The 60,948-nt window shown below is 37.8% G+C and overlaps 1 protein-coding gene across 2 annotated transcripts; it reads left to right on the forward strand.

Moving 5' to 3' along the window:
• The first annotated feature begins 30,549 nt into the window (after positions 1–30,549).
• RIPK2 (receptor interacting serine/threonine kinase 2) lies at positions 30,550–59,136 on the forward strand. Of its 2 annotated transcripts, none has more exons than XM_087961978.1 (11): positions 30,550–33,055; positions 44,369–44,522; positions 45,727–45,882; positions 47,289–47,443; positions 49,128–49,177; positions 49,514–49,696; positions 53,159–53,244; positions 53,994–54,089; positions 55,294–55,378; positions 57,111–57,263; positions 58,533–59,136. In XM_087961978.1, the coding sequence occupies exons 1-11, from the start codon at positions 32,826–32,828 to the stop codon at positions 58,871–58,873; spliced, it is 1,689 nt and encodes a 562-aa protein (XP_087818104.1). In that variant the 5' UTR covers positions 30,550–32,825; the 3' UTR covers positions 58,874–59,136. The 2 variants fall into 2 exon arrangements, with proteins under 2 accessions (XP_087818104.1, XP_026546911.1); XM_026691126.2 differs by having other exon boundaries at positions 49,514–49,675.
• The last annotated feature ends 1,812 nt before the right edge of the window (positions 59,137–60,948 follow it).

Raw genomic sequence — 60,948 nt, forward strand, 5'->3', positions numbered from 1 at the left:
TCCACTTTAATCTCAGTCTGCGGATTTTCTTCTCTCTCCCCCCCCCCAAATTTCTCTTAGTGAGCTTACTTTTATTTATTTGTCAAACATGTACAAGATAACAAGTATAAATATAAATATAAACAAGAACAAAGGGAGTAAATACAGATAAATAGGGTCAGTAAGACAGAGACTGTAGGCACCTTGGTGCGCTTATGCACGCCCCCTTTAAGGACCTCTTAGGAATGAGGTGAGGTCCATGGTAGACAGTTTAAGGTTGAAGCTGTGGGACATTGAGGCTGTAACAATGGAGTCAGGTAAGGCGTTCCAGGCATTGACCACTCTGTTGCTGAAGTTGTATTTTCTGCAATCGAGTTTGGAGCGCTTTACCTTGAGTTTGTGTTGGTTGTATCGGGAATCACTCTTCTTCTGTTCTTCAGATTTCCTCTCTCTCTAAGCCTCTGTGGATGCTCACACTACACAACCTGGAAAACTCCATCAGTGAGAGGACATCCATCCTAATTTCTTTCATTGGGAATTAATTAAACTGTGCAAAGGGAAGTAGGTTGTAGAGCCCTGGTAAATCAATTGCACAATAACAGATAACAGATAATCAGAATTGGAAGGGACTTTGTAAGTCATCTAGTCCAACCCCCCGCCCAAGCGGGAGACCCTGCCTACTCTATTTCTGACAAATGGCAGTCCAATCTCTTCTTGAAAGTCTCAAGTGATGGCGCTCCTACAACTTCCAAGGGCAAGCAGTTCCATTGGTTGATTGTTCTCACTGTCAGAAAGTTTCTCCTTATTTCCAGGTTAAATCTCTCCTTGTTCAGTTTCCATCCATTATTCCTTGTCTGGCCTGCAGGCGCTTTAGAAAATTAGTAAAATTATAGTCAAATGATTGTTTAATAATGATATTAGGATATATAATTGTTGATTGATAATATGAGTTATTATGTAACATAATTATTATGACTATGAAATGGATGCACAAAAAGGAGTGGTAAACCAACCGATACACTGTCTGTAAATTTATGAAGAATGATGATGTTCTTATGTTATGTTTTATGTTTTATGTGTTTTTATTTGTTGTTAAAATCAATAAAACTTTTACCAAAAAAAAAAAAGAAAAAGAAAATAGATTGACCCCCTCCACTCTGTGGCAGTGCCTCAAATATTGGAAGGTTGCTATCACGTCTCCCCTGGTCCTTCACTTCACTAGACTAGCAATGCCCAGTTCCTGTAACGGTTCTTCATATTTTTTAGTCTCCAATCCCCTAATCATCCTGGTTTCTCTTTGTACTTTTTCTAGAGTCTCAATGGTCATCTTGTTAATGAATGTTGATAGCAACATATCCTGAAATTCAAAAAGTCAAAAGTCAAAATGTCCATAACAAATCAAATGAGAAGTGGTAGTGAAGAAAAGCAAGACACTATTAACATCAGACTCTAAATGATGGTAATCTTCCTTTTGATCAAATGGTATTGAAGGGATTTGCAGACAAATGAAAATTATCCGCTGGTCTTTGCTTGTTCAGTTGGTAATAAATGCCAGCATGACTTTTTTTCTTCTTACTTCTGCAATCCCAGGACTGATGCAAAAAGAAAAACAATTTATTACTTTGAAATAATTGTGTATGAAAAAAATTAAATTGTATTCTTCTTTAATGCTAAGAGACTAGCCCTTCAGTACTGGAAATATGCAACTTATGAAAGGCCATTACAGGCATACGGTTGTGTAAGGATAATTACTATTTAAATGACAAGCCTATACTGAACTTGCTAGGAAAAACTGTACACAATAGTATGAAGAACCTACCTATAATGGAATATAAAAGGATCTGTTCTTGTTGTTTTACTCTGTTTTTTTCCTACTGTATTTTGGTTGGTTGTTTAAATAAAGGCAATTGTGAAAGAATTTATGTAAAAAATAACACTTCACTGAAGAAATTATTTAACAAATTCTCATTAAACAAATTCTTCCTCATCTTTCTATATGGGCTTAAAAATCATATCTATCAGAAAAAAATAGCAGATGAAAGTCCATTTATTAGGGAAATTTGTGGATTAATTAATTAATTTCCATTTGAAATATCCCAAATGATTTGAAAACTGTCTTATTAACCAAGGTAGCAGAATGGATCAGATACATGTTGATTGGCACCTCACTAACTATAACTGTTCATTCTCTGGCTGATAGCTAAGGCCAGGCTAATTACACTCTGTGATATTCTTCCTGAAGTTGACAACCATCCAATGGCCCTTGGATGGTTCCTAGTCTTCTGGTTGTTCCCTGCATCAAGACTTATAGCATGACAGTACAAAATTCTGTCCTTAAAAATAAAAACTGGGCAGGATTACAAGCCAAAATCTTCCATTATTTTGCAGCAAAAAGCCAAGCAAACAAGACCACAAATAGAATATAGTAGTAACATAACTGCAATTGAAAAGTATATCTCTTAAAACAAGCAAGATCTGATTATTTGAATTTGATTCAGAAAATTGATCCAATTGTTACTTTTAATTCACTCCAAAATTTAAGATTTGGAAGTCCACACTTATGTTTTAGGTTGGCTGGATTCAGTTCAGATTTCTGAATCAGTCTGGAAAAAAATGCGCATAGCATCCCAGGAGAATAAATAAGACTAAATTATTATAGGTGCAGCAACCAGCCTTAGAATTGGCAATGAAAATATTGAAGAGGTAGATAGATCGTTTCTTCCTTTTAGGATAGAATATCAGCAATAAAGGAACCAGCACTCAATAAATATGTCACAGTGTAAAATGTGGTTCAAAAAGCCATGAAGGGCTTGCAAAAGGCATTCTATTTCCAGGAGATATCTACAAAGATCATAACTTTGCCAACAATCATTTGCAATTTTTGGCATATGACAGGAAGCAAAAGCTGGATTTTGAAGCAAAAGCTGTATTTTGAAGAAGCAGATAGGAAGAATATAATGTTAGAAAAGGTGGAAGGAAAGACAAGGAAGAGGATGATCAGAATAGGAACAATTGAGTCAATTACAGAGGATATGAGTTAGAGTGGTATTCAGCAGGTTCCGACCAGTTCTGGACAACCGGTAGTGGAAATTTTGAGTAGTTCGTAGAACCGGCAAATACCATCTCTGACTGGAGATTTTACAGTATGCTTCCCCTGCCACGCCCACCAAGCCATGCTCACAGAACTGGTAGTAAAAATTGTGAATCCCACCACTGATATGAGTCCATCCATTTGAGAAGAGAGCATTCTGGAGAAAATCTATATGGTCATTAAAATTGGCAACAACTTGATAGCACATAATTGTCAATCAGTAAATCACAATAATAATACAAACGTCTACTTCAGATTTATCCAAGTTGCAATCCATACAAGTCCTGGATCTCCCACAACACAGCCAACCAGATGGTACTCTCTAGTAACTGATCATTCTCGCTCCCATTATTTTCTCAATTTCTGTTTGCCTGTAATATAATTTATTATATTTCCAAAATTTCATTTTTTCAGAAGTTTTCTTCAGTGCTTCAAGTGTGAGGAATTTTTTATTTGCTTTTCTCCCACCAAGCTTTGCCATTATATCTACATAATATTTGTCTATTTTTTCCCATACACACAGCCACCTCTTATCTTCGTTTGCCAGTATTTGTTAGACATTACAGTCTGTCGCTTGTTCAGCTGCTGTGCTTCAAAATTATTCTTCATTTCTCTTTGTGTTCATTGTCAACATTTGTGACACTTCTTTACACCTTCTGATGACTCATACCTCATTTGGTTCCTGTGCATGGGCAAATAGCTGCAAAATGTTTCCCTGTGGACTATTGTTAGCTTTGGGAAGAAACACAGTTGTCTCTTTAACAGGTTTTCCTTTTTTAATTGGGAGGCACAAGGAAGCACTTCAGTGCAATATACAGTATTATTGACTCAATAATAATTTTTGATCCCACATATGGGAAACATTGTACATTGGCTGTAGTGCATTTATTCTGATAACACCTGCCATGGACTCTATATACCTGTATAAATTAACCTTGAATAGAAAATGTGTCTTGCATTTTTTCCCCTACCAGTTCTCATTTAGTCCGATGAAAGGTAATTTGCTTTTCTTTTTTTAAGGTGAAAAGAATTACAGTGAAATTCTTATGGAACAAGTGTGGTGTTCCCCACTTCTTTAATCATTAGGTGGCCATCACAGCTGACAGCCTTGCCTTTAATTAACCTTCACTTTAGCAGCCAGCAGCCCTCCTGACTTTTCCCATTTCAGTACATTCCCAGCCTAATTTTCATGAAGAAAATCCTTCTGTGGTGCTTTTCTGAGTCCTTTGCCTGCAGATTTGGGCGAGCATTTCAAAAGGCCATTTGTGTTTATTTGAGCAGATCTCGGAAAGGGCGTTTTGGTTCGACAAGCTTGGATTGAAGCAGTCATCTGAAGCTGCAACAGAGGCTCCTTCCCACTGGAGTAAAACAGCTGGCATTTGAGCCTCGGGTTGAAGCAAGTGAATTTCTAAGCTGAGCTACTGTCTTAAATTGGATACCTCCTGCAATGATCTGCATTAAGAGAATGCCTCAGCATGGAAAAGCACCGCTTTGCACAGTTCTTGCATTTATATCCTTCCTAAACTATTGTCATTTTCTCACTCCATCAGCATTTTCCCATTCCACTGTTCAAAGGGTGATTCTCCATCCCCTGATTCCAGGCCTGAAATGTCATAACTTGAAGCTCTGTGTTTTCCCCTCTTATAATGGCTACATTCTCCCATGAAACAAAAGGGCTGGTTTTTAGGGGTGGGCTTCTGGGGTTCACAGGAGTTCAGAAGATTCCCTCGCTAAGATTCTGTGCAGTTTGGAGAACTCCCAAATCCTACTCCTGGCTGGCCCTGCCCCTCCCTGCCCCTCCCAGGAGTCTCCGCACAGCCTGTTTTGGTTGTAGGTAAGTGCAGGGCATGCACGGAGGCTCAAGGAGGGTGAAAAATGGGCCTCTGAAAGTTCAGGAAGGCCAGAAATGGGCCCGTTTCTGGCTTCTAGAGAGCCTTTGGAGTCCAAGTAGGCTGTTTTCACCCTCCCGGCAGCTTGAGGAAAGCCTCCAGAGCCCAGGGAGGGCAAAAATGCCTCCCCTGCCATGGTGCAGGAGGCCGACTAGACCATGCCCACCATGGCCACGCCCATGCAGCAACTGGGCACAGAACCCTTTACTAAAATTTTTGAAGCCCATCCCTCAATATTTTGTTTTGCTTATTATAAATTTTATTTTACTTAGTGTTGGTTTACTCATTTGAAGTTTGCATTGTTTTGCGTATCACTTGAGCAAAAATGTGACTGGTAATGAGTGGTTATAAATCAGACTTCAATTAGAAAACTCTTAGGCAAATCAGAGAAAAAAAATCTGGACAGGGAGGTTAAAATCTTTTGTGTAGCATTGTTCATTTCTATGTACCTAGCTACTGCAGCATTCCTATGCACACCAACATGCTGAAGAATAAAGCCTTAATAATGAGGTTGATGTTTGATATAGTTAATAATCTTGATAAACTTGATAAACTGTTTTTCTTCTTTGGGCATCCTCTTCTACTACACCTTACTAATAGACATATAGATTCAAGCTTAGCTTGCCAATAGTTTTCCCTTCTATATTCTAACTCATCTGGAATATTCCTGGCCCTCAAAAGAGCTTTGATCTGTCACTGGTATTGGAGTGTTCATTCTTTTGATTACAGCTAGTCGTCCTCAAATCCTCCTTGCTTGCTTTCTATTTGCAGGTAAGTAAGTAAATGTTCAACTTCTCACTTGCCTTGTTCTTTTTCTCCCTGCCTCTGTGGCTTTCTCCAGTTTCCTGAAGATTTCTGTTCTTGCAAGGCTGAAAGGCAGGGCAACATGCTAGCAGAAGAACAATTGTAATGGCAGAATCTTTATCTTTACTTCTCCATAGCTGAGATTACCCTGCCCAATCTATGAAACTGTTTGGGAGTGGAATGCTATATATATGTTCAAAGGTGCATATGGAAATGAGTTTGCATGAATGTCTATGTTTCCAGGTACACTGTTTACTTATTGCATAAACCAAAGGTTGGACATTCTTATTCTAGCTAATCAATAGTAGAATGAGATGATCCAAGACTTAATTTGGAACACTTCATAGATGGCAATGTGTTCTTGTTTCAAAATATGGTAATACAGATTTTCTGCTTTGGGGCTTATTTTGTTGAATGGGACACCAAACTTGTACTACATCTCTCCATCCCACCACCACTCCTGGTCATATAAGGTCGAATGAAAGTAGAGAAGAAGGTTCATACATCCCACAGAAAGGACTGGAGGCTGAATTAATCCTGCAGAAGCAGCCTCATCTCTAGCTATAGTCCTGACTGAGGGGTTCATTTCTAAAAAAAGAACTCATGATGTTGCATTCCTCATAGAAGCTGCCAATTATTTTGGACATCAGCACATTCAGTCCTGATCTTGCTAATGCTTCATACACCATTAATCTCCTATGTCTGTGCAGTGGGCTGTTCGGAGTCTTCATTTTAATAAGCATAGCTAATTGTGAGGGTTTTTTTTCAGGCAAACTGTATAAAGCTACAAGAGAAGTTTCACTTCTTGTCCCAGATTAAAAAAAAAAACAAGCTAAATACTGGGTTTAAATTTTGATTGCATAAAGCAGTGTGAAACTAGTAGTGTTGTGATTCAGTTCTTATAGAAGTGATATTTTATCTTCATTCATTTCCATTCAAATGTCTGAATTCATATGTAGCTTGCATTCAGGGTCAAAGGGGCTTTGGGCAAGAATCTGTGCAACTTTATGGAAAAATTGCAATCACAAAGGATTTTTGTTTATTTGCAAAGAGTTGATTTGTTAAAAGTAAAGAAGGGACTTTTTTATCATCTATGGTGGGCATGTGATAACACACAAAAATATTGGAGTATGATTCATATTTTAATAAAGAAAAATTTGAAAATGAAGATAAAGATGAAACCAGAAATTTTCCTTTTGGCCTAATGGAAAAAGACTTGGAGGGAGAAAATGTTACTATATATGTTGACAGCAGCAAGACTATTGTATGCACAAAAATGGAAGGACACTTTGACGAATGGTTGCAGAAGCTGATGGAATTGGCTGAAATGGCAAAATTGACTATTTTGATTACAGAAAAGAATATAATAGACTAAAGGCAAATTAGCAATTGATTTTTTGGGGTCTAACAACCCAATAATAACCTCTCATTTAGTTCTCACTTTGATTCACATTATGTTGATACAGGAATGGTATACAGGAACGGTAAATTGATTGTTTAATTTATTTTCAAATTTTTGCACAGAACATATCTATTATTTATTGATTTATTTTATTTTATTTACTGTCTTTTTAATCCTCTTTATTTATTGATGGGCAATTATTTTAGAATGGGTTAATTAAAAGATGGAATAGAGTTTTCATCAATATGTAATTGAAGTCATTTGAAGCACAGTTAGAGTTACTGAAGAAAGAACAGAAAAAAGAAACCAAAGAGAAATCCCATTCCCTATGCACAGGTCCATAGCCTCATTATCTCCAAACGATTAAACAATATGAATGTTTTCATTTGCTTTGCCTATCTAGCACTTTCTGTTAATTAAGACGTATCTCTTGGTGGCAGGTTCTGGTTTCAAGAAGCCATTTGACCATGGAGCAAGACCACAATCCAGATGTTGCTGTATCAAGGGAGCAATTCGCTGGAGATTAGAATGAAGACTCATATGCCTTGACTTTCACATTTCTCTCTCAAACTCTTTCTTTTATTTACAAAAGAAAAAGCCCTGGAGGAACAGTCTGCTGGCCTTAAATGTTCAGTTATTTTCTCTTTTTAAAAAAAACAACAAATGCTGAGCATGCTAACTTAATCAGTTGTAAACCTGTTGGTTGCGGTTCTAATGGCTCACGGTGAACCTGGGCTTGGGAACATCATCTTTTGGCTTCAAGTCTTTTGGCAACTAAAACTTACTATAACTGGTTCTGTAATGGGTGTTTGGTTGCAGAATCTCCTCCCTTAAAATCACAGGTTCCTTAGGGGTTTTTTTTCTTTCATTCAGACACTTCCTGTACTTTGAGGAAATGGCAGTCTGCTTGCTAGATCATATTTTGTATACACTACTTTGCACACCATGTTCTCTTCCCTATATTCCATCAATCCAATACAAAAATTAAATTGCATCTTCTAGCTTCATCACTGGCAGAAAAATACATATATAACTCTATCTATTACTTTCGCAGTCTTGCATACAGTGAGATGCATGTGTACAAACTGGCTATGTTCACACATTTTTCACCTGGTTACTGAATTGTCTTATTTTCTTGGTTTGCACAATGCATTGAACCAGAAACTAATCGAAGATGCTGGGCTAATACAAGTTACTAAGCAACTACAACTAACTAAAATTAACACTAAACAAACTTAATAGAGTGAATGTAGTTGTTAAGTCTTGAACCAACCTAGTTTAATATGTTATTTGAATAAACCTAGCATGTATCTTCAAGGCACAACTCTACAATTCAGGTTAGAATTCCAGCTTGATCCTAGCTACAATGAAGTTAAAATATAATAAAATATATTTAAAAATATTGGTAAATTTTAAGTATTCTTTCACAACCCAATGAACATATCCAGTCTAAATGCCAGCCGGTCTCTCATGCACATTTCAAGGAGATCTGGCAGGATATAAAAGACTATAACACAATATCAACCTTGAGCACTGAACCTGAACAATGGATCTCACTGTGCACTTCTATGACATAATTTTCAATTTCAAGTTCAATATCAACCTGACCCTTTGCACTTATTAAGAAGAGAGAGAGAGAGAGATAAAAAATGCACTTTAACTGCAAGAGCTGAAGTGAGTCCTCTGAAATATTGTGATTTATAAGTATGGCCTATGACTGATTTACCAATGCCTCATGCTGCATTATCTGTCAAGGGAACATCTGTTCAAATTTGACTGGCTGCTTTTGCAGGCGCTGGAGTTGTGAACAAATAATCCTCCATAGACTATTTATTTTTATATAATGTTCAGCTTTTTATGGAAAAAAATGCTACAAAGGCTTTTTTTAAATAATGCTGGGAATACCTATAAATATTTCTGAACTTCATCAAAAGTCTGCTATTAAAAGTATTGGGGTGGGCTGCTTAGTTTGTTTGTTTTTGAGGTACCATCCATTTTCTGCTATAAAATCAAGGGTTTTTATATCCCAAAAGTCAAATGCTTCATTGCAGTAGTTATTAAAATATTTACTCATAGTGATATGAAGTTCAACTACCATTTATTTTGCCAATGTATTAAGAATTAATGTAGGAAGCTACTTTAAACCAAGTCAACACATACATGAATATATAATATCTTATTAATTTCTTTCTTCTGTAGTCTTCTTTCAAGAAAAAATTGATTCACTAAGGCTTAATTAGGACTCTAAAACATTTGGAATTCAATTAGAAAAAGATGTTTTAGAACCTAGGAAAAGATGGAGCTACCTTAAAATGGTGCAGAAGGGTGTTTCAAAACACCTTTTGATGATTGATTCCAAAGTAGTGCAAGTACTACTCAACAAAGTAAGACACAGCAATAAAGCTTCCCTAAATGCTTTAAGTCAGCTTTCCTCAAAGACACTCATATTCCAAGGACATGTTAGCTTTCATAGAACACCAGGTTGGGATGCTATCCATACTAGCAATATAAAGAAAATAATCATCAACTGCTAAGAAATTCTCCTTTTGAGCCCATTGGGGAAGAGAAGGGATATAAAGGAAGAAAATTTTCCCCAAATCCAATATGGAAAAAGATACTTAACCTTGTAGATTCTTTTAAAAATGTAAGAGGTAACCTTACAGCTATGATTTTAAATATTTTGTATGAAATTATCTGTTAAGAGCAATGCAGCCAAATGCTCATTGAATAAAAAACATTTCTGAGGGAGAAAGGACGGGGAGAAAGAATATCTACCCTGACTCCTTTCATACGTTGTATGAACAGAATTCACTCTTCAGTGGATTTATACTAAGATTTACCATGCTGTAAAACCCATATCCACATAATTAGTCTAATATGACTTGATTGAAGTTCTAAGATTTCATATGTGATATAATCAGACATCATAGTAATTTCAGAAATGGTGAGAGGTTCAGCACTAATATTGTTTTCATGTACATGCATATCTATCTGGTATAATATATTCTATACAAAGAAATAAATCAGCAATTCTCAATACATAATTATACTGAAGTTTTTCCTACTTTACTGAAGATAGGAAAAAAAACCAACAAATCTTTAATAAAATACATTTTTATGTGTGATATTTTTGAACTTCTGAGTCTGAATCTATTATATAAATTAAACTAAAAATACTCTCCCTCTTTTTCTTTCCCTCATAACCAAAAATGTAACGCTGTAATAAATCACACAGATGACTTACACAAAGTCACTCAGATGAATCGTATGTCAATAGCTGTTGCTCACTTGCCTCTGCCACACAGAATTGTGCATATGTGATTGGGTGAAGAGAATAGAAGTGCCACCGGTTCAGACCAAGGACAGTCAAATTTTTACAGTGTCACCCATTTTCGTTACCCCATATTCACAGTTGGTGGGTAAAAATGCCAATGCATATTTGGTAGACTTGAATTCTTTGAATTATAGGAGTCACTCATGATCAGTTGCATAATCATCCAAAATAACTAAGGGAAAACATCATTAGAATCCAGATTTCTTCTCTTTTCTGAATGGGTAAAACAGTTAAGAACAGAAGAGAAAGCAAAATTAAATTTGGGGATTGTTTTAACCAATAATGAATGACTACAACAGGAAGAAGAGAAGAAACAGTTTCTTTTGGGAGTCACCCTTGATTCCAATTGCTGAAGGCATCTACTTCAAGATAGCATCAAAGAAAGGCCTTCTACTTTACCACTTTGTATCCCCACCTTTGAAGTCGCCATCTTCCTAATTCTTTTACTTAAATGGAAATATTTGCATCTTGAAGGTACTGATGCAGTGCAGAGCAGAATCTCCAATGCGGTGCTCAATAGCAGGAGGTTGCTCTGCATCAGTGAACCAAATCAAAAGGTATTTTATTGAAGCCTTGATTGAGGCTTTGCCCATGCCTGCAAAACAGTCACAAGACCAAAGCAACTCTCTCAAAAAAGCAGGAGGTCTCAGAAAAAGTTGGACAATGTACAGGACATATCCTCCACCATGATTCTGTGTGACCTGTGGACTCTCCTCTTCACTGTTGCCACACATCAGAACAAATTTTGGAACTGTCCCAAGGACTGACATGGGTATCAAACTTGATTTCATTGAGGGCCACATCAGGGTTGTGTTTGACCTCAGGGGGCTGGGCTGGGCATGGCCAACCTGGGCATGGCCAGCTCAGAGTCACTCATGTCAGGAGCATCTGTGGTGACCCAAGTGCTCTGTTAGCAAAAATGGGCACCCGAGCTCTGTTTTCAGATGCCACGGCCTCCTACAACCCTCTGCCAGTGAAAACAGAGCTCCATTTTCACTGGCAGAAGCACCGCGGGCCGGTCCTTCACTGTTTTCAGGGTGGTCTCACAAGCCAGATCTAAGCACCCTGCGGGTCGGATCCGGCCCCTGGGCTTTGAGTTTGACACCCCTGGACATGTGAAACAAATGGCAAATTTGCCACAAAATAGACAGATTTTATCAAATAATTTGAAATTATATTTTCCTAATGATGCTTCCCCAAAGCCAAAAAAAAAAAAAGACTTACATGATTCACAGGCACTGACAGGATCTCACCCCTGGTTTTGTTCAGTCATGATTTTTCCTGAATTAAGTCAACTTTGCTGTCCACCTCAAAGGGAGCAATGAGCCTCCAGAATGATGGGGGAGGCTGTTCTACCAGAATCTCCCCATTTGAATTATAAGAAGTCTCTCTCCGGCCATAAGGCAATATATTGCCTTTTCTTTCATATATTAAGATGAGTGTCAAGAAATGCTTACACACAGGTATCAAAATTTCAGACCTCCCTGCAATATATGATCGGCAATGGGCTCTCTCATAAATAACTTGCGTCTCTTAGTGTGATTTATAGGTGAAAAATCTTGGAAGCATCACTAAAAATGTTCTTCTTTATGAAGAAAGTGTGAAATAATCAGCAAATCCAGAGAAGACAAATACATTTTTAAGAGGTCCTGGTCTCAAATAGTTAGGATTAGAAACTCATCCATCTTTTGCACTGTTCTAAGCATCACCACAATTAACAAAAAAAGGAGAGTAAGAGATTTTATGATATGATTCTTTGTCAGTCTTTTGATTATTGTTCCAAATAATATAAGATCCACCTGTTGGATTGGATCAAAGGCCTTTCTAAATCAATATTATATTCCCCAGTGGTGGTATTCAATTTTTTTTACTATCAGTTCTGTGGGCATAGCTTCGTGGGCATGGCAGGGGAAGGATATTGTAAAATGTCCAGTCAGAGGTGGAATTTCCAATTCTCCAAACTACTCAAAATTTCTGCTATTGGTTCTCCAGAACTGGTCAGAACCTGCTGAATACCACCTCTAATGTTCCCTATCCTGAGCCACATTCCAATGGGAAATGTATAAAGCATATATGAGCCCAAAACCATCACACCTGTTTTCCAGTCATTAACAGTGAATACTATTAGTAAAGACAACATTAAAAATAATATGCAGCAATTGTCTGGTCCACCATTAATCTTTTAACTAAATATTTTGAGACCTGGATCTGGATCATCTTGCAAACAAAATTTCTAAATAAGTAAAGTCGGCATCTTTAAAATCTCTACTGATTTCCTTCAATTTCTATTTTAATATTTAACAGCTGACTCACTTAGCAATTTGCAAGAATAACATAGTGAAACTAAAATGTAACAAACCTTCAATTAAAATTTTGTTTAAAACCATCAGCCAACAAAATTAAAAGCTACAAAAGCAGATAAATGTAATGGTAACAGCACTGAATGGTACAATCCATCCCACTATTCATTAATAAATCCACAGGCACTAACCTGGACTATAATGGACATAAAATTATTTTTACTCCTTGCTAAAAACCTGCTAATTTGTTGTTGCCTGTTTTGGAATAAGGCTGCCATTACAGAAAATATTTTATTCTAATATTGTTGGCATGATCTCCTTTTTTCCAGTGTTGAACATGGTTTGTTCTTGCAATTATTCACATATATCTTAGTAAATTGTGATACTTTTCATTTCTGTTTTCAGGGATTATAGTTAATGAAAGCATCTGTGCTTTCAGTCTGAACTGTATTTTTAGGATTTTTAAAAATACTATGATGCATTACTTTCCAGTATTTTGTGAGAGGGGGGTACATAACCATCCATATAGTAGAAAGTTTCTTCAGCATTTCCAACAAAGATCCATCCATATTTGTTGTTAGATACTGTGTTGATCTTGGCAATCATTGACAGAATTATATAGCATCTGTAAAACAGCAATTTGCCCTTACAGTAAATGATAACTTGAAGTAAATTTTATTGATTTTTTTCCTTTAGTTTTCCAATTCATCCAGTATGATTGCATCTTCAAAGTTTTGTACAAAACATAAGGCTGACAGAGAAAATCAGAAAACATATATTTGAGATACAGAACATAAATTTAGTATTCACTGAAGAATACTTCAGTGTTCTATAAGTAATTCTATAACAATTCAAGAAACAAAGAAACGGTGGAAACACTAATGAAGACAATGAATGAAATTCAAACAGTAACAAAGATATGGGAAGCAGCATATATAACCTTAATGAATAAAGGGCCAACACAATCTCAGTCATAGAGACAAATTTATTTATTGAACGTTGATTATATAAGATATTTATGCCAGAGTGTGCACAACCCAGGAGCAATAACATTGAAAGGAAGTTTGTAATAATAAATAATGGTTTATCTCTACAAAATAATATACATACACATAGTAGGCAAAAGTCAAACAATCAACCAGCAACTACAGCAGGGAAGAACACATGGAGAGAGAGAGATATGCTCCAATAGGGCCTATCTTATAATACAGATTCTTAAAGTGGTAACAGTCAAATAACCCTGCAGACTCATTCTAACCATTGCAGCATTATTACAGCATTACAGCAATTAAATCATCATTACCCTGACAATTTACCATTAAATCTGTTGAGTGTACAAGAGAGAATATTTTCAAATTAGAATCTACTACACCAAAAGGTTATATTCCAAAGAGGAACATACATCATAGACAACAATGAGTTTATCATAAACGTACTGCAAATATCAACTTTAAGAAAAAAACTGTGGTGGAAGATAGTCTAGAGCAGTGGCCCCCAACCTTTTTTTGTGCCACGGCCCGGTACCGGCATCAGCACGCATGACAAGCCAAGGCGAGCCGAGCGACTGGCCAGCCAGCCGTCCCCTGCTTCTCCCTGCCACCTTCAACTCCTCCTTTGTACCTTTGTCGATGGGTTTCGGGACGGCTTCGGGATGGTCGCCCGGCTCGCCTTGCCTTGGGTGCTGAAAGAATCCTTGCGCCTTAGTTTCGTTCGAAGCCGCCCCCCTTGATGAAACTAAGGCGTGAGGATTCCTTCAGGACCCAAACACCGCTTTCCAACCGGAAAAGCTCACCCGGAAGCACTTTCTCATCGAAACAAGATGGCGGCGCCCAGCAAACTGGCGGCCCGGTAGAAAATGTTCCCCGGACCGGTACCGGTCTGGGGCCCGGTGGTTGGGGACCCCTGATCTAGAGATCCAGAGAGAGTGGCTGTATTTCAGAGGATCAAGACACAATGAAGTCCAGATAGTTTAGTTGGGAGAAAGAGGGTCAAGATTGTGCCTCCCTAAAATTTTACAGAATGATGTAGATAGTAGCTTTAGTTTGCAAGATTTCTGCCTATAGGTAAGAACAATAAAGGAAACTACTTAAAAGTAACTCTGCACCTTTTTCTTGGTTTCTGGAACATGAAAAGTAGTGGTGATAAAAAAGATAAAAAGTAGTGGTGATATTTTAGGTGTGGAAAAAGCCTTTGACAACTTGGAAAGAATATTTCTATTTGAAGACCACAAGTGTCAAACTCACAGTGTCACATTGCCATCATGTGACATTTCATGATATTTTTCCCCCTTCGTGGAGCTGGGTCGGGTGTGGCCTCCGCTTGACACATCTGGCCCTTGGGCTGCCAGTTTGACACCCCTATTCTAGACAAAATAAATCCTAGAGAAGAAGGGATGAAAAGTATATGTCAATAGTAAAGTTTATAAAGGATTTCTAGCAAACAAGACCCAAAAAGATACACAAACAATCAGGATTAAAATTCAATGAGAGGAATACAAGATAAAATACTATGAGATAGTATTAACAATTTAACAACCATAACGCTCTATATGACAGTTCATTCGTGTAATCAAAGACTTCGGCTGCTTTTCTTAACATCAATGAAAAGAAAACTAAGATAACAGCAAAGCATTTAAGCATTCAAGATTGTGAAAAGCAAAATGGCTGTGAAATAGCAAAAGATTCAGTGAAATATCTCGGACTCCACTTGATAAAGAAGCAATGAATATACGCTTCAAAATAATTACAACAAATAATAGAAAGAAATAAAACAAAAGCTTGAAACGTGGAAAAAAATAAAACTTCCTTGGTTAGGATAATAAAAATGAATATACTACGCTGTTATTCCAAACAGCATCAATTTGAATTTCAGACAAAAATATGCAGGACTGACAAAGAGCAATAAACAGATTTAGACTGAGGGAGACTCAAAAGAAAGAGATGGAGCAACATTTTGCAATCTCAAATTGCATTATAGAGTGAATTTCCTATTATGGACAACAAGATGGATAACATATTTGAACATTTCTGAAAATGTCAATTATAGAAAGAGTAGGATTAATTAATAGACTTTATAGGTGTATCTATATAAAGAGGACCCAGATTGTTGGGGGCAATATGCTGTTACTATAAACTGCTCAGAGAGTGATGTAAAACACTATGGAGATAAGTCTAAGTGCTATTGCTATATCGTAATCAAAGAAGAAAAGAATCTGATTGGTGGCAGATAAGAGTTTATTTTTTTAAAAAAATTGGAATTTCTAAAAACAAGAGTAAATCCAGCATCTAATCATCAGCATCACTGTCAAACACTTTTTACTCAAAGCACAAATATGGTTAAAATAATGAATTACATATGCCATTAGGACATGTCTGAATTTAGGAAAAAATATTAAACCACAAGAATTTTCCAGTGAAGGAAGGAACTTCGCCATAGTTAACATATCTGTTTCTAATACAGGTAGTCCTCGACTTACAATTACAATTGAGCCCAAAACAAAAGTCAGACATCTGGGTAAATCACAGTTGTGAAGTGAAATTCCACATTGATTTTGCTTGTCAAAACGGTAATCATGTGACCTTGGGACACAGGAACGGTCATAAGTATGAACCAACTGCCAAGTGTCTACATTTTTATCACATGATCATGGGACTGCTACAAAAGTCGTGTGAAAAATGGTCATAAGTCACTTTTTTCAGTGCTGTTGTAATTTTGAACAGTCACTAAATGAAATGTTGTAAGTCGAGGACTACCTGTATTCTATTTCCAACTATTCCTCACCTTCTATTGTAATCCAAAGGGACCTTTCGTAACTTTCTCCTTCCAAATATAATTGGGCTATAATTCTCAGCCAAATATTAATGATTCAGAGGTGTCAGGTGGGATAGACATACGAATCACAGTCTGTGCACTTATCAACCTTGATTTAGATATACTGTTATCCATTTTGAGATAAAATTTTATTTTAAACTGAATCTTGAATTGGTATAAGCAAATGGCGGCATTCAAATTAGTGATGTAATGGGTAGAAACAGAGATGTGAATACTTGCATACCCCTCCCTCCCTTTCCCCAATTCTCATCTACAAGTTTGAGATAACTTTTTGCAATTGAGACTGTTCTGCATAGTTTTGAACAGGGAACATTTTCACAAGTTAAATGCACTTGGACTTTCCAAAATTGGTGAAAGATCTGCACCAGTCATGGGATTCAAAAATCTTTACTACCAGTTCTGTGGGAGTGGTTTGATGGGCATGGCAGGGGAAGGATACTGCAAAATCTCCATTCCCTCCTCACTCCTGAGGGAAGGTTACTGCAAAATCCCATTCCCTCCCTACCCCAATAATCTGCTTTCCAGCTCCGCTCTCCTGTGCAGGGCAACAAAAGAAGACCCAGCCGATCAGCTGGGACTCGGGAGGCAGAGAATAGATGGGGGCGGGGCCAGTCAGAGGTGGTATTTGCTGGTTCTCTCAAAATGTCCGCTATCGTTTCTCCACAACTGGTCAGAACCAGCTGAATACCACCTCTGATCTGCACTGCAAAGCATATTGGGTAAAATGTTTATCAGTGGAGGGGAAGGTAGAATTGATCTCCTTCGTTATTGTTTGAGCAACTGGATTAACTCTGCAGAACTATTAAGGAAGTGGTATTTTAATATAATTATTATGAAAAAGTAAATTCTAATCATTGAATTATAACTATTCTGATAGACCACAACAATCGGGAATCAAAACTGACCAGATGTCACATATCTGAAGTGGTATTCAATTGGATCTATACAAGGATTTTGCAGGACCAAAAAAAAATAAACTTCTGGCAAGCAGCTTCGTGAACATTTTTCCAACAAAATCTGGCATTTCCAAAACATTTAATAAAATGGAACCTAAGAAGTGCTAGGTTTCACAAGCACTTGAATCATTTTAAAAAGCCAAGATGGGATGAGAATTGCTTTAAACAGGGCCAATTTATTCTTAAAATGGTTACGAATAGAGATAAGACTGAGAATGTTTCATTCAAGTTCTTATTAATACAAGTGTCATTATAAATGAGAGATAATTCTTTCCTGTTTATTTTTAGAAGATCAGAGAACTTGTCGCAACAGTGACATCAAGTGGCTAAGCAGAGTTGCATTTCCCTGAAAATTCTCCAAAAGTTTGTCTCAACTGTCTATCTATATAAATACACACACCATTTCATTTTAACTGTAATAGAATAGCATTTAGCTTTAATTTAAAATATACTTTTGTTTTAAATTTGGCTACTTGGAGGGAAAAAAAATAAATGCATTAAATGTCTTAAAGGTTTAATGCATCTATTTTAGGACATGGCTTACACCACCAAATAAAGAGGCAGACTTAATATTTTTTTAAAATGCCATTTTCCTATTGTAATTTGGTGTGTTTGGGAGATGCATAACTGGCTACTTCCAAAGTACAGGTTGTCCTCAACTTACAGCAAATTGTTTAGGAACCGTTCCAAGTTACAACGGCAGTGGAAAAAGTGACTTCTGACTGTGCTTTACACTTATGACTGTTGCATTATCCCCATAGTCATGTGATCAAAATTCAGATGCTTGACAACTGACTCATATTTATGATTCATATTTACGATGGTTGCAGTGTCCCGTGGTCATGTGATCACCTTTTGCAACCTTCTGACCAGCAAAGTCTATGGGGAAGCCAGATTCGCTTAACAAGAATAGAATAGAATAGAATAGAATAGAATAGAATAGAATAGAATAGAATAGAATAGAATAGAATAGAATAGAATTCTTTATTGGTCAAGTGTGATTGGACACACAAAGAATTTGTCTTGGTGCAAATGCTCTCAGTGTACATAAAAGAAAATATACATTCATCAAGAGTCAATAATCATCAAGTGCAACACTTAATAATAGTCATGGGGTACACTAAGCAATCAAATCGTACTAGGAAACAGTCAATATAAATCGTAAGGATACAAGAGACAAAGTTACAGTCATACAGTCATAAGTGGGAGGGGATGGGTGATAAGGAGTGATGAGAAGATTAATAGTAATAGTAGTGCAGACTTCGTAAATAGTTGGACAGTGTTGAGGGAATTATTTGTTTAGCAGAGTGATGGCATTCGGGGAAAAACTGTCCTTGTGTCTAATTGTTTTGGTGTGCAGTGCTCTATAGCGTTCTTTTAAGGGTAGGAATTGAAACAGTTTATGTCCAGGATGTGAGGGGTCTGTAAATATTTTCACAGCCCTCTTTTTGACTCATGCAATATACAGGTCTTCAATGGAAGGCAGCTTGGTAGTAATTGTTTTTTCTGCCTTCCTAATTACTCTCTGGAGTCTGTGTCTGAACTGGCGAAATGGGGAGAAAGAAAACATCACCTAGGACAAGAGTGATGGCTTCAGTCATTTTTTTTTAAAATTGAAATAACTATAGAACAAAAGTGTTGTATACAACACAGACAAGAGAGTAGACGTAGGAAAGAGATTGCATTACATACAAGTGGAGAATTGGATATCCAATTATTCTGTAATATGAATGGAATCCAGAATGGATCATACTAATTGTAACTTGCATCTGAGAAAACTATCTTGGTTGTTGAGCAATGTCAAGAAGAGGTTCTATGATGCAGCGTAGACTAATTTCTATTGAGCATATTTGAGTCTATTAGTAATATTCCTTTTAAAATGTTGTTCCTGGTATTATCAGGGAAAGAGTGAGTATTAAACACATTTGTTAGCTTATCTCCTCTCCAATAACTTCAGCTTTATCTAAACAGTTCCTTAGGACAATTAAGCAAGCTATAATCTCCTCATTAATAAATGAGTTTCCTGTCTTTTAACAAATCCTGCATTTTATTCTGTATGTCATCATGAAAACAAATTATACTGCTATACTACCACAAGATGGCAGTCAAGATATGTAAAATACATTGCTATAAAGTTTCTCCAGTCTGGTCATCTCCAGGGTCTATGACAGTAGTGACTAACCTTTTTGGGCTCCTGTGCCAAAAATTGCGCATGCTCTAGCATGTACGCACTCGCATGCCGGCACCCAGAATACAATGCACGCCCCCCTCCCCATGCCCCTGTGCTCGCAACCATCCTACCCCCTTACCTGCACTGTGCTTCATAGCTGATTTTTCAGCTGGTTTGAGGCTTTTTTCAACCTCTCAGAGGCTTGGAAAAAGCCTCTGCAAGGCTTTTCAGGACAAATTATAGGCCCGTTTCATCACTTCCGGTATTACTCCTCTGGGAGGCCAAAAAAAGCCTCAAATCAACCGAAAAAAATCAGCTGGGAGGTGTGCGCATGTGCAGTGAGGTAAGTTTGCCTACAGCTCATGTGCCAGCACAAATTGCTCTGCATGCCACTTGTGGCATGCGTGCCATAGGTTCGCCATCATAGGTCTATGAAGATATTCCATAATTCCATAACCAATGGAATTGGTATAACCAATGGAATGCTGACTGTCAGATTACAGAAACTGAAGTTCAACATATCTGCAAAGCCCCAGATTTTGGGAAGCCAAGGCAGACAAAGTTTACCACTAATCTTGTTTCCTATAGTGAAAGACCCACAAACAGATATACAGTATTTTTCTGATAGAATGTAAATAGGTTGGGAAGATTTGTAAACTTTTGTTCATAAACTCAAGGTCAAATTTTATTTTGTCTTTTTGCTGGTAAATAAACTATTTCATTTATTTAAGTAGCTTTCCTCTTACTCCTCATCTCCTGCATGAGCAGCAAGCTATAAAAACTATCCACCACTAGAATGGACATTTCGAGTGCAAATTCTGGACTCAGAGCAAGGACTCATTAGGTGAAATATTGAGGAGGGATCTTCTCTTCCCAACAGAGTGCTGACAACAACACTACTCAGCTGAACACCCCAGAGTAATTCATTGTTCATTGCAAAGTCTTCTTGTCTCTCTAAGTCCAGTGTTTTCTCCATTCACTCGTTTTCCTGTCGGTGCAATTGTGTACTTTTTTTGGGTTTTGAACAGAGGTGGTATTCAGCAGGTTCTGACCAGTTCTGGAGAACCGGTAGCGGAAATTTTGAGTAGTTCGGAGAACCGGCAAATACACCGCTGACTGGAGATTTTACAGTATCCTTTCCCTGCCACGCCCACCAAGCCACGCCCACAGAACTGGTAGTAAAAAAAAATTGAATCCCACCACTGGTTTTGAAGTTTTTGAAGAGACTATTTGTGGTCATAGTTGAGGAAAGAGGTTGTTACATCCTGTGCTCTCCATGCTCGCAGGAAGCAATTTTACATACTCTCTCTCAGGTTAAATCATAATTTCCTACTTTCTGTAAGCTTCCTTTCAAACCCACAAATCACAAATTAATTTTTCTCATTTGTGGAAAGTCCATAAGAGATTTCCAGTCACAAATAAACGTACCTGTTAATCATTCATTAATCAAACAAGTTAATTTTGCCATTTCCACTAGTTCTGTCATCTTCAACAACCATTTCTCCAGCAATCCTCACAATTTCTCAGTGAAACTATGGATAATAACTGGCCAAAGGTCACTCAGGAAGCTTTATACTCGAGAAAAGATTTTACTCTTAGATTATCATGGCTCTGATTCTATACTCTAAATAATTACAATAACTTTTCTTCATGCATATTTTGTTTCAAAGGGTGGACATTGAAATGTGATGACTAACCTTTTCCACGTTGCATGCTGAAAGTGCGCGCTCGCCCTCTCACATGCCTGCACACATGATGCAATGCATGTGCGACCCCTGCACATGCACGCCTGCCCCCTGCGTGTACACTGCACACCTCTGCGTATGTGCATATGACCCCCCCCCGCGCCACACACCTCTGCATATGTGCGTGCAACCCCCCCAATGCATCCCCCGTGCATGCACGTCACATGCATCTCCCCCAGTGCATGCACAGCAAATACCTGAAAATCAGCTGGTTAGTGGGGGGGCACACGTTCATGCGCAGTGGGATTCTTCTGGGCAACCTCTTGTGTGCCGGCAGAAATGGCTCTGCATGCATGCCATAGGTTCGCCATCACGGTCCTATAGGTTTCGGTGTCCAATGAATGGATACAATTTAGTAACATAGGGGAAAATGATATTTTTCATGACTTTTTCCAAATACCCAAGTATTTTGATGTTATTACTAGAATCAGAGCATGGGAGCCAGTGAAAGCATGTCTCACAGTCCTGTAATCACTTTGAATTGGATCCATGAGATGGCTATTGCAAAACTTCTGCCTGAATACACGCTAGGTCCTCACACAGATTATGATCCTAGTAGTCAATGATGCCTTTCTTTTTTTTTCAAATATTTTTATTGTACTTTTCCTTTGTTATACATCACATATTAATACTTTCAAATGTACAATTTTCTTGGTTATATATAGGAATTCGTTTTTCACAGTAACAGTATGCCGTCTGGGTGCAATCTCTACTACATTCTTAATTATATACCAATAATAAAGCTTATACATACAATAATTATAACTATTATTCTCAATATCTATTCATCTTCACTCATCCTTGTCAATGAAGCCTTTCTCAGTGACACTTTTCGCTTTTATGCTATTCGCTGGTGAAGGATAATGGAAGCTAATCCAACAGGGCACCGCCTTGGGAAAGGCTGGTCCTGTGGCTGTATGAAGCAATCCATTCAATAGTGGTGCTTGAAATAAATCTGGGGGATCATGATTTACTTCTAATAGCAATAGCACTTAGACTTATATACCACTTTACAGTGCTTTACAGCCCACTCTAAGCAGTTTACAGAGTCAGCATATTGCCCCCAACAATTTTGGCTCCTCATTTTACCCACCTCGGAAGGATGGAAGGCTGAGTCAACCTTGAACCTGGTGAGATTCGATCTGCCAAATTTCAGGCAGCCGGCAGTCAGCAGAAGTAACCTGCAGTACTGCACTCTAAACCAGGGATCGCCAACCTTTTGGATCTCAGGGACCACCAAACTCATAATTTTAAATCCCAGGGACCACTAATATGAATTTTGAGTGATGGTGGCTTGCTGACGTTGGTGGAAGAGAGAAAAAAAAGAGAGGGGGAGGGAGGGAGGGAGGGAGGGAGGGAGGGAGGGAGGGAGAGAGAGAGAGAGAGAGAGAGAGAGAGAGAGAGAGAGAGAGATCTGATCTAACCTCTCTTTCTCTCTCTCTCTCTCTCTCTCACACACACACACACATACAGGCAGGGGTGGGATTCAAATTTCTTAACAACTGGTTCTGTGGGCATGACCTAATTTGTGGGTGTGGCTTGGTGGTTATGTGACTGTCTGGGGTTCTGTGGGCATGACCTAATTTGTGGGTGCGGCTTGGTGGTTATGTGACTGTCTGGGCATAGTTTGTATGTAAATATTATAAATATTTTGAATTTTTTATTTAAAAAAGAGGAGACTTAGTGGAGACTGATTCTGGGGGAGAGGAGGAACAGCCGACAGAGAGTGGAAGTGTGGCTCCAGAAGTTGTAGAGGAAACTGGGGAAGGGCAGAGGCCAGCTGAGCAGTCAGAGGAGGACCCAGGCCCATCCCCTATCCATCCTAGGGCACGCAGGGAGGAGAGGATAAGGGAGAGATGTGGTCTCCTCGGGAGGAGAGGGCCTTGATCCTCTTCATGGGCTGCAGGTGTGACAACTGAATAAGAGTTTGGACCTGCGTACTGGCAAATGCTGGAAACAAATCGTGTAAATATCTCTAGCTTATAGTTCCTCTCTTTTGTGTTGCTTTTTTCCTTCTTCGTGTTACTGTGTGGGAGTTTTTTTTTTTTTTTTGTCTTCCATCAAAGATATTCAGAGCTTGGAAGCAAACGGAAGGAATAAAAGGGGCTTCACCTGTTTTTTGTGATTGTGTTTGTTTTGTAACCCACCCTGGGTCATTACAGCAACTTTTACCCAAAATCAGGCAAACCAGGCAGGCAGATTGAATTACTCACAGAATCACAGATTCACTCAGAGATCTACCATTCTGCCATTAGCTACCTGAGTCTGTCACATAAAATTTGCTTGTAAGCAAATCCATAAAATTTGCTAGCAAGCAAACTCACAAAATTAACTCACAACACACCATGTATGTAAATATTGAATTTTTTATTTAAAAAAGAGCAACTTTTACCCAAAATCAGGCAGAGCAGGTAGGCAGATTGAGTTGCTCCCAGAATCACAGATTCACTTAGAGATCTGTGTTTCTGCAATCGGCTACCTGAGTCTGCACTGAATAATAGAAGCTTCAGGCTCAGATCTGCGATTTCTTGCTTTCTAGCTAATCTAAATCTCTCGGCACAGAGAACAGCTGGTGGTCAGGGGGGGGGAAAAAAGGAAAAATAGCAACTTAGCAGGCAAGTTTGCCAGGTAAGGAGTGAATGGGCGGGGAGGGTTCCCGCAGGCCCAAGGCGTGGGTGGCACAGCCTTGTGTTCCTGTGCAGCCTGGATTAATTACTTTGGGGGGTGCTCTGGGGGTGACATTTCTCTGTGGACCACCAAAATTTTCTTGTGGACCACCAGTGGTCCCCGACCCACCAGTTGGCGACCACTGCTCTAAACCACTGTGCCACTGCACCTCCTATTAGGCTGATATAATCTTGGTATTGGTAAATTATACATGAAAACATATACATTATTTATTTAGTTATTTGTCTATCAAACTTCTACCCTGCTGCAATCAAGAGGTATGTGCATCTCACAGTCAGTGGAGTGGGCATAGCCAGGCACTCACAGCCAATTGTTCCCATTCTATTCTCAGTCATAGTCAACAACTTAACCACCACACCTATTTTGCTCCATATAGCAAACTCAACTCAAATGAGTTTATTAACCAAGATTTCTATACATTAGTTCCTCAGGGACTGAGTAAGAAATTAAAGGTTTGAATATCTAATAAGAAAGTAAGGTTAGATTAGATGTGCAGATCTTTAGGAAATACTTTTCTTTGCTGAATTAGAACAAAGAATTAGAACTTTGATGGATATTTGCTGCTCACATGCCAGAACCTGACATCAAGCAAAGTGTTTTATCAGTGTGGATCAACTTTGCCTGAATCTTTAAGGCAGAACTATTTTCCTTCATTAATTAAATTGCAGCACTAAGTTACTGTAGTTTGCCACACCTCTGCAACAAAATAAAACACAGGTGAATCCTGACTGATTTACATTTGTCCAAGAGACAGCAATAAAGATTCCATATCTGCAAATATAAAGATGTTCAGAAATAGCATGAAGGCTGGAAAATTCACTTTGGAATCATACCACATGTTAACGTTATTATCTCAAGTTTATCCTATTAAACATTATCCCATCAAAGTTAACATCTGGAAAGGAAAGGAGATATCAACTGTTGAAGAATGGGTTTTAAAACAGAATGAATTAGCAGAGGTGGCCTTAATAGACAGCTGTATAAGAGACTAGAAGCCGTTGTGGACTTTCTATGTGTTAAATACAATAACAGATGATTAACAGGAATTTGAAGGCTAGTATAACATTTGGACTAATTTTTTGACTATTTTTTATTTTATTTTTATATATATTAGATGTAGGGTTGATTCATTTATTAGATAGAGATAAATATTTGTTTATATATATTTTATTGTTAAATAAGGGTGAGAAAATTTATAACTTTTTATGGCCCATTATGTGAGGGGAGGAGAATTTATTAGGGTTTTTTATTTTTATTTTCAGCATCCAGCTAGGGTGGATTTTGTTATATGTTTAATGTTGGATGTTTGGATCATTTTTCTTTTTATCTACACATTGTTTTTCTTTGTTGTTGTTGTTATTGTTGGATGTATATTTTTACTGTATTGATTTTCTGTTTTGTATTTTACTCATATTCATGTTTCAAGGAGTTTTTTCCATGCCTCCCTGGGCAGTTCGTTTTCTTTACTTAGTTATACCTCAACTTTCCAACCATTGATGCTTGTGGCAATTGAAAAGCCTTGTTTTAAAATTATAAACACCATTCAGGTATCATGAAGACAATATTGATAACCAATCAACCACCTCCCTCCCCTTAGGTCTGCTAGAATCAAAGCATTCCTTGCTGGAAAATTAAAATTAAAATGAAATGAAAATTAGGAACAGTCATACAGGAAACCTCTCTTGTTTTTCTATCAAACATGTTTCCCATGGTAGCAGGGCTGATAAAGGTCTCTCATCTAATATTTGAGAACAATGTATCTTCTTTATAGGTCATAATCAACATTTTTATTGTGCTTAAGAACCTCTAGAGGACCATCATGAACAAGGACATAATCCAAAAGTCAACAATCTAGCCACAGAACTTTGAAAACCTTCTGAATAATCAGGCTATCTACTACTGTTTGAGTGGGTAACCTATTGTCTGCATCCCATTTTTAATGTTCAAAATGAATACAGTGTTTCTCCAACAATACGCCCCCCCAATAGGAAGACCCAGTATGTTTTCTAGGCATAAAATGAAATTAAGCCCCTCCCCCCAAATTTAGGCCTAGTTTAAAACAAGCAAAATTGAGGGGGAAGGCGGGGGGGAACTTGCCATTAGGAGTGCCCCGTGGGCAGCTACGCCTCACCATCAGCCGCTCCTAACACCATGGTGGAGCACAGAGGGCTCCCTTACCCCTCCCTTACCCAGGTCAGCAGGCGGGCGGCGTCGGCGTGGATGTCTGGCAGTGTTTCAGCCACTTCTCAGGCCTCAGGCCTTCCACGGTTCCCACCGGTGCTGGTGCCTCTCTCGCCAGCACCATCTCCAACAACAGTGTCTGAGTCGCTCCCGTTTTTCCCCCATCCCTGTAACAACAGGAAAAAAAAACATTTTGAGGTACCTGGGAGCACCGCGTGCTGCGTTTTGGTTTAATCCTGAGCAGCTAGGTGGGCGTGAGAAGAGCCGAGCGAGCATCTCTGCTGCTGCTACCCTTGGTGCTCCAGCCTCGGGCTCTGCAAGTTTGCAAAAGTCCCGGTGCACAACCTAATCCTGCATTCCAAGCACCCAGGCCGAGCTGCAGCTGTCCCTCTCTCGCCAGCGCCATCTCCAACAACAGCGGCAGCAGCAGCGGGAACCATGGAAGTTATGGAGGCAGCTCCCCCACCCGAGAAGTGGCTGAAATGCTTCCATGGTTCCTGCCGCTGCTGCCGCTGTTATTGGAGATGGTGCTGGCAAGAGAGGGACAGCTGCAGCTTGGCCTGGGCACCTGGAATGCTGGAACAGGGTACGCACTCGGGATTAAACCAAAACGTAGCACGCAGCACTCCCAGGTACCTCAAAATCTTTTTTTTTTCCTGTTGTTACGGGGATGGGGGGAAAGCGGGAGCGACTCAGACGCTGTTGGAGACAGTGCTGGTGCATGGGGGTGGGGAGAAATTAATTCACCCCCAAAAAGACGTCTGTTCTATCGCCAGAACAAAGCAGAGTCGAAACCGGAGTTGAATTCAGCTCTTTATTGAACTACCAGTAACTTCAACTAAAGACGAGCCGCGGCAGCCCTTTTTATAGTGGCTGCTCGTGGCTCACAACCAATGGCACTTATTTAAAACTCCCGCCGCTTAGGCGGCCAATCGGAACTGTTGTTATCCACCAATCGCTTGGTGGCAATATCTGTCCAATAGGAATGTAGTATTACAAGTATGCAAAACAAGTACATAACAACATCCTAGCCATTTTTTCGGGGCTTAAAAAAAAAAATAAGGCCCGGCCTTATTTTGTGAGAAACACGGTAGCAACATAGAGCCAAATGCTCCCAATTCCACCACTGATTCTCCTTATCCCTTAAATCCATGGGCATCAAATCTTGTTTCTTGATCCAATTTTGCCAATCATTTTGCTTTCTGGGATATGGGAACAGGAGGCAAGGGCAATCAAATGATTCTCACCTTACCCATAAAAACTTCCCATATAGCCCAAGTCAGCTCAAATTTTGTGATATCAGTCTTTATTTGTTAATGTAATAAGGGTGGGGTTGAGAATGAATTGCCTCCAATGAATTGCTCCCACCCACCCATCCATCGGTATCCAACCCACTCTACTAATATAGGCTCAGGGGCAAAAAATGGCTCTGCCCCTTTTAGTGATGTCATTATGTCACTAGATGGCCTCCCTTATCTCTCCAGGTCAGGCAGCTCATTTGCAGCCTCTTCTCTCCAAAGTTACCCAAAGTTACTGATTTCTGACATCTTAAAGCAAATCAAGTGAAATGCAAGACTGTGCCACTGAGCCAAATTTTACTTGTAAATTAATTGGCTGTAGGGAGAAAGGTAAAGTGAGAAAGTTATTTTTCCCAAATGAGTAACAGGTTTCAAAACCAACAGCACATGTAATAATTTACATTCCACTTTCTGTCTTCAGGAAGGAAGGTTGGTGCATGGACTGTCAAAAATAAGCAGTAACTGCAAACAAGAGGGAGGTATTGAAAGACAGAGGTGAAACCCAGAGATTTGCAGAAACACAGAAGAAAAGGCTGTGGGGGAGGGGGGAAGGTTGGGGGGAAGGGAGGAGAGAAGAAGAGAGTGGAAAGAAACCGGTCCAACAGCTCCAGGAGGAGAAGGTGTGATCAGGAAGCCTGGAATGACAGCAGGCAGTAGAGAGCAAGCAGGAAAAGGAAAAGGAATCAGTGAAGAGTTCCAATCGATACTCATTGGACCTTTAAAAAAAAAAAAGTCTACATTTTATTTCAATTCAAGCACTCTCCAAACTTCAATTGTTTCAGGGAGGTTGACAAGTAATCAATTAAATCAAAGGTTTATTTGTCAAACCGTTCAATTGCCAAATGTTATGACCAATAGTGTCGTAGTAGTTTTAACATAAAAATGGTAATAAAACACTACAAAATGAAATCCAGTTCAATCCACCCTTCTTCCCCCCACAATTTCCCCAACTGCTGGTTTCATTTTCACTACATTCAGGATCCCTACGATGGGAATTTCCATTCAATGTTCCAAGTGGCTCCAACTGACCACGTGCAAAGCAATGTGCATAAAAGGCTGCTATATTAAAATAGTGATGATAAAGGTCTCCTTCCACCCTCCTCCCCAAAGCAATATATCTGTAGAATCTCTGATTGCTGTTACAGCTCTTCGGTAGAGTTGCTGAACTATTTCCTCCTTCCTGTTGACAACTAACTTAGCCAGGGGGGAGTAAGGGAATTTCCCAGCATTTCTGCCTGGCCTGACTTCTATGACCAATCTGAGACAAGTCTATTTTTCTGCTTGGAAGCTGACCCAAAGCTGTGGCCAGATGCATTACCTCAACAAAGGACTTTCCTTTTTTCACAGGCACTGCTTGGTGCCCTCCTCCAGGGCGTTTCCAGATTAAGCTTTAATTGCACAATAGCCTTTCTCAAACACAGAATTTCACAAAGGGGTCAAATTTATTTCTTTATTATTTACTTATTCTATCTTTTCGTTGGAAGATTGTGCAGAACATTCCTTCCACTTAATGTATTTTAGAGGGTCAATTCAGCTGAAAGAAAATGACTGGTCCTAAGCCACCCAATTTTTTTTCAAGGATCGGGGTACTTTATATTTCTTTCTAGTTTTTTTTTCTTCTTTCTAATCTTTCTAGTTCTGTCCAATACCTCCCCACCGCCACCATCAGTACATCACACCAATCCCTGGTGACAATGCTTTAAAATATCTTCTGGTGTTTCTCCACTTCTTTTTTTTTTAACTATAAAAGAGAAGCAAAGATGGACAAGCTATGTAAACTGGCTGGGTATCATGAAAGTTGAAATATTGAAGACTGCAAAGAGCAATGAGAGGAGAAGAATTACAGAATTTGGAAATATTTGCAGTTAATTAATGTCACATGATACAATATCCTATATTAAATTAATAAAATATGTAATAAAATATTATTTCCTTATTTTATCAATTATATCATCCAAATGGAAATAGAACTCGGTTTCTAATTCTGTACTTTATGGACTTAAAAACTAGCGCAGCCACTTTTCAAAATGAGAAGGGTGGCATCTAAATCTAATAAATACATAAAAATAGAAAATAGTACATCATTTTACAAAACATCATAGATGAGACTGCTTATAAGACCCAAGGCTGTTGTAAACACCTAGGAAAATGCCAAATTTGATAAAGACCTCTGACAGGAATTTCCCAAATACAGGAAAGCAAATAGTTTCCAATTTCCATATGTGAAGAATGCTGACCAGTTGCTCTTTGCTTGGGAATTCCAATTGGGAATATTCAACAACTTGTTTCTAGGGGAAGAATGTCACAATGCCCTGTTTTCATAAATTATAGTACATTAATTTACTATAATTAATTAATTTTAAAAAATTAATATTAATACAGAACAAAATTCTCCATGCAGATCTTCTCATGAAGCCATCAAAACCAACCAGGGAGAATCAGCATATATTGGGAGAACTGAAGCCAAAAGAAAGGGCAAGGAGTATTTTTTATTTATTTTTTATTTTGTTTGTCAAACATGTACAACATATAGGTATGAACATAAACATGAACAAAGGAAGTACATACAGATAAATGGGGACAGTAGGCACACTGGTACTAGGCAACTGCAGGTACAATGTTATAGAATCACAGGGAGGAAGAGTGGGAGAGAGGGAGGGAAGAGAGGAAGGGAAGGGAAGGAGGGAGACGTTTTATTACCAAACTAGGTAACTTTATCAGTATTTTTATGAGACTCCACAATCTCTCAAGACTGATGGAATTATGAAACAATTGAAAGAGAATTACTTCTCATATTTGAAACTAATTTGATGTTATTATTGGTTTCCTCTATTTTGGTGCCAAATTATAAAGTATAGCTTTTTTTTTTTTTTTAACAAAACTTCCGCTTTCTTTGAAAAAGCACCCTAACTCGGCATGCTTTCCAGAAATCACCCTTCTCCACTGGCTTCCACATGATTAAAACAAACCACAGGGCAGGACCAAAAACTTCTGCCTCTGTTTATTTGGAAACTAGGTTAGATTCTTTGATCTCAGTAAATAGGGAGTAGTTCCTCTTTTCCTCAGAAAGGAACCAGACTAGATCCTGTGGAAACTGTCAAAAAACCAATATTTTATGTCTTCTGCATTAATTAAACTTCATGACCACTTCCCTTCATTGAGCTTTATACACTGAGGTAGGATAGGCTTGAATTTTTGAATAAGACAAAATTTATTTGCTTATTGAGAATTGTCTTAATGTTATGTAAACACAGATTAAAGATTATGTGGTTAGCTGACATGAAACGCAACCCCGTGAAAAGATAGTGATGCTTCTTAGATAATCTCAATACTTAAATATATGTTGTAAAAAGAGCAAGACTGGCACAGGACTGCACCATAAAACCTTGCCTATCAACTTTAGCTCAAATAAAACTAAATGAATAAATGATAAATAAGACAAATAAATAAATATTAAAACCGCACAAAACTCGATTGCAGGAAATATGACTTCAGCAAGGGTGGTCAGAGTGGTGTGCCTGGAATACTCTACCTGACTCTGTGGTTTCTTCCACTAACCCCAAACACTTTAACCTCAGACTGTCTACTGTTGACCTCACCCCATTCCTAAGAGGTCTGTAAGGGGTGTGCATTAAGTGCACCAACGTGCCTACCGTCCCTGTCCCAATGTTCCCTTTTATTTGTATCTATTTCATGTATTAATAAACATGTTTATATTTATATATATATCATCAAATGCATTGACAAAATAAATCAAAATAAGTAAGTTTGTGAGTTCAGATGTTTCTTCTTGCTTGCCTGCAACTACAGTAGTCCTCAACTTACAACAGTTCCATTTAGTGACCGTTCAAAGTTACAAGAGCCCTGACAAAAGTGACTGGTGACTGTTTGTCACACTTAACGACCATCCCCATGGTCACATGATCAAAATTCAGCCGCTTGGCAACTAGTTCATACTTATGACAGTTGCAGTGTACCAGGATCCTGGGATCCACTTTTGTGACCTTCTGACAAGCAACATCAATGGGGAAACCAGATTCACTTAACAGCTGTGTTACTAACTTAACAACTAGTGATTCACTTAACACTGTGGCAAGAAAGGTGGTAAAATGGGGCAAAATTCACTGAATAAATGTCTCGCTTAGTGACATAAATTGTGGGCTCAATTGTGGCCGTAAATCGAGGAGTAGCTTGTATAAAGTCTGCTGACGACTTGCCAGCCAAAGGATCTACTACGTGAACGCTTCCGCCTTAAGCAACTAAAGGGAGGAGAACCGCCAACCCGCAGCGACAATAAGGGGGCGGGCATTAGCCAGACTTTCAAGTCTGTGAGTTTGTGGTCTTCCGGGATACTGTAGGGAGTCGGAGGTTTTGGGAACGCAGCCGAGACACCGCCTTCCTCTCCTCGGAGCTGCCCAACTCTCCGAGTGGGGAGGAGTATCCAGTTCCCCGCGAGAAGACGGGACCCTGAAGAGTTTAGGGCGCCGCTGACGCGGGCATCTTCGCCGTCCCTCGTCCTCCGACTTTTACTCCTTCTGCCCGAAACAGAACAGTCGCAAGGGGCCCGATTCGGCTTCCGAAACTTCGAAACCTTGGATCGCTACTGAGGCCCGCGGTGCCCCGAGGTTCTTTTCCGCCCCTTCGAAGGCCACGCCGTCCTGCGAATCGCAAGACCAAAAAAAGCGCAATCCCGTACCTGGCGCAAAATTCGGTCACCTGTTCCGGGCGAGGGAGTGTGAGAAGGCGCGTCGAGAGGTGGGCGGGAGGAAAGTTTTGGGAAAGGAAAGCTGAGCGGCTCCTTAAAAAAAGGTTCGCGGAGAATAGATTCTTAAAAAGTTCGCCGGACTCCGGAGAGGAAGAGATGGCGCCCGCGAAAGGACGACTCGGGAATGATATTATGAGCGGCTGGTAAGACATAAGTCGATTGAAGTTCGGGACGTTTCGGAGGAACCGCCGGTGAAGAGCCAGTTAGGAGATTAGGATGTGATGCGAAGAAAAAAGGTTTGGAAGCGAATCGCGGAAGATCTTTTGGCTGAGATTGTCGGGGGTCGCTGGAAAGGATAGGCACCAGTGCGCCACGCCGGGCGTCGTCTGGGACCCCTTGCCTGAACTCCCTCTCGAAGGAGGGGCGCGTTTCGGAGAACTGGCCTTAGTTTGATGGCCTCTGACTGCAGCATGAGGACGAACAGCGGATCCCCCGAGGGCGGGAACAGTGCCAGTTGCTCGCCTTGCAACATCAGCTACACCCTGCCCATCATCTCTTCCAACAAGCTCCCGGACCAGCGCTTCGTCAGCCGCGGGGCCTACGGGACCGTGTCCTCCGCGCGTCACGCAGACTGGAGGATCCCGGTGGCTGTCAAATCCTTGCAGGGCAGCCTGTTAGAAAGGTAAATTTTAGGGCTAAGTGCGAATGCCTGCTGGTCGTTGCTAAAATGCCACTGTTGCCCCTCTAAGCCACCCTCCTTTTCCTGCGAGAAATTGCTTTTCCGGTCTTTCCGATTTCTCCTTGGGGAAAGCTTATTCGGGTGTTTTTATATGTGGTTCATGTGGCATTATATACAGGCAGACCTCTACTAACAACAGTTCATTTAGTGACTGTTTAAAGTTACAGTGGCGCTGAAAAAAAGTTAGCTATGACCATTGTCACATTTATGATTGTTGCAGCATCCCCATGGTCATGTGATTGACATTTGGATGCTTGACAACTGACTCACATGTATGATGGTTGCAGTTCCTGGGGTCATGTGATCACCTGCAGCCTTCTGACATGTAGGTTCACTTAACCGTGTTACTAATTTAACAACTGCAGTGATTCACTTAACAAAGGTGGCTAGAAGTCCTAAAAAGGGGCAAGGCTCGCTTAACAATTTTCTCACTTAACATTATAAATTTTGGTCTCATTGTGGCCGTAAGTTGAGGACTCCCTGTACTTAGCCATGACAACCCCCCCCCAGTTCTTGACATTGGCCACTTGGGCTAAAAATAATGAGTGCTTAAGGGCAAAGCAGTCTGATCTACTACAGGAAATTTAATTTGCACCTTAAGCAAAAGTTTATTAGCACTCTGGTGGTAGATGCTACTGTGTGGATTAGTAAAGTAACTCATAAGGAATCAGGCTGGTAAATAAAGGAGAATATTTGTAGCGCAGGGTTGACATGAGGGATCCTTGGTGCTCTGTGAACTTGCTTGTTTTCTTGCAGACATTTCATTACCCTAACTAGGTAGCATGATCTGTGTGCATGATGTTATCTAGTTTGGCTAATGAAATGTCTGCAAGAAAACAAGCAAGCTCAAGAGAGCACCAAAGTCTCCTCAGACTGGTAAATTCTGGAAGTTTCTTTCACTTTCTGTTTAGAAAAAAAGAGGAAACTCTGCAGAGTTTGGGAGGATATTAGCGTGCCTGCAGAGGAAAACAATATGATTCTGCAATATAGTTTCGGGTGGGATTCCTATAATACTTCTTGCCCCATAATTGCTATTCTGGATTTTTTTATTTGTCTTATTTTGCAAGAGAGAGAAAGGAATATATTTTTATATATGCATACATTTCTGCGGGAAAGAAAGGATAGTACATGCAGAGAGATAAATACTCTTGTAAATGAAGCATATTACATCACAGGCAAATAATTTTAATTCATATTTTAATTGAGTTAATATAAATATATATATGCATTCCAAATTTATTCTGGTTTGGTTTATGGTTTCCAGCAGGTAAATAATACTTGTACACATCTTTACAGGTGTGTCACAGGGACACATTTTGTGTGGGATGGAATCTCTAGAATTTCAGTTGGCAGGTATCAAATCTAATTGAACAACATAGCATTTGTGTTACCTATTATTTTGGAATGATAAGGGGATGGGATCAAATTCAGTTTATCTTTTCAATACATCTAATATTAGCTGGTCCTTTGAGAATAAAACTAGTACAGGAACTGTTAGAAGATCCTGCCATATTTTAAAGAGATGGATTTTAAGTGTTGTATCAGAATTCTACAACAGATATTTGAAATAACTCATTGTTTCAATGTTGAAATTAATCAGTTCAAGTTCCTAGGCCATTTTGGGACATCTTTGTTTTCAGTTTTCAGCTATCCAATCTGGAATGATAAGGTTTTCTTCATCTTGTCTTCATAAGATTTAGTTTTTATTTTTCAGATCATCCTTGTTGCTTTTCTCGAAACCTATTCTAGATTTCTTAAATTCTTTATGCAATGCATTACCAAAACTGAACATAGCATTCCTGCAGAACAAAATGAAACAATTGCAGCTCATTATTTGGAATGATGTTTCTGTTTTTGCAGTCTAAAATTACCTTTGGCATTTTTACAAACTTATCATATCTGATACATTCAGTTTTAATGCTTGTTCCAGGATTTTTTTTCAGAATTTCTGTTGTCAAGCCAGATATACCTCCGTCCTATTTACATTCAATTTTGATTGCCTAACTAAGAAAATTGCATTTGTCTCCCTGATTCTCTTCTCAGACCATTAATTTACCCTGTCAACATTGTTTTGAATTTTCTATATGTATTAGTTATCCCAGGCAGTTCTGTTTCAGTCTCAATATTAATAAGTTTTTCTTTACTTGAGTAAGACTGTGGTATTTAAGTCAGTTGTTATGTATGAGGAATCACCATTGAAACATGGTGGAATCTGGCATTGAGCTATGCGAGATGGACATAGAGAAAAACATAAAGCAGCCTTGAATTGTTGCTGTTCAGGAAGTGGCCCAGGAGGGACCCTCCCTAATTTCTTCTCAGCATTGATGGTTTATAGTTATGCAGAACATGCTTTGGTCTAGCAAGTTTTGTCTGTACCTGAACATGCAATAAAGAAATTGCTTTGACGTTTACATATGCTCTTGATTTCCCATGCCTGACATACGCGCTCTTTCAGTATGATTTTTTTTAGCCAGCTGTGTATCTAGCTAATTGTCATGCCATATAGCGTATTTTAGGTTGTGGTGGCCTGGCGGTTAAAACTCTGGGTCGTCAACTAGAAAATTGGCAGTTCAAGACCCCATATTATGGGGTGAGCTTCTACTCTTCCCCAGCTCCTGCCAACCTAGCAATTCAAAAACATGCAAATGCAAATAGATAAATAGGTATCCCTTACAGCATTCCATGCACCTCAGCGTACAGTCGTACCACCCACATGATCATGGAAGCATCTTCCAAGATTGTTGGCTCCCTCATGTAGGAAAGAAAGATGAGCACCATGCCCTAAAGTCAGACATGACTGGGCAGGGGAAACCTTTACCTTTATAGGTATCCTGTCAGATATTTTGCTGAAATCAAGATATACTTAAACCTACAGCATTCCCACAATATACAGAGGAACTGTCCAACAACAAGTCTGGCTATTGTCAAAATCTTTGCTGGCTTGTGGTAATACAACTATTGTTTTCAAAATGGTTATACATTTGTAATATATATAATCTTTGTAATTTGCTCTAGTATTTTTTCATGTATTATTGCCAGATCAAGTAATCTTGGCCCCTGGATCCTCATTTTTGCCATATCTAAAAATAGGGAAACCAATTTTCTTAAGTTGTATGGCTTACATTATTACCAAATGTGTTGGTTTGTTTACAACATTTATATAGTCACCTATATAACTCTGCGTGGCCCTCAATAAAATCATTTTTAAAACAAACTCAATTAAAACAAAATATATTTTAAGAAGTAAAAACAAAAACTGACACCAATCCATGCAAACATATCATTATCTAATCTTCCAATGCCTAGGACCAGAAATCAGGTCTTTAAGGCTTTATGGAAAAGTAGAAGGGTGGAGGCCTGCCAAACCTCAGGGGAAAAGATGTTCCATAGGACAGGGGCTGCCAAGGAAACGGCACATTTCCCGCTCCCACTGGCGCTCCCGTTAGCGTTCTCTAGCAATTCATAAAAATAATGCATAAATGTTTGGTCGGACCATTCCCCTGACCCTCAGTATTCTAGGATGCAATTCATTTGACTTTAAAGATTTAATCTAAATCTTTAAACTAACTAAAAATAAGGAGTACCTGTATTACCTACTGTATGTTACGTACGTAATGTTCTTCTTTAAGTAACTAGTACAGTGGTCCCCAATCTTTCCACCTCTTGTGGATCCCTGAGCGAATATATTGCTTTTTTTTCTTCCTTCTTTTTATTTTGATCATAATTTGGAAGTCTTTCTTTTGTTCATAGCATTCTCTGCCAGTCTTAACTCCTTCTGAGCTGGAGATTTCCTCATACCACATCGACACTTCCAGGCTTGCTGTAAGCACTCTTTCTTGAGAAGATGGCTCTCTTAAAATCTTTTAAACGTGTCCTCTTTTGCTTTGAAATCTCCATTAATGTTTTTGCATATTTTACTAAATATGTTATCTTCAATTTCTTTCCAATTTTATTTTTAGTGTTGGGCTTGTACAGTTGCTTGGAAGAATGACATTCTTCCAAGCAACTGTACGAGCCTAATGTACATGTATATATCTGACTATACATCTAAAAGTTCAGCAAGATGTGTTCACTTGTACTAAAGTAGCTTGTGAAGGGTCCTTTTTGAATACTTTGCATAGCCTTACTTTATTTCTCACCTATCGTGGGTAACTTTTCCTATTTGTCATAGAATTCTACACATAGTTATTCTCAGTTATTCTCAAAATCTCTGCTTTTGAAGTTAGAGATATTGATTCCATTTCATTCAGGTTTAGTTTTCCTTGAAATCAAGAATGCCAGCATTTCTCCACGTGTTTTTGCTACTTTCACTTTCTCAATTACAATTTCTTTCTTGGTTAATATAAAGTCAGGCGCTCCTGATGTTTTTGGTTTTCCTATATGGCAGAACTTAACTATCCAAATTGGAACATACCTAACCAGAACACTTTCTAAAATACTACCACATAAGGCATACTAACTAGAAATTACCCCTTTTCAAGACATCTGGTAAAATGCTAATATGTTACCACACTGTCTACATTTCAAAATTGAGTTGTGGAAGACTTCTACAAATATTATCAGAATAGAACTACAGTTTTGAGAAGTAATCTAATATTTGTAAAACTACTTCTTGTTAGTACAAGCAAATACAAAAAGGCAAAATCAGTATTACTCCCGATTATATTGTTCAATTACTACACAGACTTGCAGGAATATAAAATTATACATACATGTAAAAACCGTAGGCCAAAAAAGAGAGAGGAGCTTAAGCAAGCCAAGGCAGAATCAGTGGGCTGACATTAGCAGAAAAGTGGAATAAAGCATTATGTAAAACAACATAAGGTTAAGGACTGGAATCTTGACAAGATTCATTCTGTATTATGATATATGTTAAAAATCTCATTGTATTCCATATTTATTCATGCTGAATCAGCATAATCAAGGATATTTCCTGTTCAAAATGAACATAAACTTTTATTTGACTTATTTCTGCTATAAATTCCTTAACAAAAATTTTGTGATTCCTTGGCTTATTTCTAAGCTGGCAAGGAGATATATTCAAAGGCTAGTACACTATAATAACCAACAGTTATCTGTAGTTAACTAGCTGATGCATCTTGATGAAGAAGAAAAGGGGCAAGGCAGTTATGCAATGTAGAAAGAGTAGTAGACAATAAAAAAGCAATCCTATAAATTGAATACCTAGCCCTGTATAGTACTAATGTTTTGCTTAGTTATGAACTAGGTAAGAATAATAATAAAGTTGGAAGGGATCATTCTTGCTCAATGCAAAATGGTAACTAATAATATACAGTTCACCTGAATGTCCAGTTCCACTTTCCGAAGCTCAGATTAAGTGTGTGTGTGTGTGTTTGTATTTTAACTACACAAGTGTTAATTTTATTTCTGTCATCAGCTGGTCTTTATTTGTTTAATAAATAGAAGTATCACCACTTTTATTTTCAGTATTTCCCCTTAATTCAGTTAATACTTAACAGGAGAGCCAATTTGGTTAGTGGTTAAGACGTTAGGCTAGACCAGTGTTTCCCAACCTTTTTTTCGCCCCGCACCCCTAAAGAAATTTCACTCGAACCTCGCACCCCCTGAAATTTAAACTTTAGGAACTACTGAACGTGTTAAATATATGGTAGGATTGAATCTTTTCAGCTATGTATGTGACGGCCACTAAATAACGATACTTAACTCTAAAATGAAAACAAAGTTAATCCATTGCATAATAAATAAATAAAAATAAATAAAAATTACCTGGACTTTTCTCGCACCCCCTGGAATATCGTCTCGCACCCCCAGGGGGTGCGAGCACCCCAGGTTGGGAACCCCTGGGCTAGAAAGTAGTAGTCCACGAATACTAGTCCCACCTTAGGAATGAAATCATCTAGGTAACCTTGTGCTTATTACACTGTCTCAGCCCTAGAAAGAGAGCAATGACAAACTACTTATGAAATCTTGCCAAGAAAACTGCAGGACCTTGTCCTGGTAGTGGGTAGGAGTCAAAAAATGATTCAAAGACACACAGACTCCTTACTTTCCCTCTTAGTTCCTTATAGTTGTATCTATAGTTCATGAATATACCACAGATAGTTTACTGAAGACTTCCTCTTGGGGTAGCTGCTCTTATTTCCAGAGGAGAAGCCACATTCTGCATTATCATTTAAGACGCAGCCATGATTCTGTTAATAAGAAACGTGAACTCAATTCTGCCTCTACAAGATGAATCAAAGCACCTGTGGTGGCCTAGATTTTGCTCATGCTAATAGCAAAATATTTTGATTTAAAGAGATGGGAATAGAGCCAAGATATAATCAGTGTATGTGTACCTGGTTACTAAGCACCATAAGGAAACAAATGTCAGGCTGATAAATGTTTGGGGCAAGGCACAAGGTATATAGGAGCCTTGGTGGCGCAGTGGTTAGAGTGCAGTACTGCAGGCTACTCCTACAATTTGCAATTTGGCAGATGGAATCTCACCAGGCTCAAGGTTGACTCAGCCTTCCATCCTTCCGAGGTGGGTAAAATGAGGACCCAGATTGTTGGGGGCAATATGCTGACTTTGTAAACTGCTTTGAGAAGGCTGTAAAGCACTATAAAGTGGTATATAAGTCTTAAGTGTTATTGCTATTGCTATATGTGTTATGAAATAACTTGGTAACAAAAAAAAATCACCAATTCATACAGTTTATGCTTCTTTATTTTGGTAGGTATCCAACTCTTTACTTTAAAGTGACATTTTCCCCAATAAAACAAAAGTGATAGAATAAGAATTGAGTAATAAAAAATAATAAATCGAGTAAGAAAAGAATAAAATTCATTTAAAATCAAGCAAGCACAATTTGTGTTTTGAAAAGATCATTATTTACTTGGCTCTAACTCTCTCAGCCATCAGAAGGCTGGTAAGATCTGGCTTTTTCCTTATGTTTTAGACTTGGGATGTTATGCTTTCCCATTCGCAAGTTACATTATTATTTTAATTTTGGGCTAATTGTGGGTTTCTTTTATACAGACTTTTTTTTTTTTGCAAATGTATTTAAAATGAGCAGCCATATACATTTTATAAATAAATAAAGCAGGAAAGGTCACTTGAGCAAATTCTGTCCAATTTAGGTACTGGGCAGGTTTAAACAGTCTTTAATACAGTATTGCAGATCCCTAATATTAAGCATTACCTAAAGTAATTATGAAGGTATGCAACTTCTCTTAATGTAGCATGTGCAAAAATAAGCAGAGGCAGGACTTTTTTTATCAAGTGAGAATATTTAAGTATTAAAACAAGCACCTTAAACCTATATCATAGATAAAGAACCCATTTTGCTCTTTCACTGTCCCATTCCTGTAGGTAAGGTAAAGGTTCCCCTGCACATGCATGCTAGTCGTTTCCAGCTAGAGTTCTCATCTCCGTTTCTAAGCCGAAGAGCCAGCGCTGTCCAAAGAAGTCTCCCTGGTCATGTGGCCGGCATGACTAAATGCCGAAGGCGCATGGATCATTGTCACCTTCGCACCAAAGTGGTCCCTATTTTTCTACTTGCATTTTTTTACCTGCTTTAGAACTGCTAGATTGGCAGAAGCTGGGACAAGTAACGGGAGCTCACTCCATTACACAGCACTAGGGATTCGAACCGCTGAACTGCCGACTTTCTGATTGACAACCTCAGCGTCTTAGCCACTGTGTCCCAATCCTATACCTTCCCCAAAATGTAACCTACTGTTTGGCGGGGGGGAGACTCTGAAGGCTGAAAACAGGCATAGTTTTGTTTTTTGAGAAGAAAGTTGCAGAGATACATCAAGACTATCAAGATATTCAGTAATGGCAAGTCACTTTTGTATTATTATTAAGAAAACCATGGGGGGGACCTCATGTAGTCATCAGATTCTGAGCTTGTCTCAAGAGAAATTGCCTTTTTGCAAATTTAAACACCCCTTAAAATAAGTGCTAGGTCACTATGTCTTTCAAATTCCCAGCCAGTTATGAAAGGATGATAGTTTTATATAAAAGGCACGTGTAACTTTCTGACCTTTAAGTGGGAACATTTTGGAAGCAATAACCAGCAGACTAGAACCAAAAATAAATAATAACTAGATTTAATCAGAATACAGTATGTATGATTATTCCTATTTACTTTTTTGATTTTCAAAATTGCACTTTAGCAATAACCTTCAGAGATAGGTTACATGGCTGCACCTAAGAGTTGGGGCTACTGGTTTTGCAGTTTTAGGAAGATTATTTGCCTTCTGATAAATTATTAACAGCAAAGCTGTATTCTGAGAAGCCTTTGTGAAGAAATGACAGGACAACCATGTGTGTGACTCACGCATGCTTTTCTCACAAGCCTGTTGTAAAATGTACAAAAGGGGAACTCCATAGACATTTTCCAGACAGTGAGATGTGATTTTTGGGAGGAGCAGATGATGTATCTCTCCCTAAAAGAAAAATATTGCTTCCCTCTTGAAATGTGAATAGAAGCAGAAACGTAGAAAACTGAGGGCAATTTCCTATATGGATTAGTGTGTCAGTTTATCATGGTGTTGCTTGTCACTTTCTAATGAATAATATGTTAGCAGTTCCTAGAATTATGTCCTTTGCATTAAACAAAGCCCACTTCCAATCCAACTCATTGGCTGATTGTTTCTTACTCTCTGTCTATAAATTCCATTCTCACCTCCTATGGATGATATGTATCTTCCTCAATCTTGTGTCCTCTATCAAAGGTCTAGGAGTTCGAAGGTTCTGCTCAGGATCTTAGCTGTCTCTAGCACTGCACTCTTTTGGACAGAAAACTCTATTGTTTTTTATGGAATCTGTTGGAGCAACTCTCCTAGTTTGGAGTCATAGTCTCAAGTGTTCCTACCATCACTGGGACCACTTTGGCCTTTACTTTCCACTTTCCTTTGCTTTCTAGTTCCTCCTTGGTACTTTTCCTTCTTCTCATACTTCTTCTTGATGTTGCTGTAATTGGGCACTGCTCTATCATCACCACTGTCTTCTGATGAGTGGCTGGATAATATAGCATACGTTATAATGCCACTTTTGATGTGGGATTCTTGGATTCAACTCCTGGCTGATACCTATCTTACCAATGGGGATCCTTGGGCAAAAGCTCCCTAACGCTTCACCTACCTACCTCAAAAGTGTGATGTGAAGAAAAAGTGTCAGTCCAGCTCAGACGTCAACTGATAAGAAGGTCCTTGATAGATGTTGGGGAACTAGGACAATTTGATGAGAAAATCTAAGACATTGCCAGATTTTTTTTCTCACATATTACACACACACACACACACACATACAGAGAGACGGGGAGGGGAGAAAATAAGTGTAATTTATTTGAATGTAACCAAAACATCTGCTCATACTGTAGTTTAAGTTTCTCCCAAAAATATCTCCAAACAAACATAGGTAATATAAAGCAGCTGTAGGAGATGACCAGGCTGAGGGAGAGGTCAAATGTCATCAATTTCCAGTCCATTTGTGCCTACAGGAGATCTAAGTCCAGCCACCTTAAATTCCATTGACTCTTATCCACTGCCAATTTGCTTTGACTGTTAGTAGTTCAGATTCTTGTAGCGAGCTTAAGCTTTCAATAAAACTTTAAATTCATTTGAACTGCCTGGATTTCCTGATTTCTTGTGCAGGCTATATTTCAAGCTTCAGTTGAAAAGAATCAAAAAAGCATTTCTGAAGCATCACCCTTCATAGTCTAGTCCTGTGATGGCGAAGCAGCATGCAGAGCTATCTCTAGGCACATGAGCCGGCCCCCGTTGTTCTTGCAGATTCCAGCATGCCAGCCAGCTGGTCTACACGTGCACACATGTGCCCCACCAGCTGGTCTTCATGCATGTATGCACGCCAGAAACTGGCTGCTCTTCCGGTTTCCAGCACGCACACGCATACTTGCTCCCGTTTTGGCATTCGGGTGCTGAAAAAGTTCACCGTCACTGGTCTAGTCTCTACTTATTGATTTCCCTTTGGTGGAAATGTTTTTGTAAAACACATACGGTACCTTTACCATTTTTAATAGACATGATATCTTAATTAAGAAGTGCCGTTTTAATATCTCCTTAAGTTCAGTGTAAGATTCCTTTTTTGTTTTTTCCCAACTCTTTATCATAGTAACTATTTCCTAGCCTACTAACATTCCTGGCACAGTTCCAAATGTGTCCACCAGCACAGCTTTATCATATCTGATCCTTCAACCTAATGCATATAGTTCTAAACCAGGGCTGTGAAACTCGCAGCCCGTGCACACACTGGCCACACCCATACCTGGTTTAGCAAAGGGGGAAGTCATGATACATCATGTGACAACGCCGTGATGCCGCACGTTTGACTCCCCTGTTCTAAACGCATTACTACTTTGTCTTGAGTCTTATATGTTACTGTTTTCTGAATTACAAAGCTCTAGTTTTGAGGATTGTACTCAGCTCCCCTATTACACAATGGCACAACCACACCTGCTTTGTAGTATGATTGATACAATTATGCCTAGGCTGGGGAAAATGCAAACTACCAGTAGACGGCAGCAAAGATGATTCTCTTTGCTGTATCTGTTCGTCATCTTGATCTTGCAGCCCGAATATGGTCATCATATCAGATGAATTGGAGACATGAAATGACTATCAGAAGATAATTATAATTTGGATGCCTTTATTAGAGCCAAAATTCTAGTTCTCACAAAGAAGAGACACTAAGTTTTCATCACAGAAACAAGATGCAGATATCTTGTATGTACCCTTCGGCATTATGTCAAATAAAACTAGTTATCCCTAACTTTTTTTTAATGATCATTAATATTTAGTTTGCAGCCGGCTTGTTTTAATAATACAGACAATAGTTAGAAATACAAAAAAGAAGCTAACATTTTCAAACGGCACTTTTATTCACACCTAAAATGGAAGCAGAAATTCATGTTATGATTTGGTCCCGGTTTAAAATTCTAAATTCCCTTGATGTCTGAACAAACTTGCTAGGACTGATTTTAAGGTAAAAATGTATAAATCTGTAGGGAATATAGTTTGCTATACTCCAAAGAATGACGAACAAAAGTAAAACTATCTTCAAAATGAAAATCCTGGGAAAAGAATTGAAAACAACTGTATATTTTGACTTAGATGCAAAGAGAAAGGACACATTTAAATAAATTAATATGTAAACAAGCCTTTTATTATTTTCCTTTAACCTTGTCTTTCCACAATGTACATTTTAAGTACTATTACCTGGAAGATAAGTAAATTTGACTATTGTTTTGCCATTTATTCTTATAGTGAGAGAGAGAGTCTCTTAAAAGAAGCTGAAATTTTACATCAGGCAAGGTTCAGTTACATTCTACCAATTTTGGGAATTTGCAATGAACCTCAGTTTCTGGGTATTGTGACAGAATATATGCCTAATGGATCACTGAACCAACTTTTATATGAGGTAAGTATGCACAATTGTAGCAAGCATATAGAGCTACTTTATTAATTTTAAAATATGGAAACCCTAACTCATATTTGCTGGGGAATTCTGGGAATTGAAGTGCACATATTTTCTGCTGAAGCTGAGAAACACTGAGTTAACTTAATGCATCAGAAAGAAGAAGAGCACATGTTCTAACCAGTGTTGTGTCTTAGTCCAGAAATTTGAGAACAAGTTCCCCATCTTCATGCATTGATATGGAAAGAAAAGTGCTTTTAGGGAATCTCTAAAAAGCTACTGAATATAGCCATTCTCCAGAACATATCATTTTTTTTCTTGATTATGTTCAAAACATTGTTATAGATTGAGAATGGATGTGAAATAGTTTTTGTTGTGTAATTAATTTTATTAATTTTTAATTGGTAGTTTTAATTATTGTGTACATAAATAAACTGGGCAATTGGTAAAGGATAAAAGTGTTAACCTAGTTGAGGTCAGTTCTTGGTGATTTAAGGAAGACGTCTTCAGGTTATCTTGACAATAGCAATGGTAATAGCACTTAGAGTTATATTCAGCTCCACAGTGTTTTACAGCACTCTCTGGTCAGTTTACAATGTCAACATATTTCTCCGAACAAGTTGAGTCCTCATTTTACTGATCTCAGAAAGATAGAAGGCTGTGTCAACCTTCAGCTATTCAGGTTCGAACTCCTGACTGTGGGCAAAATTTGCCGACCAGAGAGTGCTACATTTTATCCATAGTATCCCATTACATAGCCCATCCCATCCTGTCAATCAGGGAGAAGTTATGATGAAGGCCTTGTCAGCTAAAGAATTCTGACCGCTAGGGTCCAAAAAAGAGCCTTCTCTGTGTTGGCCTTGGAACATTCTCCCCGCCCCAGGTGAGGTAGATCCCAATTCTCCTGGCCTTTTGCAAAGGTTGAAAAACATGGCTCTACTGCTTTGCTTGGAGCTCACAGAGACACACCCAGCTGTGGGGCTGGTTAGTGCCCTGAAAAGGTCTCCCCACCTTTTAATTAACTTTTAACATTTTAATCATCCTTCTACAGCACTCAGAGTCTGTCTGTGAGGGAGATGGGTGGTTTTAAAATTTGATAAATAAATACATAAGCCGGTAGATCAGCTAGTTTCAAGATGCTCTTTCAGCCATTCCAGTCTGTCTCTCTGTATCGCCATGTGTTGTGTTCTTTCTCTCTTCTAAATAGAAAAACATCTATCCCGACATTGCTTGGTCACTCAGGTATCGCATTTTGTATGAAATTGCTTTGGGAGTAAATTATCTTCACAACCTGAGTCCTCCACTCATGCACCATGATTTGAAGACCCAGAATATTTTACTTGACAGTGAGTTCCATGTTAAGGTAAGGCTGGGCTCTTCTACGGAGAAGAAGTGGAAAAATTAGGGGTAGAAACTTTACAGTACAGAGAAAAATCTTGCACATAAGTGAGATAAGACAGATCAATGTTGAAAAGAGATGGACAGCACAAAAATCAAGAGAGAAAGAGATAAGACACGAGCATTTTACACTTGAAGTATCCCAAGTCCTACTTCCTAAAATTATGCCAAGTTTTACCAGAAGTCCTTTGAAGCTGTTCCACTGCTAAATCCTTTGAAAATGAAAAGGGGAAAGCTATAATTGCAACTTTATTTCAGTTAGATTTGTACTAAATATTCCCAAATTCTTTGCCAATTTAAAGAATTTTGCCAATTTAAAAACAATCCTCTTAACTGACTATATATTCAAGTAGTTTATTTTTTTAATCCAGTTTTCCTAGTTTTATTGTTTGAGTGAAACCTTATAGTCATCTAGCTCAGTTTCCCTGCTCAGTGAGGTACAGAGGCATCTGCAGCAGATGGCAAGCACAATATCATGACTTTGAACCCTTGTCCCTTTTTTATATATTCACTATGCATGAGTGAAATCTACTAACTACCCTGACAAGCAGCTTCAGCCACTGTTTGAAAACCTCCGTTGAGGGGAATCCCCCATTGTTCTAGCCTATTCCACTGTTTAACAGCTCTTATCAGAAAATTCCTCCTAATAATGTTGATTTCCTGTCTTTTAATTTTAACCTGTTAATCCTAGTCCTCCCCTTGAATTTCAACAGAGATCAGTTTCCATCTTCTTTTTCTACATATCATATTTTTAGAAGTTTGCAAATTTATTAAATTTCCTTTCAATTTTCTAATTCATTTGTGTGATTGATATACAGAAAAACAATATTGTGTCTTAGTAGACAATTGCATTGCTCATATTTATGTCTTAAAGGGGAAGTAAAAATCACCACTTACTGAATGAGAACTTTAAGAAGGCTTGTGGTGACCATGATTCTAGTTTTATAACATAAAACATTGCTGTTGGTAAATTTGAACTCTGCTCAAGGTTAATCTAATGACTTAAGAGTATGTCTAGTAAAGCAAGTGGCATATTTTGTGTGTGTGTGTTTGTGTGTGTGTGTACACACACACACACACACACATATGTGATGTTGGCAATTACCATATTACCTAGCTTAACAAATTCTCACAAAAAGTATTTTATGGTTTCATTCTTTAATCAGTCAGTCCCTTTTGTTTTCTGATCTGCCTGCCATTTCTTCCTCACCTTTTTGAAATAATTGTTGCAATTTAAAGGTTTTGTTAAAAAAATAAGCTGCTTCTCATAAAAGGAGCCTTTCTTTGACCAAAGTAGATACTTTTAATGGGCCTAAGCCTTTGCGTCTCTGAGCTGCACATGGTGACCTGCGCTTCTTTTCCATCTTTCAGATTGCAGATTTTGGTTTATCAAAGTGGCGCATGGTGTCCATGTCACTTTCAAAAGGAGATAAATTAATGTCTGAGGGAGGGACCATCATTTACATACCACCTGAATGTTATGATACCAGCAAAATATGTTCAAGTGTAAAGCATGATATATACAGGTATATTATTCTATTATGGATTTTCAGAACAACGTGTGCTTATTTTTTAAAATATAAAAAATTAGCCATATTGGGCATTACAGATAACATATGTAAAATGCAGTGAGATTAAAGGTCCAAAATGTTGTATACTTTGGTGTCTCAGTCTGCATAGAAATACTTCATACTTCTTTTTGGAGGCTAAGGTCAGCATTTTTTTTCATTAGGAAGATTGTTTTCTTAGTGGTGTTTCTGATCAGCTATGTATTATTTGGTATATATTTCTTTTCTTTTCTTGTTCAATAGCAGTCAGCAAAACCAATACACTTTTGCATCTGATATTTGCCATATAGTTTCTGTATACAATTATGACTTTGCCATCGTGTTATGTCTTGCATAATGCAAGTTTTTTTCATGCATGCCTTCTCTCAGGCTTTGTATTGTACACATGCTTGGAAAATTCATCCCTAAGTTTCAAATAACACACACACACACACACACCTGCATCTTATTGTGAAATAGGGTCACAAAAATGTTAATCCAAACTTATTATTACTAGCCTCTTGAAAGGAACATTTTAACCCTTTTTAGGTTACTTAAAGCAAGTCAAGCATTTTTAATTTAGTGAAAAGCTACCCTTCAGAGAATTTTTACAGGAGTATTAACTAACTAACAATGTGTAAGTCAAGGTACAGAGTTTACATATTTCATTAAGGACTTTGACTGTTGCAGTGTTTTGTGCATGCATATTGTACCCTATGACTATTATTAAGTGTTGTTGTGCCTTATGATTCTTGACTCTTGACGAATGTATTTTTTATGTACACTGAGAGCATTTGCACCAAGACAAATTCCTTGTGTGTCCAATTACACTTGGCCAATAAAGAATTCTATTATGCATCTATTACTATTATATTAGCAACAAACAATGATACATATCCAAAGACTACATCCAGCTATCAAATAACCTCTGATTTGCTGACAGAACTGCTTTATGTTCTCTTTCAATACAGTTTCCTGCATATTTTCAAAAACATTGCTTCCATTTTAAATAAAGAAAAGCTTAATCCTAGGCATTTGGATGTATGTTCATCTTAATCACATGTTCTTGAAAAAAGTCAGCTTCTGATTTTAAGATGCCATATCTTGTTTGGAAGGATGTTTTGCTAAATTTATACAAAAAGGGGATGTATTCAATAAAAAATAGATGTGATATCTTCCAAAGTTTCTTTTATGGCTACATAAGAATAGAATTAGCATGGAAATCTAAAATGTACTCTATTTAATTTCTAGTAGGTGAGGGATATACTGATACAAGAATGCAATTGATATAATTAATATTTAAATAACATTTGAAAAAGTATCCTTGTATTTGTATTAGGTGTAATAGGTCTATTTTATGTATGTATATATATGTGTGTGTGTCTGTGTGTGTGTATGTATGTATTTATTTATTTATTTATTTACACAAATGTTGAATATAAAAAGAAATTACTGTGTTTTTAAGATACCAAAGGTATTTGTCCCAACTAGTCACTGAGAATATTTCAAATACTAATATCCTTGCTTTGTTGTTGGATTGGGACGTAGATTTCCCACAAAACAAGAGTAACTGGGATATTTTCATTTTACTGAGATTATTTTGCCTTAGGGAAAAATAGCTAATATCAAAATACATACTAAGATGCATTTTTGTTTGTAATAGTTATGCCATTATTATGTGGGAAGTGATGTCAAGAAAAAAACCATTCGAAGGTCAGATTTTTGTCTTTATCTAATTCTGTTAAAAAATAGCTGAGTTAGAATAACCTGTTAAAATTTAGATTAATGTAGAACAGTATTTTTAAAGACCATTGTTTCCCCTTTGTCTTAAGCTTATATTGTATTATACTTTTGTATTGTAATAAAAATACCACATATTGCAGAATATTGGTAGGAAGGGCAGGATAATTATTTTGCATTTAAAATTTCTAAATTAGGTTAGATCACAATATTATTTAAAATATGAATTTACTACTTGTGTTTCAATTTCTAAAATTGGAAGAAATACACATATATATTTCTAAGACATGCATGTATTGACTTTTGCAGACGTTATACATTACTTGCAAATTATGTTTAGCATGTCACAAGGGAAGCGTCCAGATGTTGGGGAAGAGACTTTGCCCCTTGATATCCCTTACCGAGAATTGGTGGTGTCTTTAATGGAATCTGCTTGGGCACCCAATCCAGAGGAAAGACCATCTTTTTCAAGTAAGTTTCTCTATATGACAGGTAATTCAGAAGCTCTGGCTACACTCTGCTGTTGTATATTTGTTGCACTTGCTGAAGTGCTTCTCTTGCTTCCCTATCAACTCTATTGAGGAAAAGCCACACTAGAACACAATGTTCAAGACTGTTCAACGGCTGGAAGCATCTCAGGTATTACTTGGGATTGCTTTTATTTGTATATTAAAGTTATTAAGTATAATTTGCATTAGCCTTTAAGCTTTATTTTACCATTATAAAAATAGGGCTACCTGCTAGGTAGGTCTTTCCCATCACCACCAGTTGGCTGGATTCAATGGACAAAGACGCTTTGGTGGAACATTAGCCAACACCTTGTTAAAGCAGCTGTGCTTTTTCCTGGAGTCACATGGCCACACTTTCCATCCCAAGCAGACAAAAATACATGTTGTGGGCCAATGCTTGGTCCATGACCAATAAAATCCTGAAGCACCTTTTCCCCTTAAACATTGTAATCCTGTACAGGCCTGTTGACTAAGGGGAAATGTCCACCTAATAGGTAGCCCTGTATTTATTTTGTGATTCAATTGCAGAAGAAGTTTTGAGATTATCAATTCATTGAAAGTTGCTCAGTCAAGCAAGTCTTCCTTGTGCCTTTTTAAACCATCAGTGGGGTTATGGTTACTCTTTTTCCCATTTTACAGCTGAATTGCAAAACTGAGACAGTTGCTAGACATGGAGGAATAAAAACGGTAATTCTCCAAGCATGTGAGCATGAGTGAAGGACCTCTTCTTGAACCTTTAAAGCAATCAGATCTTAGCAAGTCCCATGTGGCTGCTGTCTCTGCACAGCCCTGCTATGCAGAACTGTTCATCTATGCAGAAGTCTGTGGCTAATTTTATGATGGTTCGTTTGTAAAATTGTTTAGTTAGTGCTTTAGAACAACCCAGACAGTAACACACCAATCCAATAATAATGGATACATTTGTACTAATCAGATATCTGGTATGGATTCAGGAAGCCATTGATGTCACAACTAATACTATATTATCATAGTCAATTTATATAATTTTTTAATATTTAAATTTAAATAGGGTGAATACATAGAAAGCAATCTGGTTACTTCCTTGGGTAAAGGTAGTCCTTAACATACAACCATAATGGAGTCTGCTGATGACAATGATATATCGCAGTGGTCATAAAAAGAGTCATTCATTTGACTTTTTTGCAGCAGTCATTAAGGAAACAAAGGTTCACTATGGGTGCAGTTTTGCCAAAATCTGGAAGCAAGTTCCAGTTTTCAGTAAAACCATTGTAAAATGCAACTGCAAATGATGCTCCAGTAATGGCCGTAAATGCAACCGTGTTGTTGAGTGCTCGAAGTTCAATCGTGTGACTAACTTTTATTTCACATCCAAGTCATAAGTCCCTTTTTCGGGTCGGTCATTACTTCAACAGTTGCTAAGCAGCTGATTGTAAATTGAGGACTACTTATATTCATGTATTTTATATTGGCATACAAGTCAGAAAAGTTCTAGTGTCAGTATTCTAGACTTAGAAAAGGCTAGAACAATTTTTATATGAATACTCAGTTTTGCTCAGTATTTCTATTTATAGAATAGCAAAGAATAGCTTGAAAGATGGACTTTTCTTGACAATTAAAAAAAAGCAGCAGATAATACATATTTCCAGTGTATTAGGGAGGTTCTCACACCCTCCAGGCATTCACCTGCATATGTATAGGCATTCCAAATTGATGAAAAATGGAACCTTGGTTTTCTTCTCTTCCCAATTTTCATGCATTTAGCTGATTGAGAGGCTTTCTGCAATTGTATGAATAGAAATAGAGCTGTCTGTATGATCTGGGCCCTTGGTTTTAGGCACCTAAAGTGTAAAAATCTGTTCTTGAATGTAAAAACATGTGTTTGAATGGGAGGGTTGCTTCTGTATTGTAGCCTGATTATCCAATTTCACTGGAATGACTGAAAAGAGTGAACATGTCAACATGATTCTTCCCATACTCTGCACCATGCCTAAAGCATGTTATATGTTTGTTGCATGCAAATTCTTAACCCTGATATTTCCTGGTTCCTGTTCTGGCTATCAGACGGTGGTCAGCAAACTATGCATGCCAGTTATTCAGTACTGAAAGGCACTCAAAATCATACCAAGATTGTAGATTGTGATTTGGTGTCTTCATTCAGTATTTTTTTCTTTTTTTTTTTTATTAAGAGGGAAAACTCTAAAAGTCATCTTTTAAATTATAACATCAGAAGCCTTAACCTTGTTTTTTGTTCAGTTTTGGTGAAAGTAAATAATAATAATAATTTGGTGAATTTCTTAAGATTTAAGAGATTTAAATCTCTTGCCAACATTTTCTTTGTTTGAGTAAGCAGGTTTCAGAATATGATATGACAGGACATTTTTCTGGAAAGTTTTGAAATCAAAAACATTTGATTTCTTAACTTCTATGTTAAGTCACCTTAGTCTGAATCGGTTATAAGCAAGGTCCATGCAATAATTTCAGTTTAGTTCATGTAGTATCTGAAATAATGCATTATTACATTGTAATATAAGTTTATCGGAACATACTTAATTTTAACCAGCATTAAGTGCTCACTAACATAGTAATTATGTGAAATAATGTTAACACTACAGTTCCAAGACATGCAATGCAATATTCCTATTCTCACAAGAATATCTAAACAGAGTAAGCTTGAAGAAATGGAGGATGAAGGAAGAGAAAACAAGCTATAGTTGCCACTGTGATCATCCAGTGCACTATCTTTGGAATGCCTTCATGTTGCCTCTAGGACTGCTTGTATGATGGAAATTCATTTTACCTTATTTGTGAAAATCTTCAAGATGATGATACAGTTCACACAGGTGGGGTCTGGCAGGTTATAGGTTCATCCTGTTCAATTGGACTGGGGAAGGAGTGGGGAGGGAGAGATAGGGGACACAACATGGCTGGGATTGTAATTCTGTTAATACCAAATTTTAGTAAAGTTTGGTGAACCTGAAAGCAATGTTCCAAGCGGAATATACACACTGTTTACTTATGTAACATGTCAACTCACAATATTAAAAACAAACAAACACAGTAAGATAAGCAAAATAATAAGATAAATGATAAATAAATAAAGCACTCCGTAAGAAAAATAAGCAAAATGGCAAATCTGTGTGACTGTTTAACACAATAATATATAACATATCTAACAAGGAATTCAATTCATCCTACCCTAAGGCCTGGGAGAACATTAAGGCTTTCTGGAGTCCAAATCTCTTAGGGTAATTGTGTTAAAATGTCAAACAACTAATAGACATTAATTGTTCCCTATCTGTTGGATATATAGGATGTATTACTATCTAGTTTTATCCAGGAATAGTTGGTTTTGACATCCTTCAAATTGGCCTTAGAGAGTATGCTTTAAAATATTTTTCAGGAATGTAATTTCCATAATTTAAACTTTCTGTTAAGAGACCTAATAGTGAGTATCTTTGTTTAGGGTGCTTAATAGATCTTGAATCTGTGATGAGGACCTTTGAAGAGATACCTATGCTTGAAGCAGTAATAGATTTAAAGAGGGCCAAAGTAAGTGCTCATATTATAATCTATTATGAATAGAAATTATTCCCCAAAAGAAAGTGGATATCCATGTATCTGAAGTTGGAATTCTCATACTATTAACCATATGCAGATGTTCGCTTGCCCAGTCTGAATTATATACTAAGATATATGGGAGCTTATGGGATCATAAGACCATGGAGATATTTATAATCAGAAAACTACCCTGTTGGGGTACCTGATTACAGATAGAACTGTAAGCATGTTTAGCTAAAGAGATATACTGTCTATTTGTCCCAAAGATGCTTTTTCAAGAGGCAACGTGACTTTCTTGTTTTTCTTTGAAGACATTTTGCTTCTCATCCAAGAAACCTCAGAATCTTCTTGGATGAGAAGCAAAACATCTTCAAAGAAAAACCAGAAAGTCCAGTTGCCTCTTGAAAAAGCACCTTTGGGACAACTGTGACCTAGATGACTGAGAATCTCCATAGACATCCTGTCCATTTCTTTATGTATTGTTTATTTTTGTTATATTTCAATATATTTATATAATATAAAAATTATAAATTATAGTTTATTTATAAAATAAATTTATGTATTGCTGTGTTAAACAATAAAAATCTTTGCAAGCAGTTGGCTGTACGTGAGTGAGCACATGTCCCAAATTGTGCTCTCCCACATACCCTTACTCAGATGCAGGATTCTTGGGTATTTTGTCTCATAATTATGCTTCGATTTCATAATACCGTTTTGTTTTATGCCAATGTCTCCTTCAGGAACACTATGAGTGGAGTTGTGTTCATTTGCCTAACAAGATATCCAATGATGAATCAATGTCTTTAAATATACCACTGAACACTAGTATACAAGAGGTAAAACATTTTTTCTATTATTATCATAAACATCTTAATATGGTTAAACTATTTTTTGCCAAAGATTAGTGCTCAGTTTTGTAGAGAGTCAGAAAAAATACATGATTATATCATTTGTAAACTATATTGGGTTGAAACATGTTTCATCCAGTGATGCAAAGGTTTATGATGAGCTAAACAATGAGCTCTTTGCCAAGGATTTCAGCATTTCGGGCCTATGTTGAGGTTCTTTCAGGGGATAGCTAACAACTTTATACTATGTTAATCATAGGCACACCTATAAATTAGCATATTCATAGACACCCAGCACCACCACCAAGGCAGGAGATAAGCTCTGATAAATGGCAAATGCCCAACATGGTCCCTGCTTATCATACTATGATACAGAGGGATGCCTGCTTCATGTTTGAATGCCACACAACAGGTATGAATTTTAAAAAGAATAGATTCCAAAAGGTAAAACTGGGATTAAATCTAGGCATGGAGAGGTGTCTTCAGACCACTGTTGTCCTCCTTGAAATAAACAAATCTTCTAGCATTTACAGTCAGAAACTATATAATATTTGCATGTCTAATACATTCCTCTGTTGAAGACATTGAAAAATATCTAACACTGAGAGTCATTTCAGTCAGTCAGTAGCTGATACTCTGTATGCTGTTTAACCTCCAAAAAGGGTTTGGAAAATGCCTGTGTGAAAATTTCTGAACTTTGGAAGGGCTCATCCTTGAAAGATCAAATAGCCAAAAACACTTTTTTAAAGTTTTCTTCGGGAAGAGGGTGGGGAGAAACTTTACACCATATCAAGTGGTGTTAGGCTGCCTGCTGCGTTACCTGTCTAATTTGGGACAGATTGTACAATGGGAATTTGTACCACATTTAAGAAATAGCATCCTTCCTAGAAATATTTAAAAGGAAAAATGGCTTTTCTCATTGGGGAAATTACAGAGAAACACCACAGACCTTTGGAGAAGAGCAAATAACTCTGTAAAATGGAAATACGATTTCTTTTTATCATTTTATTGTAGGTTTTTCTTTGTGTGTGTATGTTTATTTTAATTACTGACATGTAAGTAAGGCTTTAAATACTGTATATCTAGCATAATCACCAATTCATTTTGGGTTCATTGTACTTGTTTGCTAAATTTTACCAATTGAAAAAATTAAACCAAAAATCTCTATTCCATGTGATTCTGTTCTTTCCAGAATTCCTGTTCATCCCAAGATGATCAATCTTATCCATCAAGTGTTCCCCAAAATATATCAAAACCATGCAACCTCCTTTCAGATGGTATGTCCTCTTCACACAATTGCAGTTTGATCATTGGCAAATTACATAATCCTCTTATGGATAACAATAAAGGAGAATGTTTGCAGCTCAGGGTTCAAATGACGGGTCCTTGTGTTTTCTCAGCTTGGTTGTTTTCTTAAAGGCGTATCATTACCCAAAGTAGGCAACGTTATCAGTGCTAGAGTCTTCAGACTAATACTGATGATTTTACTTAGTTTGGGTAATGAACCATCTGCAAGAAAAAAAAAAACAAGCTCAGAGAGCACCAAGGACCCCTCAGCCAGTGGTGGGCTGCAACTGGTTTAATGACTTCTTCTTCACAGGCAGCATTCAAAAATCACCAATTTTGACCTCTACAGCTTAACTTCTAGGGCAGCCCCGGTAAGTAAAAAGCTGAGGTGCGGAAATCCACTGTGCCACGCAAATCATCTGAGCTGAAAAATATAGGACAGGATGGGGCGGGTGAGCAGGGCCAGCTGATTGTTGCAACTAACCGGCAGCATCCCAACACTGCCCTCAACTCTTATGAGTACAGCATAATTAGATAGTGTCTCTCTGGTTCACAGAATGTTGTTAACAGATTGGACCAAAAGAGAGTTGAGCCAATAGCATACTATCCAGGATAAGATTTGTACAAGTGGACAAGACTGGTTCAAGTGGTCCTCGAATTAAATAGTTCATTTGGTGACCGTTCAAAGTTACAATGTCATTGAAAAAAGTGACTTAAGACCATTTTTCACACTTAGAACCTTTGCAGCATCCACATGGTGATGTGATTAAAATTCAGACACTTGGCAACTGAGCCATATTTATGATGGTTGCAGTGTCCTGGGATCATGTGCTCACTTTTTATGACCTTCTGACAAGCAAAGTCAATGGGGAAACTAGATTCACATAACAACAATGTTACTATTTGAACATCTGCAGTGATTCACTTAACAGTTGTGACAAGGTTGTAAAATGGGGTGAAATTCACTTAACAAATGCTTCACTTACCCTCAGAAATTTTGGGTTCAATTGTGATCATGTTGAGGACTATCTGTATTCTACAATAATCAGTGTTCTTCCTAAAGTATTATGTGGATAGATATATAGATTTCTACTCTATTGTTTTAAATAAAAATAAATTTGTGTAATAAAAGATAGTTTTATCTTAGATCTGTAGAATTAAAAGGAAGTTCAGTCTCACTATGTCAAGATGCAACATTTGGTTTTCTAGCAAAAAAAAAATATACCAACAAGAAATCACAAATTTGGTTGCAGCTATAAATAACAATCACATCATGGTTTTGCATTTTGTTCTGGTTTTGATCTCCCTGCTTTCTTTTTCAATCCATTTGTCCTTCCTTCTATCCTGTCTTTCTGATTTGTGAATTTGATTGCAACCCATTGGGCTGCAGCTGGTCTCATCTATGAGTAGCACTGCCAACTATACTATCAACAGCCGTACTGTACAGTGCAACATGTTTGGAAGATACCAGATTATATTTCAGGAGAACAAAAGTGCTTTTAGGTTTATAAAAATAACTTTTTTTGTTGGGATAATGAGAGGAACCAAAAGAAAGAAAGAAAAATCAATCTACTGATTGTGGTGCAGCCATTTGGTGTGGTGCAGCATGGCTGGGATGGTAGGTAAATTGTAGGTAAATGACGGACTGGTTCTGGGGTTTTTTTGTGCTTTGTTTTTATTTTTACTTTTTTAAATTAATGAGATACTTTTCTTTTGTGATAGTTAAGGATGAACCACACTCGCTGATCAGTTATGTCCCACACTCCCAGATTACTCAGTCTTGCGTATCTCAACAAAGTTCCTCATCTAACACAGATAGTTCTAATTCATCAAATTCCATTCCAGGCTTGCTACAGATATCAGGAGCTAATCCAGGTATGCAGCTGAGAGTTTTGAACCCTACTCTTGGTCAATTTGTTTTATTATAAAGCTAGATCAGATCTCTAGAAATAACAACACAATTTTCACCAATGTGCATGCATTATTCTCTTTTACATATTTGCAAGAGTTATTTTGGGGAGGCATTTATAAAAAGAAAACTATTTTTTTTTCTTGATCAGAAATAAAATTCTTCAGATAGTGATATACTGTAACTATTAATCATTTTATGATTTCAGCTTATACCCAGTTTAAGAATGTAAAAGAAAATGGAAAGTATATAGAAGGTGAAACTTTTGAAGAGAGCTACATGTCACTGCAGAATTTGTGATTGTTTTAAACAATGAGGATTGTAACCAAAGGTGCTTTTTCAAGAGGCAACTGGACTTTTTGATTTTACTTTGAAGACATTTCGCTTCTCATCCAAGAAGCTACTTCAGCTCTTGAACAAGCACCTTTGGGACAACCATGATCTGGATGATTGAAAATCTCCAGCTACGCACTTTGGAATGAGGATTATAATTAATCTTTTGATATCTTGATTTACAACATTAAGTAACATTTAAAATGTGTTCCTTAAAACAGTATTTAGAACAAAATGAGTATAATAAAAATGAAGTGGACATATAAAAGAAACTTAACCAATCAGAAAAAAAAAGCCTTTCTGTAAGCTATGTTATACAAAACATTTGGAAGTACATTATAGAAGGCAGTTTTTTCTGGAACATGTGGACATATTTCTGCTAGGATTGTCTCTTTCGTTGGAGAAAACCACAAAGTGGGACACACTGATTTTTGAAACATACTATGTGCTTAATACCCGAACAACAGTCTCCAAATGCTTTAGGTGACCCTAATATTTAGGTAAAACAACAAAATAGAAATGTTAGTCTAAACTTTGGGAATTTTCACACTGCAACAATGTGTGTGGTCTGCCTTAGCATCTTTCACCTTCAAGTGATCATAAATGCTCATCATCTTTATCTAACAAAAGCAATGGTTGTGTGTCCAGATACGATAAAAAGGTAGATAACACAATTAAAGATCTGCTGAAGGAAAAGCTGGCATATAGGAAATAATGGGAGAATACAGCTTTTATTTTAATAACGGTGAAAAGACACAGTTTTATTTTTGAAGTATCATACTAAAAAAATTAGGAAATGCTCTGTTCTCTTAAGTTGCTCTGTGTAGTTTGATGTTATTTTTATTTTAGGACTGAGTCAGATTTTATTTTTATTTTATTTTTTTGCTTCTTCTCTATATTAGACTTTATATTCAGGACTATGCAGTCACAAGATTCTGCTGTAGCTCATAATTGGATCCAAACTAAAAGAGAGGATATTGTCCATCAGATGACCGAGACTTGCATTAACCAGTGTTTAGATGCCCTTGTCTCCAAGGATTTAATCATGAAAGAGGATTATGAACTCGTTAACACCAGACCTACAAGAACCTCAAGAGTCAGGCAACTGCTTGATACTACTGACAGTCAAGGAGAAGAAGTCGCTAGAATTATAGTGCAAAAACTGAAAGATAATCGACAGATGGGGCTTCAGCCTTATCCAAATATACCTCCTGCATCCAGGAGCACTTCTTTGCATCTGTAAATGTCAGGACTTGCAATCTGGATTCCTATTTCTGAAGTACCTCTTTATGTTTCTGCTGCATGGTTCTAAACTGAGGGTCCTAGTTTGCTTGCTGAGGGAGAGGGCATCTGGCAAATGAAAGTATTACACAAATGTTCTTACCATTTTTAAAAATAACAACACACTTGGTCTTTCCTCACTGAATAAATTTGTATTTTGTGGAATTATTAAAAAGATAATACAAATTATACAAAGGATATAAAATACAAAAGAATAGGCAACTCCGTAGGGCTTCCTGTTTTTTTGAAGCATTCTGTCGATCAAATCTGTTTTTAAATCGGGAAGGATTACTGGGTTAGTGAATTAATAGGATTGTTCTAAAACACTACCCTTTATAAAGTATTCTATAGGAATAGGAACCACTTATACATGAATTTGCTTGTCTTTGAACATGTGCTTTGTAGCAAAATATGCATGCTCTATTTGGCTATGCCGAATATTGACCAGACTAATGTAACAAACCCCAGATGTATTTTGGAATGCACTCACTACCGTTTTGCAGCTTTGTAAAATGGGGGGGTGGGGGAGAGCAGTCTGTAAGTTATTATTGAAAGGGGCATGTTCTCTGTTCATGATCTTCAAAGAACATCTCAAGCCCAGATTTGCCTGGCCCAGGGCGTAAGAACATTAATTCCCCCAAAGAGTAGAACCTTGTACAAATGGATTGTGCTGGAATTTAGAAAAGATCTATATGGGCCCCATTGATTATAGCTCAAATTATTCATTAATACTTTGCTAAGATGGAAAGCAATTCAGTATACCTAAACTCAAAAGTAGGTGTGACAAGGTGGCTATAACAACCACTTCTGCTTCAAGAAGAAACACTTTAAAGACACTGAGGAATAGAAGGGAACCAGACAAGTGTGAATGAGGTTTTACCTCACAATGCCTCTGTCAACTCGTAAAACATTTTGTATACATGTTTTATAGTTGACAACAGAAAGAAGGGGGAGGGAGTTTCAAAGAGCAGGTAGCAGTGTGGAATTGAAAGTACATTCCATTCATATTTTTTTCAAACACTGATTAGATGATTGAAGCTTCTGCCATGAAAAAATCTAATTGGAGAGCATGATTGATAACTCTTGGCTATGGACATTTTTCATTGGATGATACACCCAGAGGGGTGGGGGGGAAAGTAGGATCAAGGGTGACAGTGAATTACGTAACTCAGAGTTGGCTACACCCAGGTAAATGCCAGAAGTAGAATGTTACCTTCAAATAAATCTTTTTTAGTTTTGGGAGTGTGGCTCGAGGCTCATGATTTAATTGGAATAACTGCCTGAATCCTGACAGCCTCCTCTTTATAAAATGAAGTTGCATTCCATACTCTAGTAGTTTAATTCTGTTAAGAAGTGAGAGGGGAGGACAATGGCATCTTCTAAAAAGAGGAAAGGATTCTTCCAAGTTGTCCACCTATATGGTAAATGGGACAAGGATAGATTATAGCATGTAAAATATGTATGAATCATATAAAACCAGTATGGAGTAGTGGTTTAGATGTTGGGCTAGAAAAAGGGAGAGTGATTGTCTAGTTGTAGCTCCGCCTTGGCCACAGAATCAACTTGGTGACCTTGAGTCAATTACTCTTACAGCCCTGGGAAAGAGAGTGGCAATTCACTTCAGAATTCTGGCCAATAAAACTACAGGGATCTGTCCAGGTAGTGGCCAGGAATCATTTTGACTCAAAGGAATCCCCCCCCCCCCCAAATCATATAGTTAATTCCTGATTTATCATGTAAACAAATGCCTTTGAAGTTCCCTTATCCAGTTAAGCCACCAAAGATTCTGCTAAATATAGTTTGATGGAATAGAAGAGCTATGGCTGAAGAGAGACCACATAATGTTCTTTAGTAACCAAGTTTTTTTTTAATTTATAGAATCTTAATTCACATCTAACTGGTAGGATTCAAACAACAGTTCCTTATACAAATGCAAATTGTGGCTGAAGGATGAATTAAATGATTTCAACTCCATAATTCTGTTTCTATGTATCTAGAACAGAGGTCTCATTCTTGCGGCCCGTGGGCCAATTGCGG

This window comes from Notechis scutatus, chromosome 3 (assembly GCF_049901735.1).
Source record: "Notechis scutatus isolate UNSWTSFEM ecotype Mainland chromosome 3, rNotScu1.2, whole genome shotgun sequence".
Taxonomy (NCBI): Eukaryota; Metazoa; Chordata; class Lepidosauria; order Squamata; family Elapidae; genus Notechis; species Notechis scutatus.

Excerpts from the sequence above, each read along its gene's own strand:
- RIPK2 (XM_087961978.1), top strand. The coding sequence starts at position 32,826 with ATGGCCTCTGACTGCAGCATGAGGACGAACAGCGGATCCCCCGAGGGC. Across the intron at positions 47,444-49,127 it reads GTAAAGCATGATATATACAG|TTATGCCATTATTATGTGGG; the intron begins GTATATTATTCT and ends TGTTTGTAATAG. Across the intron at positions 57,264-58,532 it reads GATATCAGGAGCTAATCCAG|ACTTTATATTCAGGACTATG; the intron begins GTATGCAGCTGA and ends TCTCTATATTAG.